The following is a 71,181-nucleotide window of genomic DNA, read 5'->3' on the forward strand; positions in this document are numbered from 1 at the left end:
CAGTGTAATGTAGACATACTTTTATATGTACTGGGAAACCAAAAATCACGTGACTTGTTTTATTGGGATATTCGCTTTATTGCACTGGTCTGGAACTGAACCTGCGACATCTCTGAGGTCTGCCTGTAAATGAGTCTTTACTAGGATCGTATACTCTAATTAATGAAATGGAATAAATGCTTATAAAGTATTATAGAAATTTTAAAATAGAAACAATCTGAAAGCTCAAATAAGTGGCTATTTTCTGAATTTTACTTTGAAAAAAATAGAAACCATCAGAAGAATACAGTAGATTGGCAATAAATATTTATTGAGTGAATGTGATGATTACCCTAATGTCCTGAAGCACCTCCTGATGGATGCATCATTATAGGATGAAATAATAGGGAGTAGACTTTAGTATATTTCTAAATCGGTGAAAACGAAGTTTTTGTTACAGTTTTCCTCAAACAGCCTTCATTAATGACAACACCCTAAAGTTAATTATATAATCACATGTGTTTTACAATGTAAGAAACTGAGCAAAGGAATGGTCACTTGTCTTAATTACACAGTCAAATATGCCTTTTTATTAAAAAAAAAAACTGGCCACCTTTAAGATATCAGTGATTCACAATCATTATTTTAAGAAAAGTACAATCTGGAAAAAAGATGACTTTATCCCAGTCTTAAATTGACTAAGGAAGAGATCAGAAACAACTCAGAAGAAATGACAGTGGCAAATTGAACTGAAGTATCAACCAACATTCACCTAACCTTTATAATAGATTTGAAGTTCACACCCTGTCTCATAAAAGGGTCATTGAACCTAAAGCCCTGAGTTCTAGCCGTGCCTCCACTAGAAATCTGTAACTTTTGCAATGTTGTAGACACTGAGGGATTTATTATAAAACACCATGAACCCCAATCTGTATTTCCCCAAGCGAGGCCACCAGCCACAGATGCCATTCCTGTCACCCCAAGTGGCTGAAAACCAAGGAGTTGACCAAAAATCTATGCGTTTGTCTCTTTCTCTCTGTCCCTCATCTTGTTTCCCATCTGCTTCGTAATTACTGCCAAACGTTGGTGCAGCTCTCCATGTCCCAGGGTTAGAAGAACTAATGCCCTAGCCAGAATGATAATTCAGAACTAAGAAGATAACTTAGCACCCTCAGCCCCAAATTATAAATCTTTTGGTCACATAAGGCCTGTGGCAATAAGAGTGACATCTCAACATGCAAACATTTCACTGTCTACTTTAAACCTTTTCGATAGCACCCTCCGCCTATTTTTAGCACCGAGTCTGAACTTCTTCACATCACATGACATATACAGTCAAGTAAAATCTGGCCTCCACTTAACCTCTCCAACCTCACCTCTTACCTTCTTGTCATTGAGAGTGAACTTGACCTCCTCAAATGTCAACATTCTGAACATTTTCTGTTTGCCCTGTTCTCCCTTCATCTTCCCACAGCTGAAGCAACCTTCACCTCTCAGTAGAGACCTCACATGGACCGAAAAAGCTCTCCTGACTCCCCCGGGTCTGGGTGGGTGCCTTTCTTATGATCCCCATAGCACCCTGCCAGCCTCTATCACCTTATGGCTTCCTGGGGGCTTGTTTACAACTCTCACAACTGAAAGTTCTCTGAGGGGAGGGATTGTGTGTCTTTTGCTTACTGATGGGTACCTAGTATGGCCTGGAACATAGGAGTTCAAAAAACATTTATTGATGGATGAACGAATGAAAGTATGAATGAATGAAATTAGAAATACAAAAAGCGGGGTGAGGGAGGGTTGGATCGGGAGTTTGGGACTAGCAGATGCAAACTATTATATATAGAATGAATAAACAACAAAGTCCTATTGTATAGCACAGGAAACTATATTCAATACACTATAATAAACCATAATGGAAAAGAACATGAAAAAGAATATATACATATAACTGAATCACTTTGCTGTACACCAGGAATTAACACAATACCGTAAGTCAACTATACTTCAATTTAAAAAAAGGAGAAGAAATACCGAGAGGTGTTGACATTCATTCAGTTCTTACAGCATCTAGTCACTGGGTATATCCCATTACCTTTGCATTCCAGAGAAGATGGTAAAGCTGTTCATATTAAAAAGTTCTGTAGGGACTTGAAGTTTATGGACAAACCAAACCTATTTTTTTCTAAAGGAAACATGCCTATGGATGTTGATAAGTATGGGCTTACAAGTAAATGTTCCTAGACTTATGACCACTTGTTATCTTCCCTTCAGAGTCACTAGGAAGATTCTCCCTACCTGTAGTTTATCTCTCCAAGAAAGGCTGATGCCTGAAATTTCATTATGACAGATCCCTTTCTTTGGCTTAAGGTTTTATAGCCTCTTAAGTGAAAATACTGCAAAGAAAGTAAAACATTTTATCTTATGAATCATTTATGCTCCTGGAATTTAACAAAACAACCTCCTGGATAAATTAAATCATGTATACTAATAAGCAATAGAGAATTTTGGAATCTTAGACTGAAAGGTGTTCAAAAACTCAAAGAATATATAACAGGTAATTCCGTGGCAATCCAGGAGTTAGGACTCCATGCTTTCACTTCTGTGGGCCCCAGGTTCAATCCCTAGTCAGAGAACTAAGATCCTATAAGCCGTACCGCTTGGTCAAAAAAAAAAAAGAGAGAAAAAGAATACATAACAACACTAACAATGAGAATAACAATTGATTTAAAAAACAGCTAACATTTATTGAATCCTGATTGGAGCCAGGTTGTCATCTAAATACTTTTATGTACACAATATCATTTATCTACCCTATGGAGTAGGACGTACTGTTATCCCCAGCTCACTAAGTGTTGAGAGGTTAGGAGCATGCCTGAGTCATATAGCTACTGATAGAACTGGATTCAAACCCAAATCCTCTGAATGCAGGCCCTAAGCTCTTCATCCCTACACCATTTTCCTTCTTCTTCTTTTATCCGGAAGAAAAGAAAATATCTGCTACCAAGGGACCAATTTGGTAGAATGATACCAAGTTATTTTAGAACTAAATCCAAAGAAAGAAGCATCTCTGTTTTCTTGTTTTAATATAACAATTTAACTTTCCATATGTGTTGTGTTTGCTGAACTATTCGCTTGTGTCTATGTAAACATACCTCATCTGTGTCAACGGCAATGAAGGAGTGAAATATATTTCTGAAATCTCTTAATGAAGAGTTGACATTAATATTTTTAATTAATTAATTAATTTGACAAGGGACTAGAGCACACCCTACTGGCCAGCTAGTGGGAAATACAGCATTTACTTGGAAGAAAATGTCATGTTAAAATCTGAAGATAAAAATCAGATTACTGTTTCCAAGAAATTTGAAAAAATTGTCTCGTAAACATCTATATATTAAATTAGTGTATCTATAGGACACTAAAAAATTTCTAAAGGTTATAAGTTCTAGAAATGGGATAAAACTAGAAATATATTAACAGCCAATAGCATCAAATGTTGGTTAAGAGAGCATTAAGTAAATGAAAAAGTGGCTCAGTTAAAAACAAACTATACAAATAGCCCTGCAAAACTCATACTAAGCAAAATCAGGTAAGCCCTGGCCCTGACACTTAAACTAGTAGATGGATAAGTTAAAACCAGCCTCTTGGGGCTTCCCTGGTGGCGCAGTGGTTGAGAGTCCGCCTGCCGATGCAGGGGACACGGGTTCGTGCCCCGGTTTGGGAGGATCCCACATGTCGCGGAGCGGCTGGGCCCGTGAGCCATGGCCACTGAGCCTGCGCGTCCGGAGCCTGCGCGTCCGGAGCCTGCGCGTCCGGAGCCTGTGCTCCGCAACCGGAGGAGCCACAGCAGTGAGAGGCCCGTGTACCGCAAAAAAAACAAAAAACAAAAAACCAGCCTCTTCAGTCTTTTCCCGGGCTGAGCGTACTGCATGTACTTTTTTCTTTCTTTTCTGTTTTCTGTTTTGTTTTTTTTTTTAGGGGAAAAGCTAAGAAGGGGGAGTAATATCCCTAATTAATATCCCTGGGGAAAATGGAAGTTGTAAATTTGAAAGCTCCATGGAGATTTTGATTTGATGAGGCAATTCCCATGGGTGAATCTCGGCTCATATCAGTGGGAGAGTTTAAAGTAATCCACAAAGTTTATTGGAAATACTGTGTAAATATGTGTGTGTGTGTGTGTGTGTGTGTGTGTGTGTGTATACCCAGATGTCTCCAAAACATAAAGTGACAACTAAACAAATGATCTTTGTGAAACGCAATTCTTCCATTCTCATGTATTTTTTTATTGCACACATCTATAAATTGGTTTTTTTAAAAGTGCATAACTACATATACTGTGAATAGAAAAGGCTCTAGGACTAACAGAGTAATGCAGAAAGTGTCTCACTTTAAAATATGTCTCTATAAACAGAGCCCAAACACAAAAACATCTATAATCAAGATGAATAAACACCAAGTTGCGATCCTCTTCTACAGTATTCGCATAATATCCAAAAAGAAATTTGGAAGTGTCATAACGCCCTGTCCAGCACATGTGTGCTTACACATGACTTGCAGGGATACTGGGGGAGGACAGAAAGAAACAATGTCCTTAGGAAAGCAGAGACTGTGATCCTAAGGTTTCTGAGCCAGAACCTCCCCCTGTTCTCACTCCAAGTACAGCCTCTTCTTACTCTGAAAGAAGGGCAAGTGTAAAGTGACAATCTGGGTCAATGTGAAGTAAGTCTAACATTTTAAATGTTACATTTAGGGTTTTTTAATATTAAATAACAATCAGCCAGTATAAATTCCTTGGGAGGTGGCCTCAAAATTAGATGAATTGGGGAGATGTAAAAAAAAACATTGTCTGACTTTAACTTTCTTCCTTACTGGAGATAATTTAAAACATGCTAGATTCAGTACAAAGAGGGTATTTTTTTCCCTAAACCTCTAGACTAGTGTTCTAATCTGTTAAAAGTCATGCAATGATCATTTGATAAACACAAAATGCTCATTTGAAGTTGCTTAGCATTTTCCTTTTAAACTGTTCCACAAATACTCCACAATATTATTGACATGTCAGTGTTATTACAAACTATCATTAATAGAGTCTTAGATAAAAGATATGTGGGGTATAAGTGTTCTCGTGTAATTCAGCCACAGCTGAAAGCCACATTGTATGAGTATTATTGTAAGCAAAATTCAGTAAGCCATCAGCTCTAACTGGTTTTTCCCCCAAAATGAATACATCAAGATGTTTATTTTCCAGGGCCAGGGGGCGGGGGGGCGGAAATTTAGGAGTTTGGGATTAAAATATACACACTAGTGTATATAAAATAGATAACCAACAAGGACCTACTGTGTAGCACAGGGAACTACACTCAATATCTTGTAACAAGCCATAATGGAAGAGAACAGAAAAAGAATATATATATTCATATAGATATGTATAACTGAATCACTTAGCTGTCCACCTGAAATTGATACATCATAAATCAACTATATTTCAATAAAAATTTTTTAAGATGTTTACTTTGCAAGTTTTAAATAGATCAGAAGAAAAAATCAGATTCATCAAGAATGACTCATGTGATTTTGTGATTTTTTTTTGATAATTTACCGAAACGTTAGCCCATCATACAGCTCTCAACCCTATACTGAGTATCCTGTTGATCTTCTTTCTCTAAAGAAGGGGTGTGTTTGATGGTTGCTCTGGTGATTATCACTGTTTAATGAATAGGAGAATGTAAAACATGCCAATAAGGCCAAAGCACAAATTACAGCTGTATTGTGGTTACTTGAAATCGTGCAACCAGGGTGCCTTTTGGATGAAACTTGAGCTTGGCTAGGTCCCCATTCAGTAAATGCTGGACTGTGAGGTCTGAAAAGATGTTCTCTGGCAAGTTCTCAGGCTGATCCTTTTTTTTCATACTGATAGTGTATGGGTAAGCCGTAAACATAAATGAAACCAAAATGGGGAAAAAAAAATCTGGATAGATTGTGAATAAAAAACCTAGTTAATTTGGTAAGAAAATTAGCGATTAGTTGTGACTAATTTTCATCATCCTAAAATACTACTACATGAATGGCAGTAAGAAAAGTTAACAGAAAGATGGAATAACTGAATTCTTAAGTAGCAGAGCAATGAAAATGACCCAAGAAGCCCTGAAGTCCAGAAGGAGCCCATCAGAATGAGGGATAGAGCTCTCTCTGCTAAATGTTTGTTTATCTTGCAAATAAAAGAGAGTTTTGTTTTGTTTTTAGTTTGGGTTCCTAAGGCCTTGAATTCAAAATTAAGCCTTTGAATTAAATTTAAAAGAATGTAAGTAAATAATAGGGGAGAAAAGGTAAATCACTTCATGGAGTGTAAAGTTAATAGTTAACCTGATAATGAGGTCGGAATCTCATTCCATATGTTAAACTACTCCAATTAGGTAGTGCTAAATGTCTAACTATTGGGCATTACTGCTGAAATGCAAGAAGGGCCTCTGAGGAGACCAAAGAGGTCAGCAAGAGGTCTCTGGCCTCTACTCAATAGAGTACCATTCAGGGGATTTCTTCTAGTTAAAACTGGAGGGTTTCTGTCTGTTTGCTTTTTTTCTTACTTTAGTTACTCTTGGTTTGTTATCATTTGTATTATTTATTTTACGGTTAAACTATAAGCCTAAGTTGCATCACCGGCGCCTCGAGAAACCTCCTCCTGCCGGCTTGCTGGTGTTTTGTCCTTGGGCATCAGTGGCTGCCCTGATGCCAAGAGATGTTGAGGTCTGCCTGGGTCTATTAAGTAAACACGAGGTTCGGAAGTCAAGCGGACGCCGTGTTGGGGTGAGGGGGTGCTTCTGGAAGCCCGTGGGCGGCCCTATCCGGGTCAAATGCCACCAGGGCCTGGCCTCCGTTGGCAAACGTGTGGTCAAAGGTGAGGTTGCCGGGCACCCTGCCAGGAAAGGCCCTCACCAATGTGACCTCGCTGCCCCTCGCTGTCTCACACGGTCCCACTCTGCCCTACGCTGTCCCTCAAGGTTCCGATGCCCCACTCTGTCCTTCCTTGTCTTGAGCTGTCCTTGATGTCCCACACTGTCCCACCCTGTCCCGCGCTGTCCCTCCCACGCCGCGGCCCGCGGGCCTCGTGGTGAGCGCGTGGCTGCAAACTGCAGACGCGTCCCCCACCCCAGGCCGGCCCAGCAGAAGCTCCGCTTGCCTCCCCCCGGTGCCCTCAGCCCACCCACGCGGCGGCGGCCCGCGGACAGGGGAAGACAAAACCCTCCCTGGGGCTGGAAACGGTGGAAACCCCGCGCGAGGCGCGGTGCCGCCTTTGGGTCGGGCAGGAACCGCGGCCGAGGCCGGGCGGCCCGCACACTTCAGAGGAAGATTCCCGGGAGGGGGTTCTCGGAGCTGGGCAGCGGCCACCCGGATCCGGCAGAGGGGAGGCGCCCAGACCGCGGCGGCCCAGAAACATGGCCCTCGGGAGACAAAGACTGCGTCTCAGCGGGGCCGCGCGACACTGGCGGACCCCGCGCGAGCGCCTCCGGACCCCACGCGAGCGCCTCCGGACCCCACGCGAGCGCCTCCGCCGCGATATCGCCCCTTTAAGCGGCTTGCGCCCGGAATTGGCTGCGCGGGGGAGGTGGGGCGGCGAGAGGCGACGTCACGGCCCCGCCCACTCGCTATATAGTGAGGCGGCGACGGCGGCCGAGTGCGAGTGGGAAACGCTAGTGGGAGCGGGTGGCCGGCGAGCGGCGAGGCGCCTGCGCGGTGTCCGGGCCCCTGAGCCCGCGGCGCTGAGACAGCCGGGACGGACATGCGCGGGAGGGCGCCGTGGGGCAGCCGCGGCTTCGCTGGGGTAAGGGGCCTGCGGGCGGGGGGGGGGGCGGCGCCGCGCCCCTCAGGGCTCCGGGCGGCTCACTACGCGGGGCGGGTACCCGGGGCGCGGAGAGGGTCGCCCGGTGCAGAGTCTCCCGGGACGGAGGGAGGGGCCGGCCCGGGGCGCCGGGGACGCGGCTCCGGGAGCGGCGAGCCGGGGTCCTGCGTCCGCGGGCTGGCGGCGGCCTCGGGGTCTTTCCTCCTCCCGCTGGGGGCTGCACTAGTCTGGTCCACACCGCGCGCCCACAAGCTCTGTCCTGGGAGCTGCGGGGGGCCGGGATCAGCGCCGGTTCTGACCCGGGGTTCTTCTGCCTGGTCTCGGCGACGATGGTCATCCCCAGTCGGTGTTCTTAATTCATCCGAGCAGCCCCGCGCCCTCCTCCCCCCGCTCCTCCCAGGAACGTGATTCTTTGCTGTGAAGGTCCTAAATGCTGCCTCAGATGGAAGGAACTGTAGAATTCTGTGTTCGAAACGACAACACTTATTGATTGGCCAGTTCTTGTGTGTGTACGTGTGTGTTTATATGTATATCATAGTCTTATACAAATTAGATGACTCCTTTACCAGGATTGATACTGGATTGGTGCTTGCGAAGTCTATATTAAGATTTCGTCATTGCTCGAAAGAAACCAGTGTCTTACCTGATAAAAAAATATGAGTAGAGTGTTAGTCATAAACGTAAGTGCAATCAGAATAGAGACTGTAGCTTTAAAAGAGATGTGTTGGTGACTTTAGGTGCACCTGCAACACAGGTAGGGCAGGACTGGTTTCTAGGCAACTGTCGGGGGTGAAGAAAGGTGAGGTTAAAATGCCTTTTTCCCCCCCTTCTGGAGAACAAGTGTTCTACAAAGTTTCAGGCTTTTATAAATCTGTTAAGAATGCAACGGGGATATGTTTGTTCAGGAGACTGAAGCATCTAAATAAGTTCACCATATCTGGTTTTGCCTTCTTTTTTCAACTGCATTTCTTTCTTTTTCTTTTTTTTTAATCCTTACTGGAATTATATAGTTGTAAGTGAAGTTTTCCTTAAACCAAGGCATTTTGGTACTCATTTCAGAAAATGACCGAATTTTGCTAAGACCAAAATAAAAGAAGTCGGTTCCTTGTTAACAGGCCGACTATGATTGGTTATCAGTATGTTATCAATCAAGCTTTTTTCCAGATATTAGCAAATTTGAAGAGAAATACATATGGGTTTTAGCATGGAGTTCAGACACTGTTCATCATTGCCTTCACTTCGTACAGAAGTTTCCTTTTCAGCTGTGTGTTCTTGTGGCCACTCACTGGTAGTGGGAGAGGTCTGGGAGTAATAATTTATAACCTAACAGATGTTAGACTGTAAACTCCTTAAGGGTAGGAACCCTGCCTTGCACAACTTCTATCTTATGCAGCTTTGCACATAGTTGATGACTGATAAATAATTGCAGGAAAGCATATTTTACATTTTAAAGCTCAGCAGGATAGGACCAGTCGCTGATAAAGTTCGGGAAGCAAATCTGTTGTTTTTTTTTAATGGCCGTTATGAAATGTCTGAATTATTCATATTTTGGGCAGATAGTGAAAACCACTGTCGTGATGCACTGGGTTTCCTACTTTCGGTTCACAGTCGATTCTAGTTGCTCTTTCTGTGAGATTTAATTATACTGTAGACTTGAGTTTTTGTGTGAAAATAACTGCTGCTCCTCAGAGGAGCCAGATAATACTTCCTTTCTGCTAATAGTAATGGTAGCTTTTAAAAGCAAGTCACCTGGGACTTCCCTGGTGGTCCAGTGGATAAGACTCCGCACTCCCAATGCAGGGGGCCCAGGTTCTATCCCTGGTCAGGGAACTAGATCCCGTGTGCATGCTGCAACTAAGAAGCCCGCATGTTGCAACTAAAGATCCCACGTGCCGCAGCTAAGAGCTGGCACAGCCAAAATAAAAAACTAAAAGAAGATCAAGTCACCTAAATTACAGGTGCAGTCTAATATGCTTGAACTGACCGGAATGTCTACATACCGTGAGGTTGCTTTCAAAAGGTGACCAGAGGAGGAGAAAGGTGGGGCCAGGTGTAATTCGAGGAATTGCAATGTCACAGACTCCCGCCATGGAGGGAGTCTGCTCTTAAGCTAAATGCATTTGAGTGGGTACCTCATCATCAGGATTTCTGTAGCATCCTTTGGTGCTGGTGTTTGGCCATGGGTTATAAAAGCTGATCGGGATAACTCACCAGGTAAACGAAATCCAGTTGTGGCATTCTGGCATTATTCGCACGGTATAAACATGCTGTGTAAAGATAGGTAAAACTGGGGAGTTTGGGGGTTCTGAACATACGTTACTAGCTTAAATACAGAAGTTCGTTTTAAGGTAGGGGGAAGTTAATGTGGGATTCAGATTTCAGAAAAGGAAAAAGGATTCTGCGATTTGGAGTCCTCGTTGATACTTGAATCCAATTCTTTATACCATAACATTGGGCGGTATTACCGAAAGGCCATTGAATATATTTTTAAAATGTGGGGCTCTGGCTACACGACGTAGCCCTTTTCAACTCCAAAGTGCCGTGATTCAACAAAAGATTACAGTTTAACAGAGGAAACAGTAGGAAGGTCAGGATGAGAAGACATTGTCCAAAAGCTCTTGTTAAAGACCCCCAGAATATGAAACTCGATGAGTCACAGATTGGGATTTGAAAATACTGTTCCTCTCTGCGCGGAATGCTCCTCTCCTGACTCTTCTCATGGCTGCCTTTTTTTTCATCGTTTAGATTCAAATTTGAAAAGTCACCTGAGAGAAGCCTTCCCTAGTCACCTGTGTGAACAGGTTCTTCTGCCTCCTTGCCCTCTCCTGTTCTCCGCTCATTCCCTTGGAAGTGACCACAATCTGAAATAGTGTGCTTACCTCTTACCTCTCTCCTCGCTAGACTGAACCTTAGTCAGCACCACCTAGCGTCGTATGTAGTCCAGAATAAGCATCCGATAACTATTTGTGAAAATAATGGAGCCCTGCCCTCTGAAAACCGGTGAGCCAAATGCATGAGCTGAGTTCAGGCTTCTCTGCGCAGCTGACCAGCGCTTGGGTCCTGTCCTTTGTGTCAGTTTCTCCATCTGTAACCAGGAATGTCAGGAGGAGAAACGTGGCTGTCGCCTGAAATGAAGACACTCTAGAAAGGAGAGGTGGTGAAAGTGTAGTGGGGAAAATGCTAGATTACAGGGCAGAAGAGCCGCGATGGCCCTTTGCCAACAGGAAGATGCTTAACCTCACTTCATTTCCTCCTCTGTAAAATGGCGACTATAATCCCTGCCTCCTCTTACAGGGATGCCTTGGGGATCAAGTGAGATAACATGTTAGAAAGTGTTTTGTCATCTGTGGACTGCTTTCCAAATACAAGACATTTTGTCATTAAATTCTGGATTTTACAATAGAGCCTGATTATCACGACCCACAGGGATCCATGCTGGGAGTGGGTTAAAAGGAGGCCCCTTGGGTGTATGTAGGGACCCCTTTTTACGGGCAGAGACAGACCCGCGTATATCAAATACCATCTTGTAACGGGTTATATGATGGTGGGGCATCCACGTGTCACTGAAGGTTGATGGTTTCAAAGAACTGTTTGAAGTGGTCACGGAATATCAGACTGATAACTTAACCCACCCTTTCCAGAGGATACATAGGACAGACCTGCAAGTAATAACTTGTACAGGAGAATTTGAGGGAGTTGAAGTATAATAGGAACTTTCATAGGCTAAAGTTTGCCTAAGAAAAAACTATGACCAGGCAGCGAAGCCCCAGGACAGTCTGTCTGAGCCACCCTGAAACCTTGAGCATCGAAGCGGGTCAGATCTTCCCCCGGTTTAATTAAGAGCTTGGAGAGCCGTGTGGTGTGTGGGAAGAGCCTGGCTCAAGTCTGGGCCCCAAGTTCCTTAGCTCTGTGCTTGCGGTTCCTCGGCTGTAAATGAGGGTGGTAATAGGCACCCACCTCCCAGGGTTGTGGAGAGGATTAAATTAGTTAATACACATAAAGCACTTGGAACAATGCCTGTCAGATAAGTGTCCAGCGAACTAGTTATTATCCTTACTGGGTTTCTGTTCGCTGTAACAATCTCGAGTTACCCATTGGGTGACTTAAACGCTCATTAATTAAATTTGAAGTTTTAGACTCGCTTCCTATCATTAGACTATTGTGCTCATTGTCGTTAAAATTTGAATAGAAATCACGTATCTTTCACAATTAGAAATCTACCGTGTGTATGTCTAAAAGGAATAATATTTTTCCATCCAGTGTGTCTTTGTGTTCAGCTGATGCTAGCGCTGTGTAGGAAAAGGACAAAGGACAAAAGAATCCATTCCTGCTGTGGGGCGTTTCTGCTCTGTCACCAGAGCCGTGTAGGAGACTGAGGGAATCCAGAGGCTGTCGGTGACCATGGTAGTGGAGCAATACGTTTTCTGTTGGCTTGCCATTTCTTAAAATACTTAGCTGGAGAATATTCTGCATTATTTCAGAGCTTAGGTCACCCAGCTTTGACCGCGACAGTGTGAAGATCAAACATTTTCCTGGTTGCCGTGGTTTTTCCCACCTACAAATGGGCCATCACGGGCCAGGTGCAGGGCTGCAGGAGGACAAAACGTCCATCCCCACCACACTGGGCCACACGCACATCTTCACTGAAACCACTGAGTTTAGTTACGTGTTACTAACTTCAGATAACACACTTTTAAATCATCTGGGCATTTAACGCAGCGGCTGTTGGTGCTTCCACAGTAGCGGGGCGCTCTCCTACCTTGCTGCCCCTCCTCCCTTCCCCCAGATCATGCCTATTAAAGTGAAATCCGAGAAAAACGCTGAATTAGGGCCTGTGATTTTTGAAGAATCTTCTGCTTTTAGTAAATCAGCTCAGGCCACACAACACTATAGCGATCATAAGCACTGAATGTGTTAGGCGAATGTCAAATAAGTTTTCTCCTTTTATTAATGGAAATTAAAATCCTATAAAAGAGCTAAACTGAGCGTTCAGTGCAGATCGCTTGGCCACCAGTGCTTTAGACACCAATCACAGTAAAAATAGTGAGGTGTGGTTTTGTTTTCTTTGCTTTTTCATTTTCCCGAAGGTGATTATTTTAGGCATCTTCAAAATGAAAGATGAGTTGGTTTACTTGGGGAGGGTCTAAAATCATGGTAGTTGTCGTGGTCTTAAGTCAGTTTCTTTTCACAGATTTTGGCTGTGAATATAGTTACCTTATATCTCCCTGGGTATGGAAATAGGTCGGTAGGTAATTGTTACATGCAGCTGAGAAGACCATTTATCACCCTGAATAAACAGAAATCAGGTTCTTAAACCAGATTGAAAGAAGGAAATTACATCACACTTTTAAATAAGGAAGCACTGGGCAGAAGTGGATGAGTTGTGGGACAAAAATGTGCCCCTCCCCCTCTCATGGATTGCCTCTGAGATTTATTAATGAGATCTGTGGCCAGGTAAGCCTATCTAGGTTATTGTCTCAAGGTAGCCTGTTTTTTAAAGAATAGTCTCAAAGAGGCTATCCTCAAGCAAAAGGCATGTCATTTCACCTATTTGATAAAGAATGTGCAATGTGCTTTTGGGTGAAACCGTTTTTTTTTTTTTTTTTTAAGGAAAATGACCTTAAATTTAGCAGCAAAAACACAGGAGGTGCGTTACAATCCAGAAGAGAGGAGAAGGTGAAATTCAGTGTTTCTAGAAAGCATCCCCTGATTGCTTTAAGTAGACATTTAGTAACAGATGCCAGTTGGGAAAGTTACCCTGTTAACCATTTAAGCTTCTAATTTTTTACCCAGTCTCAAACTGTCCACTTTGGATTTTGGAAATTAATTTAGTGAAAATTCCTCGCTGGCTACCCGTCCTAGACTTGTTCCGTTATAACTGGGCAATGTCAGCAAATGTTAAGTTTATCCCTTACACACCTGTGTTTTTCCCCTTCTTCACTGGTTTGTATTATAAATTCCATAAATCTTTCATGTAATTACTTTTTTAAAACTGAGATGAATATTTTCTCAAAATCCACTTACTAAGTATGTGTCAGGAATGAATGAGGTCAGGATCTGTTGGGGCGGTGGGAGTGCTGTCCTAGAAAGTTAGGCTGATAGAAGGGGACCAGGGGCACAGAAGAACCCGAGCCCTGGACAGCCTCCTCTGGCTTCTCCCAAGGGAGCGGGTTCATGGAGAGGGTGGCCCTGAAGCCTACATTGATTCCTAACAGCGATTTGGGGAAAGGAGAAGCAAGAGCTTGAGAAAGGTAGATGGGGGCCTCGTTGTGAAGGCCTTCAACGCCAGACCGAGCAGCTTGCACTGAGCAGCCCTTGAAGACTTTGACGAGGTTGGAGCAGTGGGAGATGAGGAACAGCGATCTGGTGTGCAGGGTGGGTGGGGACTTTCAGACCCGAGGCAGATCTGGACGGAAGGAAGATAGGTTTGAGAAACAGCGTAGAAATAAGCTGTGGACCTTGGCGATTGAAGGTACATCTGCTGTAACTCAGGTTAAAAATGGTGCCTTTCGGAGACGTGTGATCTGCTTAGACTGTGAACTGGTTTGGGAAGGGGGAGGGGATGTGCAGTGGGTGACAGGAGGCCTTTGGTTAGTAAAGTTGGAGATGCCAGGGGACCATCCGACTGGAAAGGTAATCACCAGACAATAGGAAATGCAAAGTGGAGGCTTGCGCCTGGGCTGGACTCGGGTTTCGGGAAGCTGTCAATGTAGGGTTGAAGCCCTAGAGGGGGATGAGAACTCCAGGCAGCACCGGGTTGTAAGGAGAGAAAGTAAAGGGACAGCCTCAAGAAACAAATGGCTTTAGGGGTTTTGTTTTGTTTTGTTTTCCTTGAATTAAAAAAAAAAAGAAGTGATGTTAACAGGAAAAAGTAGTTCACACCTGGGATGGGTATTTAACAGCATTTTTGACACAAAGGCTAAAAATTAGTTCATGTATTTGAGAAAAGTTACTATGCCCAAGGTTATTGAGACCCTGGTCTATATACCAGACTGAGTGGATTCACATTAGCTTTCGTATTGTTTGCATTTCATCGCACAATGCCATCTTGGACTTATAGTTCCTGGTTTTCCCACGTAGGTATCTTTTTGCAGCCGTTTTCCTAATGAATTGTAAGGTAGAGCTAGTTTTACAGTTACAAGGGAACAAACTTCGAAACACGGCAGCATCAGTTAAATTTCACTTGAGCGCCGTGTTTCTTTTTGACTCGAGGTTGACCAAATTGATTGACTTTTTTTTTTTTTTTTTTACAGAGGAGTATACATATTGAATACTTCCAGAGTTTTGAAAGAGGCATAAAAGAATTCCAGGTGGTTGAGTTTACAACCTGAGGAACACACTTTAAAAGTTTCCTTCCAGACCCCCTGCAGGTTCCCTTTTTTGAGTCTACAGTTGGGAGTTATTTTCCAGAAGAAGAGAGCACACAGTGACACTGCCCTGGGAGCTCCCCGTGCGAGCCAGTGGGAAGTTTGGACAGTTTCATAACATGGCCCATTCACAATTCCCCATTGAAATGTAGAGGCAGGTCACCTTCGATGAATGCACAAAGACACTATTGTGGTCACAAGCGAGCTGCCTCAGTGAACACAATTCTTTTTATACTAAAAAAAAAAAAAATTTTTTTTTCTTAAGAAAGCTAACAAGGAGGTGATGGAAACAATGACCGAAAAATAACTTTTTCTAGAACGTGTACATAATGTTAAGGGACCACTGAAATGGAAGTCCAGAATTCCGAGGTCATTTCAGCAGAGGCGATGGTTACACAATCACCCTGTTGAAAGCGAAGATTTAGATGGCATTCGGAGGCCGACCCACAGTAATTACTGGTAGTTCTTGCTGGCCTGCAGACAGGTGAGGGCTGGGCCTTCACCGTCCCCTGCAGCACTTTCCTGTAATCTGGATGGGCGATCTTCAAACGTGTGCTTTCAAACCAGTCAGATACCATATTCTTCTTCCTATCTGGCCTTTCAGTTTTCTATCGCCACAGATACTGTCCCTGTTGTCCTGCCAGTGCTTGCAGATTGCTCAGAAACAGTACCCTAGACCACCGGGCAGGGACAGAGAGGGTATGTCTAGCAATTTTTTGCTGAAGATTTTATCTTAAATTTTTCTTAGAGCTTAACTGCATTCAGGGGAAGTAAAAACACATTTGCTTTGTTCCTGATCTTAAAAACCAACCCTCAGAAACAACAAAAAAAGACCTCCCAATAACTTAGATTTCTGAAATGATGGGGTTTTTTTCCCCCCTCTTCTTAATCACGTATCTTTAGAGACCGATGAAAGAAAGATAATGCTTGACTATTAGAAATAATATTTTAAACCTGTTGAAATCTCTGCCTAGTATATGAAAACAGCTGACTTCGGGAGAGTAAAAAGCTGAGAAGGGCTGATCGGACCCTGTCCTCCTTTGTCACTGAAACATTAACTGTCTGCATTCCTTTTTACGTGAAAAAAAATGAATCATCAACATTTGCAGAGTATTTTTTTAGACCCTTAGCTTTAAAAAAAACAAAAAATAAACCCTGTGCCTTACATATTGTTTACATTCAGTTGCTGCTGACAATACTAATAGATGGCGTTGTACAAACGTTCACATACTGAGCACCTGCTAACGTTCAGGTGGTGATAATTAATGATTGGGGTGCAGCCTCTTTCCTGAGCTCACAGTCTTGTAGGGGGTGACGGATTTGACCCTGAAACAAAACTCTGACCTGTGTGCCCCTCCCCCAGCACAGCACCCATCTCACTCGTCTTGTGTCACCCACAGTCCTCAGCACGGCACCCAGCTCTCGGTTTGTGCGAAAATACTTGCCAAGAGGATGAGAAAGCGTTAGAAAGTGTATGTACACGTCGCACAAGGGGCCAGTGTGACACGGAGACTTGACAAGTGACGTCCTCACCTTATTCTAAGCAAACATGCGTATCTGAAGACAGGGCAGACGTGGATGCTAATAACGAATACACCGTGGTAATGAATACGGAAAATGGGGACTGGGGACTCCAGACACATCTGACAAGGGGGCGGAGGGGTCTGAAGGTGAGGAACTGCTGGGTTAAGAAAACTGTAATCCATGCCTCGCAGCTAGGCAGGACAGACGTAAATTACTAGGCAGTTCACAGGGGAGAATGTGGAGAATGCAGTCTTCAGTTTGCCTTTAAAAGGGAGGAGGACGCTATCCAGGTCTCTGCCGAAGCCGCCATGCAGAACTCGATTTCCACGGGAGAATGGAAATGAGTATCTTCATATGTAACGAGTTCTTTTTTCTCGCAAAAGTAGTTACTGGAGAATTTGTCTTCCCGGGGCCCACATCCGAAATACGGAATCCAAGTAAATGCTGGACTTGTGGGGTTGGTCATCAGGGGCCGAGTGTAGACTCTCCTGCTTCATCTAAGCGTTGGGTCTTAGAGAATATTAGTGTTGCAGATCGGAACCCAGTAATTTCTGAAATTACTTGTGTAGCTCGGGGGTCGGGGTGGGATGAGCTCCACTTTCAACACAACCACACGCTGGAAGGTCCGTGTGTGTGCTCTGGCGGGTGAGGCCGCTGTGTTGTGCAACTGTCAGCGCGCAGGACCTCTGCCTCGGCTGGCGACGGTCTGTTTCCCATTGGCTGAAAACATCTCACATCCTGGATTAGTACATACCCCCGCCCCCCAAAAAAGACTTATAATGTCTACATTTACGTACCCTCGTGAAAAGTAAGAGCCAGGTAACATAAAAATGGAAGAACTGGGCTTCCCTGGTGGCGCAGTGGTTGAGAGTCTGCCTGCCGATGCAGGGGACGCGGGTTCGTGCCCCGGTCCGGGAAGATCCCGCGTGCCGCGGAGCCTGTGTGTCCGGAGCCTGTGCTCCGCAACGGGATAGGCCACAGCAGTGAGAGACCCGCGTACCGCAAAAAAAAAAATGGAAGAACTGAGTGGAAGTCGGTCGTGAAACGTTTCTATTCCACAGCCCCCGAAATTCTCTCACCGTGGCGAGTTGCGCGTGTTTCGGGATTGTTCCCTTTACTCTCTCCTCTGTATCCCCTCTAGGAAATGAAAGCCACTGGCTGACCACACATCCCTCCCTGGGCTTCACGAGTTTTAAGACTTCCCAGAATAAGGCACAATGTCCATGGCCGGAGTCGCTGCTCAGGAGATCAGAGTCCCGTTAAAAACTGGGTTTCTGCACGATGGCCAAGCCTTGGGGAGCCTGAAGGCCTGCTGGGGGGGCCGCGGCGAGTTTGAGAAGTAAGTGCAGGACGTGGGGCCGCTGGAGCCTGAGTGTGTGACGTCCGAGTGAGGGCGGGGACGCGATTGCTGCCTGTTTGTCACCAAGGTGTCTGTCCTTTCCTTTCAGCGGCTTTTTGAACATCGACCCCATAACCATGGCCTACAGTCTGAACTCGACGGCGGAGCACCTAACATCCATAGGTATGTGTCCTGAAAGCCCAAGCGCCCCTGGCACTGGGGGAGGAGGGTGGTGGCAGCCCCTCGCGTGAGCTTGGCCTCCAGCCTTATTTTCTGAATGAGGGAACGACCTGAGCTGTTTCCGACAGGAGCCAGTCCCCTAGTGGCGACAGATTCTGAAGCTAAGCGTGTTCTTAGCCGCCTTTGCACCTCAGCCTGAGTCACTGGGTCTCCCCGTGGGGGTGCGAGCTTCTAAAGGCGTCCCAGCGATGAGACATAATAACTCTCAGGAATCCCGGACAGGATCTCTCTTCTTCCTGATGAGCCTCGAATGCCTCTTTGAAAGTGACAAAGCGGTATAAGTGTTGACAAAAACTTAGAAGAGTGTGTGTATGTTAGTCCTTCTAACGTGAACCTGGTGTTCCTTAGATTTTTGCCAAGGGCTGCTTGTCCCATCGCAGGCGAGTCTCTGGCTCGCGGTATCGCAAGGGGCCTGGTGAGGCTCTGTCCTATCTCAGGGCCGCCCTGAGTGTGCTGTGTGGTCCACCTCTCAAAGGACCAGGTTGGTGCAGCCTGGCACTCGCATGAGTTCCATGCTGGCCTTCTGTGGATTCGTGCGCTGGCCTTCTGTGGATTCTGCACACGTCACAGAACCTGTCGGGGGCGTGTGGGCATGCGCCGCGCACAAGTCCAAGGCAGATAGAAGAGGTCGTTTGCTCTTTGAACCGGATCAGGTGCGTTCCCCACCTCCGGGCCCTAATTTCGCCCGTGGGGCTTGCCTGGGTGTGCTCGCCGTTCCAGCGGCTAGGAGTTTGGCCAGGAGCCACCCGGCAGAAGGCGGCAGGAGCGTGGGCAGCTGAGGGCGAGCGTGGTCGATCTTGGGTAACCTCTCGGGTTCCTTCCAGGGCGCGCTTCCAGGTCTGCTCCGATGAACGGCAGCCACTTTCCGGAGCACGGCCCCTCCGCCAAGTCTCGCCTGCCCCCTCTCATCATCCCCCCGAGTGAAGGCTGGGGGCAGCAGGAGGAGGGTCGGGTGGCGTGTGGATTGAAGAAGCTGGCAGTGAACGGGGTCTGTGCCTCCACGCCCCCGCTCACCCCCATCAAGACGCCCCCGTCCCTCTTCCCTGGCGTGGCCCCCTGCGAGCGGGGCTCTAGGCCCCTGCCACCCCTGCCCATCTCCGAGGACCTCTCCCTGGACGAGACGGACTGCGAGGTCGAGTTCCTGACCAGCTCGGACACGGACTTCCTTCTAGAAGACTGCACGATCTCCGAGTTCAGACCTGACGGCCCTGGCAGGCGCAGCTTCCGAGGGTGCGGACAGATCAACTACGCGTATTTCGATACCCCGGCCGTCTCGGCCGCGGATCTCAGCCAGGCGCACGACCAGGCTGCTGGGGGGACGAGTGCCAACCCCCCTCTGTCCCAGGCCCACCGGAGACTGAGGAGGTCTCACTCAGGCCCCGCAGGGTCTTTTAACAAGCCGGCCATCAGGATCTCCAGCTACGTGCACAGGGCTTCTCCCAACTCCGATGACGACAAGCCCGAGGTGCCCCCCCGGGTCCCCATCCCTCCCCGGCCGGCCAAGCCGGACTACAGAAGGTGGTCGGCCGAAGTCACTTCCAGCACCTACAGCGACGAGGACAGGCCCCCCAAAGTCCCGCCGAGAGAACCCTTGTCCGGGAGTAACTCCCGCACCCCGAGCCCCAAAAGTCTCCCGTCTTACCTCAACGGGGTCATGCCCCCCACGCAGAGCTTTGCCCCTGACCCCAAGTATGTGAGCAGCAAAGCCCTGCAGAGACAGCACAGCGAGGGGGCCGCCGGTAAGGTCCCCTGCATCCTGCCCATCATTGAAAACGGGAAGAAAGTGAGCTCAACGCATTATTACCTGCTCCCTGAGAGGCCGCCCTACCTGGACAAATACGAAAAGTTTTTTAGGGAAGCAGAAGAGACACACACGAGCACCCCCATCCAGCCCCTCCCTGCCGACGGCGGTGTCTTTTCGGCCCCAGAAAAGCTGGACTCGAAACCAAGAGTGGATCTGGCAGGCCACGTGAAGCGCAGACATTTCTCCTACGTGGTTTCCCCTTAGACCCTGGGTCCTGGCTCAGCAGAGGTGCCGCAGCAGCCAGCGGTTCTCCTGCAGTTCTGCAGCCTGATGGCGGTTCCCAGGAAGACGGGGCAGGTCGCAGGGTCAGAGAGTCGAACTGTCTGTCTTAAAGAGAAGGGTTTAGAGGGTCGTGAGGTGCTGCCATGCTGAGCATCCCTGACCGTGTTAGTGGCGGAGAAAAGTCTGCTCAAGTCTGTGATTTAAAGATGTGATGCGGGAAGGAAGGATGGGGACATTTCTGTACGTGCTCACGTTATGCACCCGTACCTACACTTGTGGTAAATCTGTAGATCCTAGTTGCAAGTTAACCAAGTAGTTGCTATCTTAGAGTAATATATATTTAGAATGATAAAAACTAAAGCTGGAGGATGGCTCCTGGCAGACTGAAAATTGAGCACATGGAAGAGAGAATACAGAATACAGTATTGTTTAGATCAAAATCATTAAAAAAAAAAAACCCAACTATTTCTGCTTACTAAGTTGGAGGATTTCTGGCTCGGAGGCCTGTTCTGTTTTGTCTTATTCATCTTTGCAAGCAGTTTTTCCATGGAGGGCAGGGTTCGTTCTTTCCGTGATTTAACCTGCCTCGTTCAAGTCATCCCAAGACCTAAATCCTTTAGGTCTTGCTTTCTGGTCTGTTGAGGGGAGGGAGGGCCACATATTTGGTACCGTATTCTCACCTGTCCGTGTCTCACATCTTGAAAAATGGGAAGGTAACAGAATTAGTCAGTCATTTTTCCTTACCATTCCTGCTGTATTCTACCCCCACCCCCACCCCACCCCGAAACACAGGGCGCTCGGGGGGGAAAGCAAATTAAACTCTTCGCCAGTGTTGAGGATGTCAGTTGAAGCAATAATGAGACAGCAATGCAGTTGAGAGGATCTGTGTGGGGACGTGTGTCGTGGGTTTTTTTGTTTTGTTTGTTTCTTGTTTTTTTGTCCTGGGTTTTTTCCCTCCCCTTTTTTAGACTGTATAAATAAATGAATACAACACAAGCTGGCCTTGTGTTGCTGGTTCCTCTTCAGTATTTCCTGGGGATTGTTTGCTTTTTAAGTAAAACACTTCTGACCAACAGCCCAGTATGTCTTAAGAGCAGAGGTCACCTCAGCACTGCTTTGGAAACTCTCACAGTCGGCTGCTCTGCTCGGAGAGCTCACGTTCCCATTTTCACAAGCTTCGCTGTATTTATCTTGTGTAGAGCCGCACAAAGGAGATGGTGCTCAGTGACAGAAGTACCTTACTGCGACGTTCTTCATGTTAAACAAGCTGTTTACAGTTTAAACTGCTGAGTGATGTTATTTGAGTTATTTAAAGCTTATATTTTAGTATGAACTAAATGAAGGTTAAAACATGCTTTAGAAAAATGCACTGATTTCTGCATTTATGTGTACAGTATTGGACAAAGGATTTTATTCATTTTTGTTGCATTATTTTGAATATTGTCTTTTCATTTTAATAAAGTTATAATACTTATTTATGACACCGTTAATAATGTTTCTTGCCTACACTCTTATAAAATTTTGTGTCTCGAGGGAGGGGGAGGGGAGGTGTAAAAAAAAATTTGTGTCTCCAGTAATATGACAACATGACCATTTTTAAGCACAAGGGAAGATATTTAAGCAGTCTAACATAGGCTTGAAATTTACCACCATTCCCTAAAATGACAGACGATTTAAGCAATGTACATTTAAGTAGTATACAGAAGTGAAAACGAGCTGTTTGTATTTATCTATAACAGTTAAGAAGGTGCATCTGAATTGATGCTGGTTTGTTGCTGTGGAAACAGGTTCCTTCTGGGGAGGGGCGTCCCCATCCAAGGGCCTCTAACAGGAAGCAGCCAGCTCTGACACGGACCTGATGTGACGCACTTTGAGTTTGAGGACTGGGTCTGGGTTGCCCTGGGCCCCTGGGGAGGCTCTGCTTCTTGCTTGATGCAAGGCCACCAAAGGAAGGCCAGCCTGCCCTGGCTTCTCATTGAGTCATAGGTTTGGGAGGCGGGAGGAGGCTGGGATGCCGTCGGGGAGGGTGCCCGTCCGGTGTCGCCTGGTCCTTTGCCTGTTCGCCTCCCTTTCCTCTGCCCTGTCGCTGAAATCCAGCTGCCTGCCGTCCCCCGCCCCCGGCCCTCGACACTCCCCAGCTTCCTGGGTGACGGCAAAGCTCTCCATGACTTTAACTGCACCCCTGCCTGTGCTTGGTTCCTTCCAGAGTAAAGAGTGAGGACTCGGAAATGGTATATCTGGGCTGAAAGTCCAACTCCAGCTCTTCTAATGACGTGTTGGGCAGATTCTTCGAAATCTCTGTACTTCCGTTTTCTCATTGGTAAAACTGGGGGAGAGGGTTACAACTACGACCGGGAATTATCTGTGACAACTGCGTATAAACCAGTAGCTGGTACACAGTGGGGGCCCCGTCTGTGGATTGATTTCATCCTCACCCCACAAGTTGGGCGTTATTTCTGGCAGTTGACAGATGAAGAAATGGGTTTGAGGAGTTCCTTCAACAGACGTTTGTTGAATAACTACCAAGTCCTAGATCCTCGGAAAACACACCCAGGCCCTTATGGAATTTGAAGCAGTACCTAGTGACCATTTGTGATAAACGCTGGAGAGGAATGAACAGCGGTGGTGACAGGATGACAAAAGGGCCCCCACCTCTCTGAGGTGATGAGATCTGAAGGGATGGAATCTGAGCTGAAGGAAGCAGAGTGAACTGGGAAGCCCAGGACGGGGACCGCAAGGCTGGAGGGAGGCTGGGCATTCGCCAGGGGCCGGAAGTTACCCAGCGAGAGCGACAACGGGGAAGGGTAGCGGATGCCACTCAAAGGTCTAAGCAGGGGATGGATGGGATGGGATGTGTTTCAAGAAGACCAAGGGCTGTTGCATGCAGAACGGATTGGAAAGGGGGAGACTTCAGGACAGAGGCTGTCGGAACTGAGATCCGAGTGTCCGGCCCCACTGGAGACGGAGAAACACTGGCTTTGCAGATACTTGGAGGTAGAAATAGCAGGTGGTGATCTCAGGTGGGAGGCAGACCCAGGTGTGTGGCCCGGGCCACTGTGCCTGTCCCCCGGGGGCTCCCGATCACGGCACTGACGCCGCACCATCTGCAGCTCGTAGTTTTTGCCTGTTTTGCCCACTCCACTGCCTTTTCTTTGTACTGTGGTCAAGACCATCTTTAATTCATTGCGTACTTGCTTCCCTCTCACCTTCATGTTGTTCCTTGATTTTGCGCGACTATTATCTTTTCCTGTTTCTTCCTGGCCAGTGCCACTAGTGACCAGAACGCTATCCATAGCACCGCTTGCCAGCTCAGTCCTTGGCCAGCACACAGAGCAGATGGAATTCTAAGCGCTCCCCTGGCCTAGGGCAGCCCTGGGCCTGCTCTCTTAGTGTCGATAAGACCGTTACGGGCGAGGAGACAGCCGGCTCTCAGCTGCCACTGAATGCACTGTTGAGTCCTCACTTAAAGACGGGCCTTACCTAGTTAACAAAGCTCTGGCCTAACGTCAGGAAGTGCAGGCTCATCTCAGCCTCCCACGTCCTCCGGGAAGGATTCCCTGAGCTTCCCTTCCCCATCAATGGGAGACCACAGCAGAGCAGGGCCCAGCCCTATGCAAACAGAAGGAATTTATTATTAGGGACCGTTTCATGGCAGAAAGCAGAAGCTAAGTTCAAGAGGACTCCTTTGTTAAGTCAACCCCAAATCTGGATAATATTAAATTCCAAGTCTCTCTAGGCTGCAGTCATCGAGTATGCCTTGCCGATCTTACCAAATTCCGCATTCTAATGGAAGTTTAATCTTGTTTATGCGTTGCTTATTTCTCTTTAGGTCTCAAGGGATGTCTTAACTGTGTTATGAAAAGATCTTTTAAAAGGATGTTTCTTCGATGCTAGGGGCCCTCGTCAAAACAACAGAGCCATAGATTTTTCTAGAGCAATTCATAGTCGGAGAAAAGAGAACTACATCCACCCACTGGTTTAAGAATCAAAATATATATTAAGCTATTCTCTATTTTAGTTCTTTTTTAAAAAATTTTATTCATTTTATTTTTTGGCTGTACTGCATGGCATGCGGGATCTTAGTTCCCCAACCAGGGATCGAAACCCGTGTCCCCTGCAGTGGAAACACGGAGTCTTAACCACTGGACCGCCAGGGAAGTCCCTCTATTTTAGTTCTTAATTTCATCACATAATTTATTATATTAGGGTATAGGGAGACATTTTCTTAAAAATAAGCTGCTAGCATGGTTATTTCATACAGAGCTTTGTTTTTGTTTTTGACTTTTCGTTTTGAGATTAATTATAGATTCAAAAGTTTCAAAAACAGTACAGAGAGGTCCCCTGTACCCATTACTCAGATTTCCCCAATGATAACATATAATCATAGTCCATAATCAAAGCCAGGAAATTGACATTGCCACAACACATGTGTGTGTATGTGTATGTGTATATATATATATATATATATATATATACACACAGTATATATATACAGTATGTATATATATATATATATATATATATATATACAGTATTTTATTTAGCAATAGTTACTATCAAAATGGACTTAGGGCCTACTTTTTAAAATTAACTTAGAAATTCATCTCAGCATTCTGTTAGGCATTTTGTGAAAAGCCAATAAAACTTTAAAACTATGTTGCCGTGTAAAAATGTCTACATTATGGTAACGGCAACTGAGAAGATAAAACTGACTCAGGCTGGTTCTGACCTGCCAGGATTCTCCACAAGATTACTTTGCATTAGCTCTAGTAAAGATATTACTTCAAACTTTGAGGATTCTTGAATGATTTTTCCTTTAAAGGCCTTCAGATAGACAGACTGAGGTTCCACACCTTTGAATCTGAATCGTGTAACAAACCAGGAGGCAAACTGTGAGTTTCCAATCCAGTACTAACGCTTGGGAATGGGGGGCATGGTGGTGGTGTGGATTCTTGTTTTTAGGAAAATAAGCTTAGGTCTAACTAAGATACACTCAGAGACTGGTTTGCATTGCAGACTAGACCATTTGACAAACGTTCTGACCCTTTTCCTCTCCACATGTGAATCATACACCTTTTAAGAGAAGTTTTGGTGTTTTATTTGGAAAGGAGAGAGAGGAGAGAATAGGGCAGAAGGTTCAAGTGCATCCGACATCAGCTAGCCTGATTGTACTAAGCGAAACAGTGTAACTGAAGCATGTCTAATGCGATCTGAGGGTGTGAATTTTCATGCTTGCTTTTCACTTGAATGTATCAAACTTCAAGATACTTCTACCTAAGCAGCCCAGATGTGTTACTAGAGCGTGTTTAGACAGGCTCACCTCGGCTTTCACGTGATCTGCCCAGAATTCAGTGGCAAAGGTAGGTATAGTGTTTACGTTTTCCAGCACCTGCAGAAATGCTTTCACATCAGAGCAGCCCTTGAGGGCCCTTTGCTTCTCAGGCCCGTGGCCACCTGGCAGGGCCGAAGGGGGGGTTTGGGATGGAGAGGGGGCTGGGGATGGTTGGGAAGGTTTTCCCTGCCTAGAAAGAGAGCTGCTGGCGGGCCATTGGGCTTACACGTGCCTCCACTATGCCGTCATCCTTCACCCTGCGATCCCATCAAATGGCCTGGAAGCCAAAGCAAGCCCACCCGTAGCAAGTTCTCTAAAACAGCATCCATGATGGCACGTAAATCTTCTCCTCCTCCCTCCCCCAACCAAAGTAAGAGGGGGAACCGAGGGGTTATAACCAAGGGACTGGTCCTTGGGAACGTACGAGCATTCGTCATCTTGAACTCTGTGCCCCGATGGGAAAAGGCAGCACCTTCATTCCTTGGAAATAACTTTGGATCCATGTCAAATAAACATCTGAATCACATGCTTCTTGCATGTTTCTTCATTTCGCAGTTATGAGGGATTAGCCCAGCGCCTCCCCCGGGACCGCGTGACTTTTGTGCACACCCCTCTGTGTAAGGCAGGATGAGTCTGTCTGTCAGGCCTGAGCTCTGAGCGGCCCTGGGCTCAGCACACAGGAAGCTGTATTTTGCCTGCGCCAGCTCCTCGGCCGTGCTGAGGTTCTTGCAGGCACTAGCGTCCTGTACACAGTTTTCTACCTAGTAACCGATCACAGCTCTTGGCTAAGCAGAAGCCGGGGCCGGATCCTGAGGTTCAGGGAGACCTGGGAGCCCGGCTCAGCGCACCCACAGCAGCCCACACGCATGATAAGACTTGTCTGCGTATCGTCCCGGCCTGGGAGGCTCTAATTACACGTCTGGGGCTCGCAGGAGCCCAGGTGGCCCGGCTCACAAGATCCCAGAACGGTGAAGATAGCGCGGGCACAGTTCTCACTGCCTGGGCGGCCGGATCAGGGAGGCTTCTCCGAGCCCCGTGCGTCATTTCAATACGAATTATGACAACCGCCTTCCAGAGACAACAGTCCATTTACCCAGGTGGCTCTTCTGCAAGCACTGCCACAATTTTATCCTCCCATCAAGGTTTCAGGCTCTGCCTTTCTGGTCTTTCCAGCTCAACTTTCCACCTGCCCCCTAATTGGCACAGCAGAAAACTGCTGGGCATCGCAGCAGAGTCAGTGCAAAAAAGCACAATATCGAGGCCCCAGGCAGCCGTGTTCCCCCCACTCAAGGTAGCTTTGGCCTGAGAGGTGGCTCGCGGATGCCACTTTGACTGATTGAACCTGTTCCTGCATTTCTCTGACCGTGTTAACAGTCACCAGTTATCAGAAACGTGCCCTTTGCCAGCGGCGGTGCTGGGCACACGGAGATCTTGCGTGAAGCTACCAGCATCTGCCTTACAACCAAGCGACCTGGTTCAAAAGAAAAGATGCTTGGGACTTCCCTGACGGTCCAGTGGTTGGGACTCCGTTCTTCCACTGCGGGGGGTGGGAGTGGGGCGGGTTCGATCCCTGGTTGGGGAACTAGGATCCTGCATGCCGCGTGGTATGGCCAAAAGAAAAAGAAGAAAAGAAAAAAGACACTTGTACGGAGCCGCGCGAGAAAGTCACTGTCACTGGGACCAAAATCCTGATTTGGCACGTCAGAGGCTCATTGAGGAAAGAAAGGTGTGCCGTGGGAGCAGGTAACACAACAGGTGTTCAACCTGTCATCAGTCAGCTGTGTGGGAGGATTTTGTGGACAGCAGCCAGAAATCTGTTTTTATTTTTGTTTTCGAGGCTAGTTTTTTTTTTTTTCTTCTTCCAAGCTTACTGGATGCCGAATCAGTTCAGTTTTTTCCTTTTGCAAGAATCCGCACACTTTAACGCTAATAGGTTGGCACTTATTTGGTTACTGATGAGTATCTCATAAAGAAATTGGTTTACCAAACTGAAATTGTCATGTTTTATAGTTGATTTAGATGTGGTACATATATACAATGGAATATTAGCCATTAAAAAGAACAAGATGATGCCATTTGCAGCAACGTGGATGGACTTAGAGATTATCATACTGAGTGAAGTAAGTCAGACAGACTAAGACAGGTATCATATGATATCACGTATGTGTGGAATCTAAAAAAAAAGGCTACAAATGAATTTATCTACAAAACAGAATTAGAGTTACAGGTGTAGAAAATAAATTTATGGTTACCGGTGGGTAAGGGGGGGAGGGATAAATTGGAAGATTGGGATTGACACATATACACTACTATATATAAAATAGACAACTAATAGAACCTCTAGTATAGCACAGGGAACTCTACTCAATACTCTGTAATGACCTATATGGGAAAAGAATCTAAAAAAGAGTGGATGTATGTATACGTATAACTGATTCACTTTGCTGTACACTTGAAATCCTCATTTTCTTTCTTTTTTTTTTTTTAAATTTATTTATTTTTGGCTGCATTGGGTCTTTGTTGCTGCGCGTGGGCTTTCTCTAGTTGCGGCGAGTGGGGGCTACTCTTTGTTGCGGGCTTCTCATTGCCGTGGCTTCTCTTGTTGCAGAATACAGGCTCTAGGCGCATGGGCTTCAGTAGTTGTGGCACTCGGGCTTCAGTAGTTGTGGCTTGCAGGCTTTAGAGCGCAGGCTCAGTAGTTGTGGCGTGCGGGCTTCGTTGCTCTGCAGCATGTAGGATCTTCCCGGACCAGGGCTCGAACCCGTGTGCCCTGCATTGACAGGTGGATTCTTAACCACTGCGCCCCCAGGGAAGCCCCAAATCCTCATTTTCAATGTTTTCCTCTAAAACCTGGAGTATCATCAGTCTATAGACATCTTCTATTCATGTCTTTTTTTTTTTTTCTTAAATCATATTCTTAATGGTTCTATGTATTCAGTAATCCTAAAAAGACAGATTTCTGGATACAGAGTTTTCTCTGAACAGCCTTACAGGCAAAAAGAGGTGTTACCGTCCCACCCAGCGTGCATTATAATTCTGTCGTTGCTTAATCTCCACCCAAATGCCCATTTCCAGCTATACAAACTCATATTATTCTTTCTGAATCATACATACATGCCACACCCTGAGTTGCACGTAAAACTTTGCTGTGTTATTTCTACATCACTGTGTCCTGACGCAAGCTGTGGCTGGCTTAGAAGCCCTCGTATATTTTTCTGGACTCATTTATCACCTCACTTCCCCGTAACTGGTTCTAGGTGGGAATTTCATGGAAAGGTTTTCTTCTGTAGCCTAATGTTGAGGATATGTTTTCAACCCCTCTCCCAGTTGCAAATCCTGATGTCAGCAGGTCTTTCTCCTTTAAGTTTGAACCTCAACCAGGACAAGAGACGCTGTATTATTCGGAGGGGTGCAGAGCCCCTACCCTGTGGTCCATAACCAGGAATGTGATGCAGGCGAGCTGTGGGGACCCATCCATGGCCCAACGCAGGTGGGCCTCCTGCCTCCCTGGTAAACATATCCTGGAGTCCCCTGAAGTCAAGAATAAACCTGGGACCTCCCTGGCGGTCCAGTGGTGAGGACTCCGCGCTCCCACTGCCGTGGGCCTGGGTTCAGTCCCTGGTTGGGGAACTAAGATCCCACAAGCCATGCGGCGAGGCCCCCCGCCAGAAAAAAACCACAAAGAAACCTGTAAGTAAAAACCCAAAATGTCTATTGGCATACCGGACTGTTCCAGGAATTCATGAAAGATACAGAGTAGATAGGTGTGGCTTGATGGAGAAATAGGATCAAAGGAAAAGGAAGCCTAAAATATTCACAGGCAGTGACTTCTGTGAAAGCAGTCCAAGAGTTCTGAGAAAGTTCTGTGTTTATGGAAATGGAACAGGAAGCAGCCCTGGGGCAGTAGTCAGGGTGATTATCTGGGGAACCACTTTCGGAGTATCCGCTGGCTAGCGGCTCCCACTCCCTTCCCTGCACTAAACCCGTGCCAGTGAGTGTCTGCCTCCAGGCTAGAGCGTTAGTGTCCAAGAGACAGGCAAGGCCCCAGGCAGCAGGAAGTCTCTAGGTGGGGCGGAAAGCCCTTCCCGATGAAGAGGACCCATCCCCACTGCACACCCTGTCGGAAGCACGGACCCTCCTCTTCCAAGCACATGTGATCAGAGCCTGGATCCACAGACAGCAGAATTGGGGGTTTTCAAACACAAATAGGAGCCTAAGATTAAAAATCACCGAACACTTGAAAACCAATGAATGTCAAGAAGAGCACACAACTCTATAAACAGAGACCAGCACCCATGCCAAGATTTCACAAAGTAAACAGGTGTGAAAATAACCCTCAGACACAATATTACAAGACACAAGACCAAGGTATTATGGGAAAAGTCCGAGGAACAGCAAATGAGAAGAAAAGTAAAGAGGTGTTTAGAATCTGAGGAGACAGGAACAGAGAGTGGCATGAAAGAAATAATTAAAACATAATGGAAGAAAATTTCCCAGATCTGAAGAAAGATACAGGTCTTCACATGGAAAGGGCCCTCGGGTGACAAAATGACTTACTTGGAAATAAGACACACCCTTACACATTTCCCAAAACTTCAGAATACCAAGAGAAAAACAAAAACAGAAAACAACACCGTTTCCAAAGGAAAATAAGCAGAAAATTACCCTCAAAGAAGTAAGAATTATATGAGTCCCAGCAACATAGGATGCTGGTGGAAAATGGAGCAATGTCATCAAGGTTCTAAGAAAAAAGGACTTTGAACCCAGAGTCCTTTACTCAGCCAAATTAGCATTCACGTGAAAGGTCACAGCGGAAATACTTGGGGCATGTAAACCTCAGGAAGTCTGTCACTCTCAGATTTGCTCCCTGAAGGAATTTCTCAAGGATTGCCACATAGCGAGACACAAAGAATCCAAGAAGGAGGTAGCTATGGTATCCAATGGGCAGTGGCCAACAGAGCAGCCATTACAGCTTATAGTGAAGTTTAAATAGTTTTTATGCATAGCTAAAAAATGAATAATAATAGAGAACTAAGATCCCGGATTAATTCAAGGAAAAGGAGAATGAGAAGGGAAGTGAAAACAGACTCAGGTTTTGGTCTTTTGGGAGGAGAGGATAGAATTGATTAATTCTGGATATTATTGAATACTATTAGTGTACATTAAAAATCTAGAGGAGGGGCTTCCCTGGAGGTCCAGTGGGTAAGACTCCACGCTCCCAATGCAGGGGGCCCAGGTTTGATCCCTGGTCGGGGAACTAGGTCCCGCACGCGTGCCGCAACTAAGAAGTCCGCATTCCGCAACTAAAAGATCCCGTGTGCCGCAACTAAGACCCGGCACAGCCTAAATAAATAAATGAGAAGTGTCAGGCTCCCTAGGAAACCATTAAAAATTAAGCTGTAGAATATAGAGAGTGGCATGGGAATTAAAAAAAAAATCTAGAGGATAGGAGACGATGTCTGAAGTAGGTTCCCGCTTCTCCATTCTTTGCCCACTGAATAAAGCTTGCTGTTCCAGTCTCAAAAGAAAAAAAATCTAGAGGGTAAGTTCCACCTCGGGTAATAGCACAGAAGCTATTGAGAGTTAGAAACTCGGGAAAAACATAACAAACAACTAGGTGAAGACACAGTGCCCTAGACGGAAGGAATCTCGGGGTGGTCCACCTCATCTTACAGGGCTGAAAAGACAGAAGCTGGATTTAAGGGCTGCCAGAGTAGCTGGGAATTGAGGGAGGGCAGATCCTGAAAGGAGGAAGCTCCCAGATCTGTGTACAAATCACCCTTCAAGCCTGGGCTGACTGCTGAACCAGGTATGTATGGGTCATGCCTCCAAGGAGCCCAGTTGAAAGTGCCAAGCGGAGAGGCAGAGGACTGAGCAGAGATTTCAGCAGCTGCCCGACTGCAGACTCAGAATTTGGAATTCAAGTCCACCCCAGTTCAAGGTGTTTGGTAAACCCCTTGGGCTTTATACTAAAACCCCAGAAAGGCCATGTTTTAGAAGTGAGGCCCGTATACACACACACACACACACACACACACATACATACACACAATGGAATATTATTCAGCCATAAAAAAGAATGAAATAGTGCCATCTGCAGCAACATGGATAGACGTAGAGATCATCACACAAAATGAAGGCACTGAGGGCAAAACTGAAATAAACATACCCTAACAAAGCCTAGAGCTAAGCTGCCACAGGACCAAGTTTATCTGCCAGTAATTTAACGGCCTTCTAGAACAAAGTTCATCACCTTTCAGAGGAAGTTGACAGAAACTATGTGTCTGTCATAATGTATCACCCATAATGTTCAGCGTACGATCAGAATTTATGAGACACGCAAAGAAGCAGGAGACTGCATCCCATAATCAAGAGAAAAAGGCAGACCCACAGAAGAGCCAGACACTAGAATTAGCGAAGACTCAAAACTAATTATTATAAATATGTTAAAGATTTGACAGGAAAAGAGGGATATAATGGGTGAAGGTATAGGGATGACTTTTTAGGAGCAATATAGAAACACTAAAAAGGAGCCAAATGGAAATCTTAGACCTGAAAAATGCTATATCTGAAAGAAAAAATTTTAGGAGATTGAAAGCAGATTGGATACTGCAAAAGAAAGGATCGTAATGTGAACATAAAAACAGGTAAGTAGAAGGTATTCAAACTACAGCACAAAAAGAAAATCGATTGGAAACTTGTCCCAAGTGGGACGGTAGAAATTGGATGTACACCTTCTAAAACACTTGAAGAAAAAGAAAATGAAACTTTAAGAGAGTGATCAATCCAAGAAATGGTAAGAGGAGAAATTTAATATGAAAAATCATGGTAAAAAGCAAACATAAAATAAGATAGCAAGAATAAGTCAAAACATTCCAGTAATCACAAGGGGTATGAATTAAATTCCCATTTACACTCTTTGGCAGAAATTGCAGCAATATCTTTTTAGATCCACCTCCTAGAGAAATGGAAATAAAAACAAAAATAAACAAATGGGACCTAAGGAAATTTGAGCTTTTGCACAGCAAAGGAAACCATAAATAAAACAAAAAGATAACCTACAGAATGGGAGAAAATATTTGCAAATGATTCAACCAACAAGGGATTAATTTCCAAAATATACAAGGAGCTCATACAGCTCAATAACAAAAAAACAACCCAATAAAAAATGGGCAGAAGACCTAAACAGACATTTCTCCAAAGAAATCACACAGATAGGGCTTCCCTGGTGGCACAGTGGTTGAGAGTCCGCCTACCGATGCAGGGGACACGGGTTCGTGCCCCAGTCCAGGAAGATCCCACATGCCGCGGAGCGGCTGGGCCCGTGAGCCATGGCCGCTGAGCCTGCGTGTCCGGAGCCTGTGCTCCGCAACGGGAGAGGCCACAACAGTGAGAGGCCCGTGTACCACAAAAAAAAGAAAAAAAAAAGAAAAGAAAAAAAAAAAAGAAATCACACAGATAGCCAACAGGTACATGAAAAAATGCTCAACATCACTAATAATTAGAGAAATGCAAATCAAAACTACAATGAGGTATCACCTCACTCTGGTCAGAATGGCCATCATCAAAAAGTCTACAAATAATAAATGCTGGAAAAGGTGTAGAGAAAAAGGAGCCCTCTTGCACTGCCGGTGGGAATGTAAATTGGTACAGCCACTATGGAGAACAGTATGGAGGTTCCTTAAAAAACTAAAAATAGAACTACCATATGACCCAGCAATCCCACTCCTGGGCATATATCTGAAGAAAACTATAATTAGAAAAAATGCATGCACCCCAAAGTTCATTGCAGCACTATTTACAATAGCCAAGACATGGAAGCAACTTAAATGTCCACTGACAGATGACAGATGAATGGATAAAGAAGATGTGAGATACACCCCCCCACACACACATACATACATACATACACACAATGGAATATTACTCAGCCATAAAAAAGAATGAAATAGTGCCATTTGCAGCAACATGGATAGACGTAGAGATCATCACACAAAATGAAGTAAGCCAGACAAAGACAAATATATGATATTGCTTATATGTGGAATCTAAAAAAAAAAAAAAAGATACAAATGAACTTATTTACAAAACAGAAATAGACCCACAGACATAGAAAACAAATGTATGGTTACCAAAGGGGAAAGGGGGGTAGGGATAAATTAGGAGGTTGGGATTAACATATACACACCACTATATATAAAATAGAGAGCCAACAAGGACAGGGAACTCTACCCAATATTTTGTAATAACCTATAAGAGAAAAGAATCTGAAAAATAATATATATGTATATATGTATGTATAACTGAATCACTGTGCTGTACACCTGAAACTAATAGGACATTGTAAAGCAACCATACTTCAATAAAATAAAATTTATGTAAACGACAGCAAAGAAGATGAAGGTGACATTAAAAATAGAGACTTTCAGATTAACGACAACCAAATTGATACGTTATTCACAGAAGACACACATGAAAAGAAAGTTATATGTTAGCTGGAACTGCTTTTGAATACAAATAACAGAAACACCAACTACAGTGGCTAACAAAGTGGGTTTGTTTTTCTTGTAGAAGTCTGGAAGCACGTGGCTGCTGGTGTTGGTTCGTCAGCGTAGGGGTGGTATCTCAGCAGTTCTCTTGGCCTTTTCTTCATGGTCACAGGATGGCTGCCAAGGCTTTAGGCATTACATCCACACTGAAAGCAGGAATGGGAAAAAAACAACACTGGTCCCATGGCTTCCTCTTTCAGGAAAAGCAAAAACCTTCCCAGAGTTCTCAACAGACTTCTGCTGGTGTTTCAGTAATCAAAACTGTGGTCAGGGCTTCCCTGGTGGCGCAGTGGTTGAGAGTCCACCTGCCGATGCAGGGGACATGGGTTCGTGCCCCGGTCCGGGAGGATCCCACATGCCGCGGAGCGGCTAGGCCCGTGAGCCGTGAGCCTGCGCGTCCGGAGCCTGTGCTCTGCAGCGGGAGAGGCCACAACAGTGAGAGACCCGTGTACCGCAAAAAAAACAAAAAACAAAAAACTGTTGTCAGCTGGCAAGAGGGGAGGTCACCCCAGCTTATTTAGTAAAGGCAGACAAGAGATAAGGGATTTCGAAATGAATGTTCCGTAGCCAGTGAATAGTGTCTCACACAGGTTCAAAATACAGGGATGGAAAAGATACACTAGGCACAGGCTGACAAAAGGGTAACAAGAACTGAGAGGCTGCAGAGCGGTGAGAAGCTACCCAGTAGCTCTGAGCAGGTCATGATCAACGGACTCTGCTCGCTTTTCAACTCCTGTATTGTAGAGGCTGGAACGTAAAAGCCTAATTTCTGGTGCTCTTTTGCAGCTAGGCTCTAGACATGAATTAGGTTCTCCCAACTGCATGGACCTGCATGAGATTTGGTAGCTGGAATTGAGGCCAAGACTGTTGTTCCGCTGGCAACCAAGGTCATGACGAGGAGTGTAAAAGATTGGCAGTGGCCAGACTCAGCATTTCAGGGTTTTATCAGCAGCTTTGTGGGTAGATATGGTCATTATGGTAACAGCCGCAGCAGCAGTGGCCTCCTAACCCTGGCTTCCTTATGCCTGAATCAAAACTACATTGATGTGGTCTTCAACTCAATAGTTCCAGGGGAGGTTTCCTGATTTACCACACCTCCAGTTTTTCCAGTGATTTTATAAGCACCTAATTTCCTGTTTTAAACCCCTTTCTGCTTAAAATACACTGAGTGGTTTCTATTTCCTGCACTGAACTCTGAAACTGGTAACACACACAACCACTCAGGTCTTAGAATGATAGGGCCCCTCAGGTGACTTTCAGAAGTAGTGTAAACCCTCTCTGGGAAGAGCTCAAACTCAGTCTGAACCTCAAAGAATCCTATAGAATTAACAAAATAAAGGAAAATGAACACTTCCCAAGCAAAAACCACACAGGGAAACAAAGCACCATAAACAAAAACAGCAGGAACCATAGACAGCAGAGACAGAACTGCAGACTTTGGATTTGAGAATTATCAGACACACATTGCTATACTTAAAATAGATAACCAGTGAGGACCTACTGTATAGCACAGGGAACTCTGCTCAATACTGTGTAACAACCTAAGTGGGAAAAGAATTTGAAAAAGAATAGTTACATATATATGTGTAACTGAATCACTTTGCTGTACACCTGAAACTAACACAACATTGTTAACCAACTATACTCCAATATAAAATAAAAATTTTAAAAAAAACATAAAAAACACATATGTTTGGTATATTTAAATAAATAAACATGTGCATACAACAAAAAGATTTGAAAAAGAATAAAACACTTTAAAGTAAAATTAATATGTAACAGGGCTTCCCTGGTGGCGCAGTGGTTGAGAGTCCGCCTGCCGATGCAGGGGACGCGGGTTCGTGCCCCGGTCCGGGAAGATCCCACATGCCGCGGAGCGGCTGGGCCGTGGGCCATGGCCTCTGACCCTGCGCGTCCGGAGCCTGTGCTCCGCAACGGGAGAGGCCACAACAGTGAGAGGCCCGCGTACCGCAAAAAAAAAAAACCAAAAAAGCAAAAAAACCCAAAACAAACAAAACAAAACAAAAAAATGGAAAAAGAGAGGTCAAGAGATATGAAACATATAACAAAAGGAGGTAAATTACATTATCTGGAAGGAGAGACAAGAGGGAATGAGGAAGAAGCAATATTTGAAAAGATAATGGATGAGAATTTGCCAGAATTGTTGAAACATACCAAGGCTCAAATCCAGAAATTCTAATAAATCCCAGCAGATTAAAAGGAAAGAAGGAAGGAAGGAAGGAAATAAATCCACAAATCATGGATTTGCAGTGCAAAACACCGGAGGAAAGGAAAAGTTTTAGAAGCAGCCAAAGCAGGAGAAAAAAAAAATCACCTACAAAGGAATAACAATTAGATGACTAAATTCTCAGCTGCAACAATGGGAGTCAGAAGAAAAATGCTAGTTAAAAGAAAACATTGTTGGGGACCTCCCTGGTGGTCTAGTGGTTGAGGCTCCGCACTTCCACTGCAGGGGGCGGGTGTTCGGGGAACTCAGATCCTGCATGCCGCGTGGTGTGGCCAAAAAAAAAAACCACTGTTGGGCCAGATTTTTTAAAAAATAATTCTTCTCTATGCTATTCACAAGAGGTGCTTCCAAAACATAAGGACACTAAAAATTTGAAAATATAGAAAAAGGTAAACCACGAAGTAGTGGCCAAGAGAAAGCTGAAATAGCTTATTAAACATCGGACAAGGGCTTCCCTGGTGGCGCAGTGGTTGAGAATCTGCCTGCTAATGCAGGGGACACGGGTTCGAGCCCTGGTCTGGGAGGATCCCAGATGCCACAGAGCAACTGAGTCCATGAGCCACAACTACTGAGCCTGCGCGTCTGGAGCCTGTGCTCCGCAACAAGAGAGGCCGCGATAGTGAGAGGCCCACGCACCGCGATGAAGAGTGGCCCCCGCTTGCCACAACTAGAGAAAGCCCTCACACAGAAACGAAGACCCAACATAGCAAAAGTAAATAACTTAATTCAGAAACAGAAAATTATCCCAAAAAATCAGACAAAATAGACATTAAAGCAAAAAGCAATAAAGAGGACTACTACACAGTGATTTTTTTTAAATCCAGTTTACCAGGAGGAGATAACAATTCTGAACTTATATGTATCTAATAATATAGCCTCAAGATATACAAAGCAAATATGTACGCATCTATGAGAAGAAACTGACAAAGCCACCATTACGGTGGGAAAGTTGAACACACTTCTCTCAGTAACTGACATATCAAGCATATAAGAAATAGGTACGGACAGAGAAGATGTGACTAGCACAGTTAACACACTTGATGTAATGAATATATAAACATTGCACCCAGCAACTAAAGAATAGAGTTTTTTACTGAAGTAAGTATAGTTGATTTACAATGTTTCAGGTGTACAGCAAAGTTATTAAGAATATATATATATATACTTTTTCAGATTCTTTCCCAAGAAGAGACTTTATTTTTATTATTTTTTTTTTGCGGTACGCGGGCCTCTCACTGTTGTGGCCTCTCCCGTTGCAGAGCACAGGCTCCGGACGCGCAGGCTCAGTAGTTGTGGCTCACGGGCCCAGCCGCTCCGCGGCATGTGAGATCTTCCTGGACCGGGGCACGAACCCGTGTCCCCTGCATCGGCAGGCGGACTCTCAACCAGTGCACCACCAGGGAAGCCCAAGAACAGACATCTTTAAACTAAACTTTTAACTGAATGAGAACATAAATAGAGAAGAGAACACAGATAAAAAATATATGACTCGACAGTCCTCGCGGAGAGTCGCCGCGGCTTCTTGCTTCAACAGTGCTTGGACGGAACCGGGCGCTCGTCCCCCGCTCCGGCCGGCCGCTCAGAGCCAGCCCTCGCCATCACCTCACGGCGCCCTCCGACCGCCCCAAGGTCCCCGCCGCTGTCGTTACAGCGCCGCGCAGCCACCGCCACCGTTTCACCTCAGGCGCCCGCCATGACCCACGTCCGCCTCGCAGGTGCGCCAGAACTACCACCGGGACTCGGAGGCCGCCATCAACCACCAGATCAACCTGGAGCTCTACGCCTCCTACGTCTACCTGTCCGTGTCGTACTATTTTGACCGCGATGATGTGGCTTTGAAGAACTTTGCCAAATACTTTCTTCACCAATCTTGTGAGGAGAGGGAACATGCCGAGAAACTGATGAAGCTGCAGAACCAACGGGGTGGCCGAATCTTCCTTCAGGATATCAAGAAACCAGACCGTGATGACTGAGAGAATGGGCTGAGTGCAATGGAATGTGCGCTACGCTTGGAAAAAGTGTGAATCAGTCACTACTGGAACTGCACCAACTGGCCACTGAGAAAAATGGCCCCCATTGGTGTGACTTCATTGAGACTCATCTGAATGAGCAGGTGAAATCCATTAAAGAATTGGGTGACCACGTAGCCAACTTGCGCACGATGGGGGCCCCCGAATCTGGCATGGCACGGTATCTCTTAGACAAGCACACCCTGGGAAATAGTGATGATGAGAGCCAAGCCTTGGGCTGGCTTCCCGTAGCCACAGGGGTGACTTCCCTGGTCACCAAGGCAGTGCATGCATGTTTGGGTTACCTTACCTTTTCTGTAAGTTGTACCAAAATATCTACAAGTCCTTTCCTTAGTACCATTCCTTCAAATAAAGTAATTTGGTACCCCCCCCCCCAAAAATATATATATATGACTCAACGATTTCTCACAAAGTGGACACACTGCAGATCCAGGACTTGGATTAAATCAGGAAATGGAAACTTACAGCACCCCAGAACCCCCTTTCTTGCTGCTCTGCCCCACCCCCAGTCACAATCCATGCTATATAGGTAACCATCATCCTGGCTTCTAACACCACAGATTAATTTTGTCCCTTTTTACTTTATATAAATGGAATCATATAGTAGTACTCTTTTGTATCTCTTTGGCTCAATATTATGTTTGTGAGATTTAAGCATGTAGAAATGTCTTCTTTGTTCTTCCATTATATGAATAAACCACAAGATGTTTATCTCTTGTTTCACTGGTGGACATTTAGATAGTTTCCTCCTCACAGCTAATACAAATGATGCTGAGATGAACATTCTTGGACATGTCTTCTGATGATCATGTGTACACATTTCTGCTGAGTAGGTTGAGCTCAGGTTTAGTTATTATGCAGATACTGCCAAAAAATTTTCCCAAATGGTTGTAGCCATTTGTATTCCCACCAGCAACATATAAGTGTTCCAGATGCTCCCCCGTCATCCATGCTCAGTATTACCCTACTATCTTCATCTTAGCCATTCTGATGGGCATGAGAAGACCCATTCTTCTCCATCACACACGAAATATTTACAAAACTGACCCAATGGTAAGGTTCAACAAAATTCAAAAGACTGTTACCCTACAGACCAGGCTCTCTGACCACGTTACAATTAAGTTAGAAATCAATAGCAAAAATATAGCTGGATAAATTGAAAAAAAGATGCAGGCACTCGGAAATAATCAGAACCAAATGCTAACACAAACTGACATCAATATATATATTTAAAAAAAAAGTAGAGCCTTGAATGTTTATATTAGAAAAGAAGAAAATCTCAAAATTAGGGAGCCAAGCATCCAAGTGTAGAGGTTGAAAAGTCTGGAAAGAGTAAGAAATTTCTGAAAAGTAGGGAAAACGTAAAATAGAAAGTATTATCAAAAGTTGATTCTTTGAAAAGACTAATTAAATAGACAAATCCCTTGCATGATTATTAGTCAAAGAAAATGAAAGGAGAAAGCACAAATAATAATAAGAATGAAAAGAGGGACACGATTCCAGGTGGTTGCCAAGATTAAAAACATTCTAAGCGACTATAAACCAGTTTACGCCAATAAATTTGAAAACTTAAGTAATGAAGATAAAGTCCTAGACAAATACAACTTTACCAAAACCATCTCAGGGGCCAAAACCATCTCAGGAAGATAAAAGAACCTGACTAATCCTATTGCCTGCAAAGAATTTGAATGGTGGTTCTTCAAGCAGTTAAACGTAGAGTGACTGAACCCATAGAAAACCCAGTAATTCCATGCTCTAAAATGGTTAATATTATGTTATATGAATTTCAGCTCAGTTAAAACAGAAATCTCACCACAAAGAAAACACTGGGTCTAGATTGATTTAGAGGGAAATTTCATCAAACATTCAAAGAATATATAAGTTTAATCCTTCACAAATGATTCTATAGAAAAGAAAAAAATGGGGGTGGGGGGCAGATATTCCCCAGCTCAAATTATGACCTTAGCACAAGCTTGATACCAAAATAGCACAAGCTTGATACCAAAATTGTACAAGAAAGGAAACTTCCAGTTCAACCTTACACGTGAGATGCAAAAAAATCCTAAAATAAATACTTAGCAAACAGAATCTGGTAATGAATAAAAAAGATAAAACATGATGACTAAGTTGGGTTTATCTAGGCATGCAAGAGATTAGTAGATTAGAAAATCTACTAATTTAATTCACCACATTAACAGATCAAAGGACAAAAACCTTTAATGATCTCAACTGCTGTGGGAAAAGCATTTAATAAATTTCAACATCCATGCATTACACAAATTTAGCACGCAAAGAATGGAAGTGTATTTCCTTACCTAATATGATGACGGCAGGCAGAATAATGCTCCCACCCACCACCTCCCCTCCCCTAAAGATGTCCCTGTTCTAATCTCCAGAACCTATAGGTTACCATTAATGGCAAAAGAGACTCTTAAGATATGATTAAGGCTCAGGACCTCAAAATGGGAGATCATTTTGGGTTATCCCGGTGGGCCCAAACCAGTCATACAAATCCTTAAAAGTGGAGAAACTTTGCTGGCCGCAGTCAGCCAGAGAGGGCCATGTGACCACAGAAGAACAGTCAGGGAGATGTTGTGCTGCTGGCTTTGAGGATGGAGCCTAGGACTGCAGGGGGCCTCTAGAAGCTGGAAAAGGCAAAGAGATAGATTCTCCTCTAGCGTTTCCGGAAGGAAACACACACCGGCCCACACCTTGATTTTAGCCCAGTGAGACCAGTGTCAGAGGTCTGACATTCAGAACTGTAAGATAATATACTTGTGTTGTTGAACCACTAAAATTGTGGTAATTTGTTACAACAATAGAAACCTAATAACAACATAACAACAACAAAAGAACTCTACAGTAGGGCTTCCCTGGTGGCACAGTGGTTGAGAGTCTGCCTGCCGATGCAGGGGACACGGGTTCGTGCCCCGGTCCGGGAAGATCCCACATGCCGCGGAGCGGCTGGGCCCGTGAGCTATGGCCACTGAGTCTGTGCGTCCGGAGCCTGTGCTCCGCAACGGGAGAGGCCACAAAGGTGAGAGGCCCACGTACCGCAAAAGAAAAAAAAAAGCAGTTCACTCATTTCTCCCAATTTCTTCTCAAATAAATGATAGTGATTAATATTCAGAATGTATAAAAAATTCCTACAAATCAAAAAGATGAAAACCCAACAGGAAAATGAGCAAAAGAGAGTCATTACACAGAAGAAACCATAAGAAAAATGCTTCTTGAGTTACCAGGAAAATGCAAATTAAAGCCTCAAGGAGATACCATTTCACACCTACCAAATTGGCAATAACTTAAGAGTTGGACAATAGTTAATGGCGACAGGATATGAAGCAACAGTCGTTTTTATTCACCGCTCGTGGAGAATAAATTCCCAGAACTGTTGGGAAGTGGCTTAGCGCGTCCTAGCGCAAGACTTCTTAACCTGGGGCACGTGGTTAGAGTTCAGGGGGCGTCTGTGTGCTCGAATGGGAAAAAAAAGTATGTCTGTGTTGTCACTAATCTCTAACTGAAACTTGCTATTTCCTTCCATTAGGAACGAAACCTTTGTGTTACTAGTACTGTACCTGTGACTTGTACCAACCAAGAGGATACAGATTTTGTGTATCACATTGAATTTGTTGCAGATATCTCAAAATACCGTTTATGCTCACCAGAACTTCGAAATTATGGTCGTTGTTAGACCAATGGCTAAATATGACCATTTAATGGTAGGAGGACATGTATTGCTTTATCACAAGTTTGTATTTTTAACATTTTGAAAACTATATTCCAATACGATTGGTTTCCCTTGTAATCCAATGTATTTTATGTATTTTAAAATGTTATTCTAAGAAGTCATCCAAGACTTCACTACTGTACCAAAGGGGTCCATGAAACAAAAAAGCAAATACTAAAATAAGTGGTCCTTAACAAAATGTCTACCATGGAGAAACTCTTGCCCATATGCATCAGGAGATACGAGCAAAACCCTGGGAGACTGGAAAGGGCCCAAACGCTCATTAGCAATACAATGGATAAATTGTAGAATGCAGTATAATTACATTTTTTAAAAAGTGCTTGAAGACTCGGGTGGCACTGAGCTAGATGTCTCACGGGCTAATGACATAGTATTATCCACAATCCAGAGGCAGTTTACTCTGTCGTAAGTAGGCTGAGCGGCCCGTCATTCTTGGATGATGGAAGGAGAAGCATAACCAAGTATTAAAAAAGAGGGTGAGTTCATTGTTGCTTGCAAACTTGTCCATTATTCTTGCATTGATTCGCTGCTTAAGGCAAACCAAGGGGATGGTCTAAGGCTCTAAGGCATGACTATCAGTTTCGGCATCATCATCCTTTACCTGCCTCTCACCTGGCAAGTTATCCCTAACAAGATTGCCACCTTATCTCCCTACATCCCCAGGGCTAGTCGTTCAGCAAGGCTAATGGAGAGAGACTGCTTTTTGTGTAACTGACCACACATCACGTTGGGGGCCTGAGGCTCAAGGCAGGTGGGCCCCAAGACCTCCCCACAACAGGCCAGAGTGGGGTAGGGGCTGGAGGGACAAGCCCTCAGCACGCAGGAATTCAGGACTGACACCGGTTACATTCCATGTGTCTTTTAAAACAAAGCACAACTCGCTCTTCAGTAAACTCTGTGAAATATTATTCTCCCCTTGAACAAAGAAACCTTTACGGCATACTCACTTTTGCTTGGCTTTTAAGAAAACCTCTCAAGCAAAGCCGTGACATCGACCGAGGCCCAGCGTCCCAATCCTGGGTGGGATTCCGTCACCGCCAACCCAAGGTCTGTGTCTGCATATGGCTCCTCTGTTACCCACAACTTTTTTCTTTTTTAAGACAATGGACTTTCCACTCTAATGTTATTTTTAATCCAAGGAAAAATCTCCAAGAGCAGGATGAATTCAAAAACAAAACAACAAAAAATAAACTTTTTTAAAGAGAAAACCCGAGAATGTGATCACATGCAGAACTGAAAAAGCAAAATAAAGCAGCTGAGTTGTGAGGCCCGGAGCGGGGATCGCATCTGATCTGACGATGGATAGCAGCTGGCCCAGGACTTGGGGAACCTGAAACAGCCCCTGCGGGCTGCAGGAAGCAAAGATGGTGATGCTGATGGCGATGGTGATAATGATGGTGATGGCAATCCTGCCGCAGCGCCCGGCCTCAAGAGAGCCCTGGCCCTCTGGCCCTGGGTGCCTTGAGGCTGGAGCTGGGGTCTGGGGGGAGGGGCTAGCTCCAGGATTCCACGCTAGGAGCCAGCAGGGTGTGTCCAGTCCAGATACTCCTCAGCCCCTTCCTGTGCACCTCACTGACTCTGACCTCACACGCGAGGGGAGACGCTGTAGCAGGTATGTCAGTGGCCCTGACCCCCTGCTGCTCCTCAGGCACCCAGGTCCCCTGACCAAGGGCAAAGGCAGGGAGTTTTTTTTTTTTTTTAAAAAAAGCAAAACTATGAGATGATTGCTCAGGAAAATTGAATGTTCTCCTCATTCCTTAGGGAAGCAACAGCCTAGAGTATAGAACACACAACCAGACTCTAAGATGATAGAGTCGGCTGCACTAAAATCATACTTTACGTCTGATGTTTCACAGTTTAAGAAATGTACTTCCCCCCTTCATGGCTGCCTCTGACCTTCGGACAACCCTACAGCACAGGACCGAGAGACGACAATTTTCTCTTCTTTTTACAACGGACGCCAATGGCCACTTTGTCAGGACGTTGGGAGAATTGAGTTGCATGATGTAGCCAGCACGTAGATCTCCGCATGCTGGCAGAGAAAAGGTTCTCTAAGATAATAATCAGTGAAAAAGCAGGGGGAGAACAGTGACGTATGTAATGACTCTGTCTGCATCCAGTGTGAAAGGTTAGCCACCCAGCTGGATGCTTGGTCCGCCCTGGACCCTCCCTGTTGTACTACTTAGCCCCTGGGAAACAACCACCCTAAGTCCCTCCTTCATTTATTCATCAGGCTTTCACCAGATACCAGTCCCAATCACTAACTCTTTGGAAGAGCAGTTTGGCCGTCCCTTCCCTGGGGCAACAGTGACCCCCTGGCCAGCCGAGCCTGGCCACCTCTGCCCAGTGCCGGGAAAGCCACTGCCCTGAGCTGCTCACCCGGTCTGGGCTCCGGGTAAGAGATTTGGCTTCCAGACCCCATCTCCTCCCTAACTCTGCAAGCGGCCTTGGGCAGACACCGGAGCTCCAGAAGCCACAGCTACTGTCGCAAAGGTGAGAGTGAAGGAAATGATGCCCAAAGTGGGGTGACCCCTGGCTGAGGAGGCCCGTCTAGCTGGAGGGGCCACACACTTAAAACTCCAAGTCCAGGTCACTTTGAAATGTAGCCAGCCGCCCCCCTCCTTCAGTTCCCAAGTTCTCTTTGTCGGCACCACTGTCCCGCACCCCCTGCCCCCCTACTTCCTAGAAGGAAGAGAGCAGGTGTGTTTAGCATAGGAAAGAAGCCGGCAGATTGACAGGGTGGAGGCTTTGAGATGCTATCGATCCGCCTGAAGCCAGTAATTCTTGACCTGGCCAGAAAAGGTCTAAGGTTTAGATAAAGCAGGTCCTGGAGCCCCTGCCCCAAACACTGTCGGGGGTGGGGGTGGGGGGCGGGAAATCTTCGCTATATCGCCTGGAGTCTGATAAACTGAGTCTTAAAAATGCTCTTTCCTTTTTGTCCATCTGGAATCACCTTTCCCTGCCGCCCCAAAGGCACAAAAATTCAAAGAGCTAATCTCTTAAATAGTTCCCTTCCTGCAGATCACTCAAATTCCAGGGAGCTTAATCAGAGGTAGGGGCTGCTGGTAAGATACGCCAAGACTTGCGAGAGTCTTTTTTTTTTTAAAACCAAATAATTAGTCTGTCTCTCTCTTTTTCTTTTTTGGCCGCGCAGCATGCGGGATCTCAGTTCCCCGACCAGGGATCGAAACTGCACCCCCTGCAGTGGAAGCGCAGGGTCCTAACCGCCAGGGAAGTCACGCAGGAATTTTTACTGTTCACTCTCAACAATGAATTACTTAAACGTCAGTAAACTGGGACTTTCAAAGTAACAGGTTTTGAGTTTTTCTTTCTTTATTGAAACTGTATTTTATAGACCTCTTGAATTCATCAATCTGCACTCCAAATTCACCCCTCCTACCCCACGGGCTCCTTCTCCAGCTCAGGGCACAAAATCTCCAATTAACCTTGTGTTCAAGTTGGAAACGTGGGAATGGCCTTCTCACCCACATGGGCGCCCACCTCTGGGGTCCTCCCCCCTGCTCCCCATGGGGTCCCCTCTCAACAGAGAACCTCTGAACCGAGAGAGATCAGGGTCCTCCTCCAGGGCTCCCCATCTAGGTGCCTGCCAGCTAGCTCTCCAACCCCACCCCCAGCCAGCCGCCCTCCACACCCCACTGATCCTGCCGCAGGGCCTTTGCTCTTCCTGTTTCTTCTTCCTGGAATGCTCTTAGCAGTCCTGCCTTACTCAACACCGGATCTCTCCAGGTTTCCCCTCAGGTCCCTTTTCACAGAGGTCTCCTATATACGCCCTGCAGGAAACATCCCCGTCACTGCCCCCTTACCTTGCTTCTCTTCATAGAACGTAGATGTTTTCCAGTCTCTCCCAATCCCACATGTTAGCTCTAAGAGGACAGACTGTGTCTCCCAGTGGCTCTTGCAGCACCAGGAATGGGCTGGGCACAGAGCAGGTCCACACAGCCAACAGCTGCTGAAGGGGCAAACCTGACCTTTCGTCAGGTCTCAGCTGAAACCTCACCTCAGAGGCCCCCCCGCCCCATGCAGTCTCCCCTGTTCCCTCCCCGGCATCCTCTTTACACCATCAGTGCTTATTAAAACCTGCAATTACGTTTGCATTTTTCATCAGTAACATCTGCCTTGCCTTCTGGTTCAGGGGTAGGCAAACTGCAGCCCGAGGGTGCAATCCCCACTGCTGCCCGGTTTGATAAAGGTTTTGCTGCACAGCCATCCTGCCTGCTTGGTGGAGTGGCTGTGGCTGCTTTTGTGCTACTAGGACAGAGCTGAGTAGTTGTGACAGAAACCTCACAGCCCACACGTCTAAAAGGCCAGGAGGGAGGGAAGGAGGAACAGGAGGGAGGGGGGAAGGAGAGACGGGGGTGGGGTGGGGGGCAAGCGGGGACAGGCAGCAGAGCACACTGGTGGTTCGGCAGTTTTACTCAGTGGCTCAGCCCTCCACCTTCAGGAGCCTGCCCACTACCTCGTTCCTCTGGGTCCCATCAGTCACTTATAAATAGTGAAACAAAAAAGCCACGGGAATTTGCTGGCTCCTGTTCGCAAGTCCAGGCGTCGCCTGCTTCAGGGGCAGGATCTTGGGTAAAGCACGTTCTGAGCTTTCCGCCTGTCATGCTGGAGTCACGTTCAGCCAGGCCTTTCTCCTCCAGGTTCACTGCCGGCCCTCCTGACCACCCAGCAGAGAACCCCAGCGGGCAGGGCGCAGGCCCTGGCACTGAATCCCACTGGCTGACGGTCCCACCTTGGTCAGGGTGCGTCAGGCTTTGACTGGCTGGGCCTGGGCTGTGTGCCCAGCCCTGGTGTGCATCCCACCCACTGCACACGGGAGCCGGGCGGCTCGCGGGGTGAAACAGCCAGGTACTGTTACCCAAGGAAGGGAGGGCAGGCTAGGCCAGCCTTGGGAAGTTTTCAATTCCATCTCAGGACTCTCTCTGCAATGGGAGACGAGGGATTAGCTTACAAAAATTCACCAGTGCAGCCAACTTCGTTGGTATCTTTTAGTCGCACATTAGAGATACAGTTAATGGACGGGAGAGAAGTCACAAGCCTTTCCAATCTCTGTTCTATGCTTTTCCTCCCTGCTATGTAAAATGCGTTTCCTATTCACTTATTTCAGCAGCTGTATCAATAGTTAAGAGCTGCAAACGAAGCTGACAATCACTTGGTTTCACACAAGAAAACAGAGACCAGAAGTAAAGGAAGGGAGCATCAGTAGTTTTGCTGAATGCCCCACTTATTCTGCAGTCAAGGTTCAGGAACGTGGGGACACAAGTGCGGGTGGGGTCTCTGCGGCTGTCACGCCACAGCCACACTGAGGGGCGTGATGACGGCGTCTCCGCACAGCAATCCCCTCTTTTGTTTAAAGCGAACACGGTGAGGATGGATTACCCATCACCAAGCCTCTCTGGTCTAGTCTTTAAGAACCAGCGGGGCCTTCACTTGTTCGGCCACCTCCTTGCCGGCCAGCGCCTCGACAATCGCCAGGGCAAACTCGAAGCTGGTTCCCGGCCCCCGGCTGGTGACGATCAGGCCGTCCCTTTCCACGCGGTTCTCTGAGTAGCTGTAATGATCTTCGAAATAAAAACAAAAAAGGGTTATGTCCCAGCGGGCTATGCTGGACAGCAAGAACCACCACTCAGCAGTCCCACTCCCCTGCAGCACTACTACTGGTCTCATGAAAATCAAAACAAGAACAAGCAAAAACCCCCAGGACAACAACGAGGTGGCCAGTCCCTCGCGACCCTCAGGCACTCCCAGCTCTCGGAGCACAGCGGGAAGATACCGAGGCCGCCACGCACAGCAAAGAGCAGGAGGCGCTACCAACGCTGAAATGAAGTGTGTGAACACATGTGACTTCAACGCAGCTGCAAAAGCCCTCGGATGTATGAGGGGGACGCCAGAGTGAATGCTAAGCAGTCACGTTTCTATTCCACAACACACCCAAGTGTCAATTCTGTGAAGTGAAGGGGAGAGAATACACACTCGAAAGTATGACGGCAGGAGTTCAGGAAACGCCACCCCAAAATAGGCTGCTTTGCTTTACTGATTATTTTGAGCTAAAAGCACTTGAAAAACAGCACAGGCAGGGAGAGGAAGTGGCTTCCTCGGAACCTCCTTTCCTGCCTAAAGACAGATCATCCGGAAGGAACTCAGAAATCCCCTCCCGGGAGTCTCATCAACCGGGAGAGAAAACTAGAAGTTGACACCACACCCAGACAAACTTTGTCACAACTACTACTCCTCCCAGCTACTCTTCGAAGGGTCCCTTCAACTTTCCTAAAAGCCAATTACGCTCCCCTGAGAGGCCTACCTCCCCGTCTCCTTTCTCTATTAAGATGGTATTTAAGCCAGAATTCTAAACCACCTCAGGGAGTTACTCATTTTTCCCTGGGTATCTCCCATGTATACATGTTAAGCTTGTTTTTCTCTGGTCAATCTGTCTTTTTTTTTTTTTTAGGGGTCTCAACTAAGAACTCAGAAGGGTAGAGGGAAAATTACTTTTCCTTCCCTACAAAATGCTGGAGGAAAGGGGGATGAGGGTGAACTGGTGTTGAAGGTAGAAACTACCTGTGATACAGACTAGCTAGGTAACGCACACACACGTGCTCTGCTGCCTCAAAATCAAACAAGCACAAACTACACATAAGGGATCGGGAGCGGGGAGGGAGGCGCAGAGGAGGAACCACACTCACTCGTCAGGGACTATTTTCCTTTGCGGCCCCAGTTGGCTGTATTTTTGCAAATGTAATAAGAAATGTGCTTCTTCTATATTCCCAGGAAGTAAATGACACTATCTCCGGGCAAGTCTCAGGGCACAAAGCTGGGATTCCCCGCACCAGCCCCCACAGCTCTCACCCTCCACGCCAGGCAGGCGTCAGCAGACCCTCCCTCCACGCACGCGTGCAGCACCACGGCCCCATGCAGCCTGCCCCACAGCCCTCTCGTGCCGGGAGCTGCTGCCGGGCACACTGCACTCTTTCCGGCCCCACGGGGGGCCTGGGCTGCTCCCTCTGCCCAGGAAGCTCTTCTCAGCGACTTGCTCTTTCAATTTCAGCATCAGCACCAAGCCCTCAGAGAGGGCACCTGTGAGCCCTCTCTAAACCAGGTCCCTCAGGTCACTCCATCACAGCGCCCTCGCAGCGCCGAGGAAACAATACGTCTCCTGTTTACTGTCTATTCTGTAAAACGCTGAGCCTTCACCTGCCCGTCTGGCCCAGGGTATTAATGGCACCAAGGGGGGGCCCCCGAGGACCAGGTAAATGAAAGAATGAATGAATGTTCCTCCGCCTGCTGCCTTATTGCGGGACCTCTGCGTCCAGCCTCCCTTCTGGCTGCCCTTCCCTCCACACTCAGCACCACCAAAACGGGAACCTTTCCAAAGCGCAAATCAGAGCACACCCAGTTCCCCCAGGAGAAGCCTTCGCCAACTTTCTCTAGCACCTTGAGGTGACCCTGAGCTCCACGTCACGGTGCACAAACCCCGGGGCCTGGCCTGCGCACAGAGACTGGACCGGAAGGAACCAGAGGGGAGACGGAAAAGAAGCCGCATCCAGGTGGGAGCAAACGGTGACCTGGATGGGACAGCGGCAACGGAGAGGAAATGAAGGTCTGAGATGTACCTTGGAGATAAAATGCCCAGGCCTTGGGGAAAGACTCGATGTGGAGAGACATCAAGGATGACTCCCAGTCGCCTGTCCTGGGCAACTGGGTGGGTGGGTGGTGGTACCACTCAGTGACGTGGGACACGAAGGACAGAGGGTCCTCTGTGAGATCCTGCCACACCCAGTCCCCGCAGGGAGAGCCAGGCACACACCGCCTCTGAACCGCTCCCCTCCCCCATGCTCAGTGCAGACCTCCTGCCAGTCCCCCCCACCCCCCCGAACACCTGAGGACGTGGCTCTATCTTGTTCCCTTTTCTGTTCCCGGAGCCTAAGGAAGAGCTCAGGAAATGCCTGTTCAGTGAACACATACAGAAAAACGTCTCCTGGGACTTCCCTGGCAGTCCAGTTGTTAAGAATCCGCCTTCCAATGCAGGGGACAGGCGTTTGATCCCTGGTCGGGGAACTAAGATCCCACATGCCGTGGGGCAACTAAGCCCACGCGCCGCAACTACTGAGCCCGCGCACTGCAACTAAGACCCAACGCAGCCAAAAAAAAAAAAAAAAAAGAAGTCTCCAGTCTCCTGAGCAAGATGCTTCTGCTGTGTTAACGAGCTTTAGAAACCACGTCCTGATGCTCATGTCCTTTCAAAGTGGATGAATAACACCTGCAGTGATTTAGGTCTTCCTAAACCTCATTAAAAATCACGTCACCCTCTGAAATAACTGACTACAGTACGTGAAACATTTCCTAGTTACACTTTTTTAGAAGAAAAGTGGATCCCTGGTTTGAGGGCGAGAGGTTTTCCTAATCTAACCTCATTTCCTGATGGTTAAAGATCATTTTAAATGCTGAACTAGGAAACCGGCTGGGCTGGGTCTCCTGGAGCTGAGATGGACAGGTCAGCGGGAGGCACGTCTCTAAATGGTTCACTTAACAACCTCTTTGTGGGTAAAATATTACAAATACAGCCTAAACTGGTTAAAGATGTTTAAAGGTTCCATGGTTCTAAGAATCTCAACCAGGAAGTAGACCAAAAGGTCTACTTACGGACCACCTCCACCTAGTGGCGACAATGAAGAAAACGCCCCGCGCACCAGCCAACTCCCGGCCAACCCGCAGGAGGCATTCATTCCGTTAACTTTAAGCAAACACCCCAAAGCCTCTCTCAAAGCCCAGAGATCAAACACCTGGGGGGGCCAGGGGGCAGCAACTAACGGCAGCTTTTACCTGCACACCCCTCACCTACATGGTCTGGGCGCCACAGGTGGAGGAGTCGCCACAGAGACGGGGCGTCCCAGAGAGCCCGAGATATTTACTATCTGGCCCTTCAAGGAAAAGCCGCCGACCCCTGAGCACAGCAGTTCTGGGTTCAAATCCAGGTCTGCCATTCAGTATCTGTCTGACCCCTCTGAGCCTCCTTTTTCTCTCCTGTAAAATGGGGATGATACCAACCTAACAGGATGATCATGGGAACCCAACCGAACCAAACGCCAGCAGAAAGTGGTGGTGTCACTACCGCAGACGTGGCCAGGCAAGGGCAGCCTGTTCACTGCGGCATCCCCAGCACTCAGCACACAGCCAGGCCTACTGATCTTAACACGACGTTCACCACGAGGACGAGACAGAGGGCCTCCCGGAGGAGACATCCAGGAAGCGATTACAGCTCCACCTCTCAGAATGTTCTGAAGGGGCAGAAACTGCAAACATTTTTCTCTTATACGAGGACTTACGTGTAAGAGGACAGAATGCAATGCTGGTAACTTAGGCGTGTGGGGGGCCTCACCAGGACAGAGGCGGGGGCCCCAGTTCCGGCCCAGCTGCAACAAGTGGCCTCGCCTCCCCAGGCGAGGTGAAGCCAACACCTGCCTTGCTGGGCACCGGGGCTGCAAGGCTCGAGATAACACGCAGGAATATACCCTGTAGGTGCCCGAGAGTTAACGATCTCATCTTTTTCTAGTTCTATCAGCCTCAACTTCCTGAGGCGTTACAAGGAAAGAGCCACAGAGATACATGTGCAGATAACGGGGAACACGTTCCACTCCTTCCTTCTCATGTGTCGTAACTACTAAAGGAAGCCCGACTCTGTTCTTTCTAACCCTCCCAAACCCCTCCATCAGCTCAAAGTAAATTAAATCCCTACAATAAAAAATGCCCAGAAACCAGAGCCTTTAAAAGAAAAAGTCAATTTTCACAAAGATGGCTTTACTGACAACTTCGTATCTTTCTGCCAACTAAACTCATAGATTGCCCAAGAAAACACTACTTTGGACCAGATTTAAGAATACGCAGAATCTGCAACACCGAGAGTGAACCTGACATAAACTATGGACTTTGGGTGATGACGACACATCAGTGCGGGTTCATCGACTGCAGCCAAGGCACCGTCTGGTGGGGGAAACAAAGCTGACGGTGAGGGGGATGGGGTGGGGTACTGGGGGTTTAGGGAAACGCTGTACTTTTTTGCTTAATTTTGCTGTGAACATAACACTCCTCTAAAAAATAAGGTCTATTAATCTTTTTAAAAAGGCAGTGAATGAAAAATGCATCACTTTACTTTGCGATGAAAGCATTAACATAAGAAAAAATTTACTTGCCCTACTTTTAGTTCAGAATAAGTCCAGAGCAGAACAGAGATAGACAAGAAAATCTATCAGTCGCGCAGCTGTTTTCAAATCCGCTTTTGATACCATTAGTCTTTTATTTTTTTTCCAACATCTTTATTGGAGTATAACTGCTCTACAATGGTGTGTTAGTTTCTGCTGTATAACAAAGTGAATCAGCTGTACGTGTACATATATCCCCACATCTCCTCCCTCTTGCGTCTCCCTCCCACCCTCCCTAACTATTAGTCTTTTTATTTAGCCACTGGTTTTTGGTTGGTGGGTGTTTTAAACAGAGCCGGTCACTCGGTCTCCCTGCTGGCTGAACGCCAGTCAAACCACTTTTGGCTTCTAAGTGGGAATCTGTGATTCCCTGCACTTATCCACACCAGCGTGACTTTCCTTTCTCTCTGCATGTTCCAGGGTCTCTGCCTCCCTGTGATATGCACTCCAGGGACAGGTGGCAGAGGAAGATACCACCTGACAAAAGACACTACCTGGCTGGTGCTCTGAATGTCACACTGAGAAGCAGTGGCTACACAGTTGTACATCCAGGAGCTTGGTTACATTGTTTTGCTGTTAATTACACACTGCCTCATATTTCTAAGTCTGATGTACATGTCTCTGCAAGCTGTTAACTCTTGGAGGGCAGAGACAATGACATGCTTTTTAAAAATAATCTCCAAGTGACAAGCAACAATATGAGAATTTTTTAAAAAGTTGATCAATTATAGGTTATACTATTAGGTTAAAAAAGCAAGCTGTAGAATGTACTTACTAGATCTCATGTGAGTAACAACATTAAACTGCAAAGGATAATGAGTATGTGCAGAGAAAATTCTAGAGTTTCACAGGAAAACTTAATAGAAGTTAAATGTGAAAAGTAGAAAGGTGCTGGGGAAGTTAGAAGAGAAACACTTCCTTTTACTTCACCCCTTTCTGTACTGTTTGCATTTTTATTTTAACCATGAATAGAAATTGTTTTCATAAAAATAAATGAATGAAAGTTAAACACCTAGCTGATATTTATAAAAGAAGCCCATGAGCGAAGGAACAGGCCTGCCTGCCACCCGGGCCTCCTCTGGAAGAAGGGAGCAATGTCCATTTTACTTTGGACTGTGGGCAAAAGGGCACATTCTGAAATCGCTATCCAGGTTTAAAATTTACCCTCAGGCCGCTGGCAAAGTATTGAGTAAAAATACTCGTTAAACTGGCATTTTGCGCCACTCCGAGCCAGGCTGGCCTTTGGCTCAGCGCCTGCGTTCCCGTTAGGGTGCATGTCTGCAGACCCACACCGTCAGGGGGCACACACGTAGACACCCACACCATTAGCCCGTCTCTCTCACTGAAACACTTGCAAAGAAAGTGAGGAACACATCACACCCCAACCCCCAGAGAATCCCTATGTACTACTGTCTACCAAGCGGGAGACAACGCTAGCCTTTTGGCTCATTACAATATAAGCATGTACTTACTTCCGTCCATCATTTTGTCTTTAGCAAGTGGGTGTGTTGTAACTTTGCTTCCAAAACCTATTTCATGAGCCAACAGAGCCGTAGGTCCTAAAAAGAAGATGAATAAAAAGACTTAAATGTAGACACAGAAAAACTCATGTTTTAAAAATCGCAGCAGCAAAACTATTCTTCAAAATCAGGGGCTCTTACCTAAAATATGCTTATGATTCTGAAACTAAACACTTCTTAGTATGAGAGGTAAAGTGTGTTTATAATAAACCACCTGCTGAGCACATGCGGCAAAAACGCACAAACTTAAAACACATCAATAACCATTTAATCAAAAATATCTGCTTTTATAGCTGAAGCGCAAACAGATAAATAGAACATGTCCCCTCGAGGGACAGGCTGCAAGTGTAACAGGGGTACAAAGGAGGGGGAGACCACGGAGGGCAAAACGTCCTGCTTACCCTTTGCACATGGAAGATTTAGTTACACATTAAAGGCAACTAATACTCTCTGAACCCCTGGGCTTAACTGCTATTGTAGAGACTAGTTTTATTTTTCTACTTGAGAATGAAAAATTAGCACTCATCCATCTGTCTATCCAAATGTATCAGGCGGTAGGATTATTAAAATGAACGGGACATTGTCCCAGCCCCAAAGGAGACACCTGTGAAATGCCCACGTCTGAGATACAAAGGCATTGGCGTTTCTGTCTCACGACGACGCACTTAAGAACCCTGTGCAAATGCCCCCTGTGGTCCTCTACATGCTCCCTCTTAAAATGAAGGTTAAAAAAAAATATGCCGCTGCTAACTTGAGATTTTTATGAATGGTCAACTTCACTGCTAATCACAAGCATATGTTGTAGGTCACAGTCCTCAAATAGGGACTAAGACAAAAAAGTCCCTATTTGTTATCTTAAAACTTTTAGAAAAGTAGTTTTTCTACCTTTTCCCTCTAAGCCACCAAAAAATAACAAAAGAAAAACTTTCTAAGGCCTAATGTCACACCTAGAAAAACTTCAGAAGAGCACCGTGGCCTTCTAAGTGGTTAGGGCACTGTGGTTAACATCCCAGGACGGACTCTGCACACTTTAACTCCAGCAAACCCAAGCACTTGCTCTCATGACCTTTCGTTTCACAGCACCGTTCCAAGGATAAAGTGGTTATATAACGGACCTACCTACAGGCTACTCAGATCTTACCTGCTACTAACAGGAAGATCAAACAAATGATACGTAATTACATAAGCTTTCTGTCTTAACGTCAGGTGTCAGTTTCATACTAAGTCCTCACTTATATCTTAACTGGAAAGTCTCTTAAATATACTTGACGTCCCCTTCCTCCTTACTTGTATGCTGCATATGAGAGCTATGTTTGGTAGCAAATACTAAGAGTGTGTAAAAATTGAGTAATTATCTCAATTTTTATTTGATGTATTCATGAATTACCTTTAATTCTTATTTTGTAAGATTTTAAGAAAAAATAATTTCCTACGTCATATATTTTAAAGCAAATTTCAAGCGAGGACTGATCGTACATGAGGACAGCAGGTCATACAGTGAGCGAGGAATTTTTAGGCCGCTCCCTCCAGGTGATAAAATGGCTGCCTATAACATCAGTGACTGTACGGTAAGCTCAAAATTACTGCTTGCCGGTGCTTCAGAATCCTAGCTGGAAAACTCGAGGGGACACTTAACTACTCCTATTACTTGAGATTCCGGTGGATGAAATGTGGCCGAGTCCGCAACAGGGGTCCAGCTCTGAGCAGGGAGCAGAAGGTTTAGGGAACAGAGGGTCCAGTGGACAGAATCACCTTGGGAGGCCCAGAGGTGAAAGCCAACAGCGCCACCGTGTGGTGATGTACAGAGGGAACACCAAGCCCGGCAACCGCCCCCAGCTTGCACCTGCAGCCCAGCGCTTGCCCGCAGCCTGCTCGTCACCTCCAGGCTTCCTTCCCCTGCCCCACCCAGAGTGAATCTCGTTTTATTTTCTTCTCAAGGCAGCCTCCCTTCCAATTTCTGTCTCTCCCGTTCACTCCATATTAGGGGTTAAGTTAATATTCCTTCAGTTCAATAAACCGTTCCCATTTCCTAACTGCGACATTTAAGAATCATCTTGTTCTCATCTGCTGATTTAAACACCCGAATCTCTCCCATCACTCGTTCCAACCTCGCTGCAATCTCCTCCCCACGCCATCACGCTTCTCCTATTTTGTGCAGCACCCAGAGGGGCAGTGCAGGACATTCAACAGGACAACAGGTCACTAGCTCTGTTCCCTTTACAATGTGGATGTAAATGACGACAAGGCCTGTGTGTCTTAGCAGCATGGGATTCAAGTCTGCCTGAACACAAAACCCTGAACCAGATGTGGCTGATAATTCTGCTACTTTGGTGACACAAAATGACAAACTGACATGCGGTTTTTACTTGCAACACAGTCCTAAGAGGACAAACCCAGCCCAAACCCTTCCTTTCTTCCTTTAGGTAAAGCACTAAGAATGAGGCAGAGGTGAGGGTCAGCACGTGGGGAGGGGGAGGTGGACTAAGCCCTTGCATGAATGACAGCACCTCTGTCTTCCTCCACAAGGAGGGCTGCAGCTGCTTGGGCTGCAGCGTCCTTCAGCAGACAGAAATCCCCGAGCCCCAACGGCAGGTCAGAGATCAGTGCTGACCGGAACCCAAGGACGGGGCTTGCCAGGTGGTTGCCCCTCAGTCCTTCCCGGTCTTTAATGCAGAGGTTCTCAAACATGTAAAGGGGTCTTAGGACCCCTCTAGCCATTATACGAGTTACATTTATCAGTATCTGCCATGCTAGAAATTAAAACTGGGACAGGTTTATAACATAAGAATACTCGAGCACACAAGCCATGCCTGAATGATGACATCGTCATACTCTGATGGCACTCTTGTGAGAATAAGAAGGAAAAAGGCAAATAATGTGTTAATAGTATCTGCTCTGCCCTTACGAACCCTCTGAAAAAACTCCGAGAACCACTGCTGTAATGCAGTCCCCAGATCCCCGGCCTATGACTTCTTTTAAAAAGTCTATTGTATTGAAGAAAATATCAACACATCATTTTAATTAACCATCCATACATTCATCTCTTTATTTGCTCTTTTTTTTTTTTTTTTTTTTTTTGCGGTACGCGGGCCTCTCACTGTTGTGGCCTCTCCCGTTCCGGAGCACAGGCTCTGGACGCGCAGGCTCAGCGGCCATGGCTCACGGGCCCAGCCGCTCCGCGGCATGTGGGATCTTCCCGGACCGGGGCAAGAACCCGCGTCCCCTGCATCGGCAGGCGGACTCTCAACCACTGCGCCACCAGGGAAGCCCCTATTTGCTCTTTTTGACAAACATTTAATGAAGACCTATGAATAAGGAAAGCACCTGCCAAAATTACACTATGAAAAAAATGCAAGATGGCAGAATATCACCTGATATTAGAGCAAGAAGGATGGACTTTAAAATGGTATCAAAAACCAAAGTATTACTAGGTTTCAAAGATGTGGCGACATCAACAAAGCACCAACAGCCTTACTCTAAATTAAGTGGCAGAGAATACAGTACCTAAGACCCAGCTCTCAACACTGGGGACCAGGCAGGAAGCCCCCCAGGGCAAGCACAGGGCAGAGCTCTGACACTGTGCTGGCCCAATTCTTGCTGACCCTGTGCGGGCAGAAGCGCGTCCTGGCAACGGGGGTTTGTCGCAACAAGCTGTTTACTGAGTGCCAGAGGGGCCACGTTCTCCTCCAGGTCCACCACACAGGGAAAACACTAAGTTTCACAGAACGTAGACCAAAGGCAGGGAGAGGCAGAAAACGGAACTGTAGTGATTTCTGAGATGACACCAGCCTCATGCCCCAAACTAAATACACCGATACAGATGCCCTTCATACCTTAGGAAGGGGAAGAAGTACTGGGAACACGATCTTATAACTAAAGACGACCCCGTCACGTATTTCTTGAAGAAAGCCAACAACACACTTGAACACAGGACGGCTCTGTACTTACCCGCACAGATTGCGGCGATGAGGCCCTTCCTCTTTTCTTGTTCCTTCAGTATCTCCTTCACAGCAGAGGACTAGTCAAAGAAAACCAAAAACACAGCAAGTTGCCATTAAGCTGCAGCCAATCTCTGGCTGGCAACTTTGGCAGAATCTGATTTTAGCTTAAACCACAAGGTCTTCAATCTATTTTTCAACAATACCGCTAAATCATCAATATAAAAACTACCAAATTCGTAGTGTTTCTACATCCTTAAACCCAATCAAGGCATTTATTATAAGAAAAAGGTACCCTTTTCTTAAAGATGTTTAAAGATAAGAAAAGCAACTTCCCTTGGGCATATTAACCCTTGCCATTTTGTACTCTAGGGAGAAAGACACAGAAGGGAGGAAATGTGCTGTTTTGGGTGTTTTCCGACAGCAAAGTAGGGAGTGGAGCTCAGCAGCCCCAAATGTCTGATTCCACCTGCCTCATGCGCTTCTGTGTGCCCTGCCCCTGCCACCTCTCTCTCTTCTTCTTCCTGCAGGCTAGCTCTTCACACAAGACAAAAAGCAGCAGCAGTGGCTTCTTTTATGCCATTTTTCATTCAAGCTGGCAGCTCCAGCCCCCTGCAACCTCCCTAACCCCGATGGTTGAGTAGACAGCCGATCTCTTATCTTTCTAGGCTTAACCCTTCTCACAAGCACAAAATTAATCATTCTGCTGCGGTTGGGGGAAAAAAACAAGTAGTCTTACATTTGAACTGTATTCACAGAATCTGTTCATAACTGTTTCACCAATTCCGCTTACTTCTATAGTAAATGTTATTAGAAACTTTTTTAAAAAATTAAGCTAGAACAGCACTTTGTTAATTTCACCTTTTCCTAATCTATTCACAGCCTCCTTCCTGAAATATTTTAGCAGCAAACCCAGCAGGATATGAGAGGCTGAAGCCCCCCAGCTTTACCTGGCATAAATTCTGTGCGCCCAGACCACCTCCTGGCATAACCACCACATCGTAAGGTCCCTGTAACAGTTCAAAAAATGAAAAAGGACGTGAAGATGTTTCACTTGAAGTGTGCGTTGAGCAGGAACACTTTCACATCAGAGCAAAAAGCTGTTCACAGAAGAACAGTTAAATTAGGGGTTTCTCTATAATGGGATACTGTAAGTAAAAACTGCAGAAAATCTGTATACAGTAACATGAAACGATGTCCATGCTACAGAACTGCAGGCGTTATCATGATCTCATTCCTGTACAAAGAATAAATATACACACGCATGTAGATGCATGTGGGTACACACCTCTCAATGCCTCCACATACATGTGTACAGTATACAGACACTCATGGACAAAGGAGATCGCCAGCTGAGGCAGGGTGGGGGGAGGGCGAGAACAAGAAAGGGACATTTAGCGTTTGACTCTGCGTTTGTCTACACCGCGTGAATTGTTTTCAACAAGAATGTACATAGTAATAAATAACTAAAAACAAAACAAACTCTAAAAAGCACAAAAAGTTTTTCTTAACCTTATGAAAAATGGAACTTGGAGGATAAAAATGATGTAATATTTTAGTATCCCAGATACCAGAACACCCTAGAGGTCTAATGATTTCAAACTTGCTGAAATTACAAATAGAAATTGGTTTAATACAGTATCTTAAATTGTTAAAAGCTTTAAAAATTTAGTCATTAAGCAAACGAAATGAAAATTTACATTTTTAGTCCAACATATACTATTTAGAGTTACTTTTAAAGACTGTAAAATGTCCTATGTTGTTTGAAAACCAAGCAAAACTTAGAACAATATTTGTGAAGTACAGAACTTTTTTCACTCCTTTTGGAAACTGAACTAAACACTAAATAGACACAAGATGTCACCTGTTCTAAATACCCAGACACCACAGGACAAAAAGGAACAGGGAAGGAATATTTACTCCTACTCTCTCATTTTTAACCTGCTATTTAGAAAGTTTCACCAATTTATGTGAAATACCAATGTTCTTACACTCCACAGTCTAGCAAATAAATCTGAAATATCTGGATTTATTAGAAAGGAATACACTTTTTTCTATGCATTTGAGAGTGAGGCATAGGGAAATCAGGCTCCAGGTTCCCCAGGAGAGCAGAGATGGCCGTCCATGAGAGGGCTCTGCTCCAACAGGGTACAGCCTACACTCCTGTCACACCGGCCCGTGAAGCCTGAGCCCGGTGAAACCGTGTGCAAAGTTGTCTGGTATACGTAGCGTGGGGCATGCTTCTGAGGAAAGGGACCACAGCTCTGACAGATTCCCGGAAGTGTTGGTCCCCCTCAAAAGGAAGAACCGCAATAATGAAAAAGTGACCAATTTCAGGGGACCTCTTACCCCTCCCTTAATCCGACCACAAATCAAGTATGAGTTGTTCCATGTAACATGAATCACACAACCACGTCTGTGTCACTGATAAAGGAAAGATAAGAAGTAGCTTTCAAGTAAAGAGTGAAAAATGAATGGGAAATGTCCACTTGACTCTTTTATATTAAGTAACATAATTATAAGCGGAGGACAGGCTGCCTGTATGAGCCAGAACACTGATGAAAGGGTCCCACCCATCCACCCACACTGAGCACACGTGGTATCAGGGACCTGCCAGGTTCCGTGGATACACAGTGGAAAAAGGCAAAGTCCTTCACTTCCCAGGGCTTAGTTTAGTGCCGAAGACGTCCAAGCAAAGTAACTTTCTTAAAATAAGTCTGTGCTAACAACAGTCTTAGATGTCGTCAAGAGACAGTTCAAGAAACTGATAAAGAAGCCAGAGGAAGGAATAATTCCAAGTATATGGAACAAACCTGTTTTTTTGCATCTTCTAGACTGGCATCAGGACAAATGACAACATCTCGGCTACACTGTACCGGGTCTTTTCCAGTCAGACCTGCAATGGTGACCTTAATCTAAGAGAAAGACATCATCATGATATTTAAGAACACTGAAACATAAATTTAGAGTAACATTTCCACAGCTGCCCTGTGTTTTAAAATAACTGGGCAGGAAATACTGCAACCAAACCATGCTGACCTTAGGCTATTAAGATGGCTAAATATATTTAATCACTAGGTCTGTCCCACTTTGCCTGGAACAGTATGAATTAAAGATGCTGTCCCAGCACCCTGTCTGTTTAGCGTCCTTTCTCCCACAAGTGTTCTGGTTTAGGTGATAAATTATATGATCATCCTATCAATCATCCACCTGGCAAAGTTGCTGCTGCCATTTAACCCTCCTGGTATTTTCTTAAGGTAGAAATACAAGTTAAAACAACGAAATACTACTCCGCCTTGCAAAAATTTACAAAGTTGACAATACTGGAAAAAATGGGAATTTTCCTCACTGTTGGTGGGCCCACATATTAGTACCTTGGATAGTCATTTGACAAAATCTAGTAACATCAACCATGCAACTAGCAATTCCTTTTAGGCATAGAGCCTAGAAAAACTGCTAAACCTGTGAACAATGAAACCTGTACAAGAATATTACAGTATTAGAATGCTGTGAAACAGTGTAATAAAGGAATGGATAGACTGGCATATTCCTACAGTGCAAGACTAAGCAGCTATTTTATTGTTTTTTATTTGACCATGCCACGCGCGGCATGCGGGATCTTAGTTCCCCAACCAGCGACCGAACCCGTGCCCCCTGCAGGGGAAGCACAGAGTCCCAACCACTGGACCGCCAGGGAATTCTCTACGCAGCACTTTTAAATAAACAAACTGGATCTATACTTTTACTACAACGTGGGCACTTTATTTAATTATTTTATGGATTGTTTTTGTGCCTCAGTTCCTTCAACTTTAAAATGAGAATGGCAATAATTCATAAGGTTATAAAATTTTAAAAAGTTTATATAAGTGCTTAGAATGATACCTACCACTCAGTAAATGCTATTTAAGCATTCACTATGGTTATATGTGTATATATGGGTTTATACCACAGACATGCAAAATGAGAACCACACTCTTATGCTACTTTAAAGACACGCATACGTCACTGTGAGGACAGCAGTTACCTCTGGGGCAAGAAAGGGAAAGGGATTAGGGAAATTTACAAAGAGGGCTTTGCAATGCCTTCTTCCTTTAAAGCACCTGTTCTTCAAGGCACAGGTCAGAAAGAAATATAGCAAAATGTTAACAAGTAGTAAATGTGCACAGTAGATAAACAGGTGGAATCAGTCCCTGTACTGTCGTGTCTGTTTGAAATACTTCATAAAGTACATGGAACATTACTTTATTCAAAATGACTTATAAAAATCCAAAAATGTTTTAAAAGACAGGAGAGCTAGAAAACTTTGGGGGACATACTCCAGCTCGTCTCATGACATCGACAGGGATGACCGTCTCCATCTCCTCTGCTCCTGTAGCCAGGATGACCAGAGCTCTTTTTGAAGCCATTTTGATGTTGGATTTCTTAAAGATGTAACTGAAAAAAAGAAAAAAGAAAAAAAGATTTTCGAAAAACTTTCACTGCGACTCTGTAAGAGCCAACAACTTCAATTTTAGGAACATTTTTAAGGAGAGTAACTAAGTGCCTCCTAGGGAAAAGGTTTTGATACACAAACACAACTGAACATGAAAAATGCATTTTAGATTAACACTGGTTTTCACAGCATTTCAATTGATGTTTTTTGAGATGAAAACACAGTAAGGTTGCCAACACGCTGGTATTGTTTAGATTTTCTTTCATCATGTTTTTAAAAATCCAATTCCTAGTAATATATTGCAAATGTAATTTTCCAAGACACAAGTACATGGGTCTTTCATTTCACACGACGCGGGGGAGGTATAAAGTCATCTTTTTTCAAGTACTATTTCACAGAGAAACAACTAAACTTTATTAGCTGGGTGAGAAACGAAATACACTCTTTAGCAATTAGCTCCTGAGATTTTTGGAGGGGATTTTTTTTTTAGTTCCAATAACTGCACTAAAAATTCGGGGGAGGTTAACAGTGTTAAATATTTGAACACACTTTTTTTTTTTTAATAACGGAGAAAAATGGTAATTCCCCCTCACTACGCTCAATGCAGCTAGATTCTCTTTGCACTTAGCAAACGCCGTTGTAAACGACGGCTGCTAAGCCAGGGTCTGAATAGTTTTTAGCCTGTTCTCTTTCCGCAGAGTTTGTCTTCCGTGAACTGATCTTGGTAAAACGATGCTAACACACAGAGGATTAACTAGCTCCCGGCTGGTGGGATGCTATGCACGCAAATTCCGGCAGCTTTAGCGTTGCTACTACGCTGGCGGCCTAACGGCGTCCTCTGCTTATGTCAGAAGGCCGCACACTCCTCAAACCCTGCGAGACGTCGGCCAGGTCCGCGCCGCCTCCGGGACCCCCCGAGGGTCCAGCGGGCGGCCGGCGCGCCCTCGCCGCCCGCGGCGCCACGGCCTGCGCACACGCCGGGTTCCCCAAGACCCCGACCTGAACCTCGCCTCTCTTCCCAGGGACGCGGAGACTCGGCCCCTTCCGTCGGCACCTCTACCCGAAGGACAACAGGGCCAGAACGGGACTAACCCAGGACTCACGCAGGTACGCAAACCAGCACGCACGCGCGCCGCCACGCTCCGGTCTCAGCCCCTCATTGCGCAGGCGCGCGCCGTCCGGCTTCTCATCGCCCCTCACTGCGCAGACGCGCGCCGTCCGGCCCGGCTCCTCAGCCTCGCACTGCGCAGACGCACGTCGCTCTCATCACGTTACGTCACGTCCGGCCGAACCCACCCTGGAGAACGGGTGGGAAGCGCCTACCCTTCTGCGTGGAGATTGTGCTCCTGGGATTGATTCCATTTGGAACAACCGGCACCGCGGGAAGCCTGTGGACTCACGTATCCTGCCGAAATCTCCCACATCCGAGGCACGGTCCGGTGTGCCCCCGGCTCACGCTGAATTTAACCCGTTTTTGTTTTTTTTTCCCGCAGCCCATACGTTTTTTGCTGTGCCGGTCTGGAGAGTGCGTCGGCTTCCTTTAAATACTCATTTTCACAAAATATCAGTAGAATTGTTCCTTTCACGCTTCATCTGTGCACTTAGGGCTCCCTCTGCATTGTTCCTGTTTCCTGGAGCGCCTTCCCTCGTCGCCCCCGCTCTATTAGGACTCTTAAGGGTCTCCCTGCGCTCTGTCACCCGATCCCCTGTGACTAATTTGGTTACGGAGGCTAATTTCACGTGTATTCGTTTCTCAAAATAGTATTTTTTAAAGATTCCAAAGCTGCTTCTACATCCACAGAATTAGGGAGGGAGCTGAGCACGTAAATCAGGCACGTCTAGGTGTACTTAGTAGATATTGTAGGGCTTCCCTGGTGGCGCAGTGGTTGAGAGTCCGCCTGCTAATACAGGGGACACGGGTTCGTGCCCCGGTCCGCGAAGATCCCACATCCCACATGCTGCGGAGCGGCTGGGCCCGTGAGCCATGGCCGCTGAGCCTGCGCGTTAAAAAAAAAAAAAAAAGAGATACCGCAGGTTGGGTCCCACACCACCACAGTGAAGCGAGACGCTCGAGTTCTTTGGTGTTCCAGTGCAAATAAGAGTTATATTAACACTATACTGTAGTCTGTTAAGTGCGCAATAGCATTACGTCCAAAAAGAGTATGTGCTTTTTTTTATTATTATTATTCCTAAAAAATGCTAACCATCACCTGAGCCTTCATGGAGTCCTAATCTTTTTGCTGATGAAAGGGTTTTGCTGGTGGAGCCTGGGATGTGGATGGCTGCTGACTGAATAGGGTGATGCTTGCTGAAGGTTGGGGGCGGCTGTAGCAATTTCTTAAACTAAAACAATGAAAATATATCAATTGACTGCTTTTCATGAAGGATTTCTCTACAGCATGCAGTGCTGTTTGGTAGCATTTTACCAAATGCTTTATAACTTTTTAAGATTGGAGTCAGCCCTCTCAAGTCCTGCCACTGCTTTGTCGGGTAAGTTGATGTCATATTCTAAATCCTTTGTTGTCATTTCAATAATTTCAGAGCATCTTCACCATTAGTAGATTCCAGCTCAAGAAACCACTTACTTAGCGCATCCATAAGAAGTAACATCTCATCTCCTTAAGGTAAAGTTTGATCGTGAAATCGCAGCAACTGAGTTACATCTTCAGGTTCCACTTTTAATTCTGGGAGAATTACCAAAATGTGCCACAGACACGAAGGGAGCAAGCGCTGTTGGAAAAATGGTGCTGGTAGACTTGCTTGATGCAGGGTTGCCACAAACTTTCTATTTGTAAGAAATGAAATGTCTACGAAGCACAATAAAGTGAAGTGCAATAAAATGAAGTATGTCTGTATTTGATTAATTAATTTATTGAAATTACAATCTTGTGAAAATGCACAAAGGAAACCTAAATCAAAATGGGCTGGGGAAACCATGAAGGGAGGGTTCTAACACACGTATCACTCACTGCATCTTACAGGCCCCAGGGAAAGAAAGAAAATTTCCTTCTGACACAGCAACAAGCTGCCTATAATTGCAGCCAATAAAAAAACCTGCCACAGCCCTCCCCAATTTCCTTCAAAATCTAGTAAAAACTGACCTTCCGTTGGCCTCCTTGAACTTGCCTGTGGTTTTCACCATAGTTGGCTTGTCCTGAATTGCAATTCCTCTGCTATTCCCAAGTAAACTCATCTTGGCTAGCTAAAGGTCTTATTATTTTATTTGTTTTAAGGTCAACAATCTCAAATTATGTTTTTAAAAGTCTGGTTAGTGATACTTTTACTGGTTTCAGAATCCAAAATGATATGGTTACACTGAACAGACAACTCCTATCCGGGTCCCCATCCAGTTCCATTCCCACCTCCTAGGTAACAATGTTCTTAGTTTCTTGGGCATCCTTCCACTATTTATGCATGCACAAGCAAATATCAATATATACTATTATTTTCCTTCTTTCTCATAGAAATGTAGCAGACTCTATATTGTTCTGCACTTCCCTACCTGCTGCCACTACCATATTAAGAATATCTTGAAGATTTTCCATATCAAGAAGTTCCTCATTTTTTTCCCCACGGATAAATAGTATGCCATTGTGGACATGTTTCGTAGATTATTTACTGGTGCCCTATCGTTAACACTTAGGTTATTTCCAGTCGTTTTCTGCCAAAAGCACTGCATTGACTGACCATGTTCATATGTCCTACTTGTGCAAGGATAACTGGAGGGTAAATTCCCAGAAGTGGGAAATAAATTTGAGCAACTCCGTACAAGTTGAATCACTTAGCATTCTCACCATTAATGTATGATATCAAACAGTATTTTTTTTTTTTTTTTTGTGGTACGCGGGCCTCTCACTGTTGTGGCCTCTCCCGTTGCGGAGCACAGGCTCCGGACGCGCAGGCTCAGCGGCCATGGCTCACGGGCCCAGCCACTCCGCAGCATGTGGGATCTTCCCGGACCGGGGCACGAACCCGTGTCCCCTGCATCGGCAGGCGGACTCTCAACCACTGCGCCACCAGGGAAGCCCTCAAACAGTATTTTTAAATGTCAGTGTTTTTAAAGTTTTGATTTAGATATTAAAAACCTGTTTCTTTTCAAGAAATAACACGCTATTTTTATTTGCAGAACACTTTCATATATTTCATGTTATCCTTACAATGGTGGTGAGTGGTTTTTATTTAATTTTTAAAAATTGTAACTATATTAATTTATGCAGCACTGCACTCATGCAAAAAATTTAAGTGCCTCCAGTCATTTTGCATTTTAAGAAGAAAATGTTTGGGGAGTTCTGGAATGACTTCACCTTTGGCTCTTTGTGAAGAAAGCAGGCAAAAGTTGCCCCCTTTTAATTTTGAAGGGGTGTGGGAAATAGAGACAAAGAAGGAGAGGAGACAAGTGGTCAGACACACTTCAAGAACAAAGGAAGGGACTTCCCTGGTGGCACAGTGGTTAAGAATCCACCTGCTGATGCAGGGGACGTGGGTTCAAGCCCTGGTCTGGGAAGATCCCACATGCCGTGGAGCAACCAAGCCCAAGAGCCACAACTACTGAGCCTGCGTGCTACAACTACTGAAGCCCGCGCATAGAGCCTGAGCACCGCAACGAAGAGTAGCCCCTGCTCACTGCAGCTAGAGAAAGCCTGCACACAGCAATGAAGACCCAATGCAGCCAAAAAAAAAAATACGTTATATATATATATAAAAAAGAACCAAGGAGGGATTTAGGTGGATAGAAGGAAAACTAAGAGAAGACAGGCTGTTTTGCTCTAGAGCCCATGGTAAACTCTTGTAAGGAGACAACCATACCTGCCACAGCATGAGACAACCAGGACAGAATAAAAATGGCAAGACAAAGGTTCAGTAAAAGAGAGAGAGAAAGAATCTGAGTTAACACTCCTGGGACATCTGCATCACCATCAGGAGCTGAAATGGTCCTGAGTCAGTGTGAATTTTTGCCAAATGAATACATTACGTACAGTTTTAAAAACCCAAATTACTACTTAGGGTAGATTGGATTATTTTTCAGAAATATTCCCTCTTTCCTCTCCACCTGCAGCCCCTTGACTTTGGGTTTGTCCTTGCTTTGTCTAACAGACATGACCTGATCAAAGCCTTGAAAAGCACTGACCTGAGGATTAGGTTTGCTCGCTTGTACTTTTGCCTTGCCATAGGAAGAGACTGCCCCCCAGGGAACAGAATGCAGTACCCAGATTTTGTTGCACAGTGATAGCCCACTGATGACTGCCTTCAAAGGCTCGTCAGGAAAAAACAGCAGCCTTCTGACTCTGTCCTTCATACTCCTCAGCCCTGCTCTCCAGAGGCAAATATTTTCAGCTCTTTAAATGATTTCTTCTGGTAATTCTCTCTATTTTAAAACAATACACTAATACTGTTATTTCTCACGTGTTTGTTTTAGACATTATCTATAGACTTCCTGGCAGGTATTAACATAGTTTTCATTTCACAGATGCAGAGGTTGAGGTCCAGAGGGGTGAAGTGACTGTATAAGGTCCTGCAGAGTCTTGGTCCAATTCAGATATTCTGATGCCAGATTTCACACTCTACCCACCATAGACTCTATCAATATTACTTATTAATAAGTCAGCAACTCAACACTCTTTCAACCTTAGAGTTCATACCTATTTCTCATCACACATTTACAAAACTAAGCCAAAAAATTAAACCATTTACCAAAAAACCTTGCTCTAGTACTGGAAATGAAGACATCCCTTAGTTCAGTCCCTTTTTCCAGGTAGAACAATGCCATCCTATCCACTGCATTTTTAATTCAACATTTGACAAGTCTTTAGGCATTGGAGCAAGTATATACTAAAAGACTCTCCCTGTTTTTGAGGAGCTTAAAATTGTCAGTTTCTTGCAGCTGTTGAAACATTTATTTAAGAGATCTTGAGCTGCCTTGTGGAGCTCACAATCCAACAGTGGAGAAATGGTGTTGCTAATGTTACTGAAGGACTTTAGGATGTGCCACCTCCAAGTATGCCACTTTAGCATATCGATTATTTTGAGTTAAAGGCATATGAAAAACAATCAGCACTCTGATTCCCATTTTTCCTTCCCCAAAGCAAATGACGCTCTTATGTAGGAACTTCCCTCCCTATACCAAGAAGAAAGAAACATTCTTATCACCAGAGAGGGAGAAGGGTCTGTTAGAATTTGTACAAAGAGATTTTGTTAAAATAACTCTCAACTTCCTCTAATTTCCCCCATTTTCTTCTACTTTCCCAAAATTCCCACTTTTTGCTCAACCCAGTGTATATACACCTAGGTTTTATTTCTTCTTTGGGTCTTCAATTCCTTACAAAATCTCCCAGGTCATGGTAAAGTTTATATTAATTTGCATGCTTTTTCTAAATCTTAATGTCAATTTAATTCTCAGGTCCAGCCAGAGGCCTTAAGAAGGTAAAGTTTTTGTGGCCCCTACATTAGCCAACAGCCAACCATGGCCCTTCTGATACTGGTTCTACAAAGTAACTTCCTGGAAGTAGCCATATCACAATAAATAGCAAAGAAGCTGCTGCCAGGTTATTATTTTTTCATGGGTCACTTACATCTTGCTTAATAACACTCATTTTCTATGAATGTATCCTTTTATTTCATTGATAGCACTTATTCAGCATTTTCTTATCTTTTGTTTACTTATTTATTATGTCTCCCTTTAATCCTGTGAACGCCATGATAGGACCTTCCTGTCTTGGTCACTGCTGAATCCCTAGCATCTATTGCAGCCTCTGGCGCATAGCAGGTGTTCGATAAATTCTTGCAGGTGTTATCCTGATTTCACCCTATAAGACGTTCCTTCCTTTCTTTGACTATGGCTATAGATTAATACTTTACATTCGTAGAATACTGAAGTTCACGATGATTTCAACCAATTTCTTGTTCCTATTTGAATCTTATTTCCCACGTCATTTTATTTTCACCTGCTTTCTCTTCACTGAAAGGCGGGGGAGGGTTGGGGGGGATGGAAGCTCTAATTGCAGTTACTGGGCATAAAGAACCCATTTGTGGCATCAAATAAATGTATTTTTTCAATATCCAGTAAAGGCTGGGTTCAGGGCACTCCCTAGAGAGGTCCGACAGGAACTGCGAATTTCCCCTACAAGCCCCCAAAAGGTTAGGCTGGCGAGACCGGAGAAGAGTGGGCGAGCCCTGACATTTGAAGCAGCGCTGGCTCAAAGGGGGAAATTCTGACACCGAGGTCTGTGAGGGCCCGGAGGATACCTTCGCCTCTGCTCCCACCCCGTGTGAAAAGCCCCCCCAGCCGCGGGCCACGACGCACAACTCCCACGGCCAGCCGAGCGCCGGAAACGGGACGGCTGACCCGCAGTGACGTCAGACCCACTTCCGTCGGCCGGGTCGTGCTGCGCCCTGATTGGTCGAGCCGCACCGCAGTGGGCGGGTCGGGGCGGGTCGGGCGCGAGGAGGCGGGGGCGGCACGCGGCTCGGTGGTGGGACGCTGTCTGCGTTCATGGCCAGCTCTAGCAGCTGCGCGACGTGACCCCTCAGGCGCACTCCTTGTGGGCGGCGAGAACGGGCCCTGAACCACGCGGCCAGTCACGTTGGGGTCGCTGCCCCTTAACGACCTTGCGGACTTCTGGGGAAGGTTGCGCCCTGGGAGGGGGAGGCAGGAAATCGACGCTCCCTACCTCCTCGTCCCAGATTGGCTCCGGTGGCCGATTGGTGGCAGAGGGCGGTGGATGCGCGAGGGAACGACGACATTGACCCTGTCCCCGGTCTCTGGAGCCATGGGTGTTTTGAAGAATCAAAACCCAGGCTCTGCAGCATCCTATGTATTCATCACCTCATTGATAACTTATTGGAAAACCTGCAGAGCCCTGTGGGAAAACAAGGCTCTGCCGTGGGCTCTGTTTTTTGTTTCTCATTTCTCCCGGAAAACAGCTGCTGCTGTGCTCTGCTCTTACTGGCACCTTATTTCTGGAAGTAGAGTAAGATCTGATTAGGGTTTCAATATGGGTTATCAAAGCTTTAAAAAACCCTTTTCAGTTGTAAAATGTGAATAGTAACGCCTGTCCATAGCTTGGTGAGGCCCTAGATCTCTCTTACCTAAAACGCTAAGCTCAAAGGAATTGAAATGTTGAGTCCCTTTTTGTTATTTCCTGTTGTAGTTCTTTAATTCTGCTTCAGTAATGTCTTCATATAATCCAGGAGCTATGCCAACATTTCTCTCAACGTGCAAAGTAATCAACATTCCACCCAGCAACACACATTTGAACCTAGCAGAACTTTGCTGACTCCCTACCTGTTGACTGCATCTTGTATCCCTTTCTTTTCTTGAGGCCCACGTACTCCACAGATTGTTAAACTGTGGCTGCACCAGGGTGAGAACCTGGAGACCTTTTGCATGTCTGCAACATTCTGTGGATCTGCGGACTGGCAGTGCGCCGGTATGTATGGGATTAAAATCAATAGGAGGTTTGCCAATGACATTCAAATCCCTCCACACTGTGCTTCAAACTTCTTTTCTGCCTGATCTGCCACATTCTGACCTCTTACTCTCCCTCGCTCACTTTATCTGTTCCTTGAACATACCCTGTATTTGCCTTCTTCAAGCTTCATGCTTCTCCCTCTGGAAGAGGGAACTGGAATGCCCCTATGCTTCTGTACTATACTTTCAATGCATTATCCATCCTGCAAAACCCAGTTGCAGTGCCAATCCCTCCAGGAAACTTTCTCTATATTCCCATAGTACTTTGTCCTCCTAATACAGAATCTATAAGGCTGTATGGCCTTACCTAATGTGTATAAACTTCTTCCTCCCTCTCTAGGTTGTAAAAGCTATTGGGATGGTTCCTTATCTTTCTATGCCTCACAAAACA

General features: G+C 45.7%; 2 protein-coding genes and 1 pseudogene across 6 annotated transcripts; 2 read left to right on the forward strand and 1 right to left on the reverse strand.

Annotated features, from left to right (window-relative positions):
• Positions 1 to 7,657: 7,657 nt before the first annotated feature.
• Positions 7,658 to 21,802, forward strand: ERRFI1 (ERBB receptor feedback inhibitor 1). 2 transcript variants are annotated; one of them, XM_060141545.1, is made up of 4 exons: positions 7,658 to 7,795; positions 17,846 to 18,043; positions 18,153 to 18,226; positions 19,108 to 21,802. In XM_060141545.1, exons 2-4 carry the CDS (start codon positions 17,922 to 17,924, stop codon positions 20,289 to 20,291), a joined length of 1,380 nt encoding a protein of 459 aa, XP_059997528.1. In that variant the 5' UTR covers positions 7,658 to 7,795; positions 17,846 to 17,921; the 3' UTR covers positions 20,292 to 21,802. The 2 variants fall into 2 exon arrangements, with proteins under 2 accessions (XP_059997528.1, XP_059997527.1); XM_060141544.1 differs by lacking the exon at positions 7,658 to 7,795 and having other exon boundaries at positions 15,118 to 18,043.
• A 4,078-nt stretch (positions 21,803 to 25,880) lies between these two features.
• LOC132515625 (ferritin, mitochondrial-like) lies at positions 25,881 to 39,001 on the forward strand (annotated as a pseudogene).
• Positions 39,002 to 47,440: 8,439 nt separating this feature from the next.
• On the reverse strand, positions 47,441 to 63,554 carry PARK7 (Parkinsonism associated deglycase). 4 transcript variants are annotated; one of them, XM_060141547.1, is made up of 7 exons: positions 63,416 to 63,554; positions 62,208 to 62,325; positions 60,705 to 60,806; positions 58,842 to 58,901; positions 57,902 to 57,971; positions 53,906 to 53,992; positions 47,441 to 47,798 (listed from the first exon to the last, which is right to left on the reverse strand). In XM_060141547.1, the coding sequence occupies exons 2-7, from the start codon at positions 62,295 to 62,297 to the stop codon at positions 47,638 to 47,640; spliced, it is 570 nt and encodes a 189-aa protein (XP_059997530.1). In that variant the 5' UTR covers positions 62,298 to 62,325; positions 63,416 to 63,554; the 3' UTR covers positions 47,441 to 47,637. The 4 variants fall into 4 exon arrangements, with proteins under 4 accessions (XP_059997530.1, XP_059997531.1, XP_059997529.1 ...); XM_060141548.1 differs by having other exon boundaries at positions 63,427 to 63,541; XM_060141546.1 differs by having other exon boundaries at positions 63,323 to 63,452.
• Positions 63,555 to 71,181: the final 7,627 nt, after the last annotated feature.

The sequence above is a fragment of the Lagenorhynchus albirostris genome, chromosome 2 (assembly GCF_949774975.1).
Source record: "Lagenorhynchus albirostris chromosome 2, mLagAlb1.1, whole genome shotgun sequence".
Lineage (NCBI taxonomy): Eukaryota > Metazoa > Chordata > Mammalia > Artiodactyla > Delphinidae > Lagenorhynchus > Lagenorhynchus albirostris.

Bases quoted from the DNA above. Each gene is read 5' to 3' on its own strand.
- ERRFI1 (XM_060141545.1), top strand. From the start codon at position 17,922: ATGTCCATGGCCGGAGTCGCTGCTCAGGAGATCAGAGTCCCGTTAAAA. The intron at 18,044-18,152 runs GTAAGTGCAGGA...CTTTCCTTTCAG, and splicing joins GGCCGCGGCGAGTTTGAGAA to CGGCTTTTTGAACATCGACC. The intron at 18,227-19,107 runs GTATGTGTCCTG...GGTTCCTTCCAG, and splicing joins GGAGCACCTAACATCCATAG to GGCGCGCTTCCAGGTCTGCT.
- PARK7 (XM_060141547.1), bottom strand. From the start codon at position 62,297: ATGGCTTCAAAAAGAGCTCTGGTCATCCTGGCTACAGGAGCAGAGGAG. The intron at 58,902-60,704 runs GTTTGTTCCATA...GAACTGTTACAG, and splicing joins TAGAAGATGCAAAAAAACAG to GGACCTTACGATGTGGTGGT. The intron at 47,799-53,905 runs GTAAGTACATGC...TTTATTTCGAAG, and splicing joins AGACAAAATGATGGACGGAA to ATCATTACAGCTACTCAGAG.